This window comes from Pistacia vera, unplaced genomic scaffold, assembly GCF_008641045.1.
Source record: "Pistacia vera cultivar Batoury unplaced genomic scaffold, PisVer_v2 Contig1145, whole genome shotgun sequence".
Taxonomy (NCBI): domain Eukaryota; kingdom Viridiplantae; phylum Streptophyta; class Magnoliopsida; order Sapindales; family Anacardiaceae; genus Pistacia; species Pistacia vera.
In genome coordinates, this window is record NW_022195188.1 from 151635 (window position 1) to 223723 (window position 72089).

General features: G+C 36.7%; 3 protein-coding genes and 2 pseudogenes across 3 annotated transcripts; 3 read left to right on the plus strand and 2 right to left on the minus strand.

Moving 5' to 3' along the window:
• Positions 1 to 12693: 12693 nt before the first annotated feature.
• On the plus strand, positions 12694 to 20841 carry LOC116145742 (flowering time control protein FPA). Its single transcript, XM_031431191.1, has 4 exons — positions 12694 to 12833; positions 12932 to 13249; positions 17346 to 18595; positions 19301 to 20841. Exons 1-4 carry the CDS (start codon positions 12831 to 12833, stop codon positions 20535 to 20537), a joined length of 2808 nt encoding a protein of 935 aa, XP_031287051.1. The 5' UTR covers positions 12694 to 12830; the 3' UTR covers positions 20538 to 20841.
• A 188-nt stretch (positions 20842 to 21029) lies between these two features.
• On the minus strand, positions 21030 to 29732 carry LOC116145751. The gene is given in 24 exon segments (XM_031431199.1): positions 21030 to 21372; positions 21458 to 21529; positions 21618 to 21812; positions 22315 to 22521; positions 22642 to 22800; positions 22938 to 23075; positions 23344 to 23449; positions 23614 to 23781; positions 23917 to 24107; positions 24483 to 24707; positions 24954 to 25071; positions 25181 to 25344; positions 25822 to 25932; positions 26034 to 26139; positions 26489 to 26594; positions 26962 to 27122; positions 27423 to 27545; positions 27672 to 27738; positions 27741 to 27791; positions 27794 to 27804; positions 28128 to 28217; positions 28315 to 28547; positions 28996 to 29532; positions 29622 to 29732. Coding segments are annotated over 24 exon segments (3546 nt in total). The 5' UTR covers positions 29670 to 29732; the 3' UTR covers positions 21030 to 21213.
• Positions 29733 to 41610: 11878 nt separating this feature from the next.
• LOC116145864 (transmembrane 9 superfamily member 12-like) lies at positions 41611 to 44105 on the minus strand. Its single transcript, XM_031431305.1, has 2 exons — positions 43952 to 44105; positions 41611 to 43677 (listed from the first exon to the last, which is right to left on the minus strand). The coding sequence occupies exon 2, from the start codon at positions 43567 to 43569 to the stop codon at positions 41611 to 41613; it is 1959 nt and encodes a 652-aa protein (XP_031287165.1). The 5' UTR covers positions 43570 to 43677; positions 43952 to 44105.
• A 2206-nt stretch (positions 44106 to 46311) lies between these two features.
• LOC116145839 lies at positions 46312 to 47162 on the plus strand (annotated as a pseudogene).
• Positions 47163 to 49398: 2236 nt separating this feature from the next.
• On the plus strand, positions 49399 to 52053 carry LOC116145848 (annotated as a pseudogene).
• Positions 52054 to 72089: the final 20036 nt, after the last annotated feature.

A 72089-nucleotide genomic window follows, 5' to 3' on the forward strand; every position in this document is an offset into this window, starting at 1 on the left:
AGAAACCAGAGGCATCGGGTAAATTGCTTAAGTGGGCCATGAAACTAAGTTAGTTCGATCTGCAGTATAGATCAAAAGTAACCATCAAATAGCAGGCTGTTGCCAATTTCATCTCAGAATTCTCATATTATCCGATAAAGAAATCCGAGCAACATGCCAGTGAAGTCACCCAGGAAACTGTTCAGAACTTGTCGACCTGGAGCCTGTATGTTGATGGATTATCGAACAGGAAACGAGCCGACGCAGGTCTTCTCCTCCTGAGTCCCGGAGGGACTCGCATTCATGGTATTCTCCGTTTCAGGTTCAAAGCGACCAACATTGAGGCCGAGTATGAAGCTCTACTCGCTGGATTGCAGTTGGTAAGGGAAATGGGATCAACCAAGATCAGCATCTACAACGACTCCATGCTGGTTGTTAGACAGATTTTGGGGGAATATCAAGCCAAGGAAGAAAACATGATCGGATATTTGAAGAAAGCTAGGGCCGCACTCGAGCCGTTTAAGCACTTCACGATCACACAAATTCCTAGGGACAACAATTCTATCACGGATGCCTTGGCAAAGATAGCCTCATTACTAGATTTGGACGCGTCAGAGAGCATTCCTGTTTGATTCATAGAGGCCCCTAGTATCAGTTTGCCCGAACAGGCTGTGAATGCAACTGAATCAGTCTCCTGGATAACCCCATCATTCAGTATCACCGAGATGGGATATTTTCCAACGACGAGATCGAGGCAAGAACCCTGCGAACAAGAGTTGCTCGTTACACACTCATAGGAGATCAACTGTACAAGCGAGGGTTTAGCGTCCCTCTTCTTCGATGTGTAGCCGATGAAGAAGCAGATTATATCATGAGGGAGATACATGAAAGAATCTGCGGTAATCACACGGCCTCACGATCCCTCGCTAACAAGGTTGTTCGTCAAGGGTATTACTAGCCCTTGATTCAAGAAGACACCTATAACTTTGTTAAAACGTGTGACAAATGTCAGCAGTTCGCAAACGTACCACGAGCTCCTTCCCACCAGCTGGTAACCATGTCCAGCGCTTGGCCATTCTCCATATGGGGAATCGATCTCATCGGACCCATGCCAGTTGGTAATAGGGAAGTCAAGTATGCGGTGGTCGCGATAGACTACTTCACCAAGTGGGTCGAAACAGAACCATTGGTCGCAATCACCACTAAAAAGCTCAAGGACTTCATCTTCAAAAATATTGTGTGCCGTTATGTGATTCCTCATACCGTTATCTCTGATAACAGGAAGCAGTTCGATAACGAGGAGTTCAAGCATTTTTGTGACGAGCTGAGTATCCATAAGAAATTTGCCTCATTTGCAAGACCGCAAGCAAATGGTCAAGTTGAAGCTATCAACAAAACCATCAAGCACACTCTGAAGGCCAAACTTGGCGTAGCCAAGGGAAATTGGGTCGACGACCTTCCTGAAGTTCTGTGGGCATACAGGACAACTCTGAGAACCTCTACCTCAGAAACCCATTTTTCTCTAGCATATGGTTGTGAAGCAATGATCCCTGTGGAGGTAGGAACCGGTTCACTTCAGAGGGACCTATTCAATGAAACAGACAATGAGGAGCTTATGTGCGCAAGTTTGGATCTAGTTGAAGAACATCGCAGTAAGACTCGGCTAAGAATAGCAACCTATCAGTAACGCACGAAAAGGTTCTTCGACTCTAAGGTCAAAAGAAGAGACTTTTAGGTCGGCGACCTCGTTTTAAAGGAAGTCCTTCTCGGTACCAGAGAACCAAGTACGGGAGTTTTGGGATCGAACTAGGAGGGCCCATACTGCATCGCCAAAGCGATAAGACCGGGGACTTATCATCTCAAAAGGCTGAATGGTTCTGAAGTACCGTGAGCTTGGAATGTTGAACATCTCCGACCATATTATCAGTAATTCCAAACTCAATTTTTCCTTGTAAAGATTTTACTTAATCCTTGTAAATAACAAGTGTATAATTCTGTTCTTCTGTAATCATTTTCCCATGTATATAATTTTGTTATAGACTTGTTCCAATGTTTTTGTAAACAGTTAGAATGCGATCTCATGTATAACATATAAGGAACGGAAATTGTAAGTACTCGCGAAATATTAAAAAAGACATGTATTTATTTATTAAATAAGAGGAAAAGAAAATAAGCAAGTAGGAAAAAGACTACAAAGGTAGATCATTGATCCTCGTCCCTAGGTCCCAGAGGAGCGACCTCAACATCCCCAGGCTGGTCGCGAATCACCTGATCGGGTGCGAGCTCCTCTAGGACATACTTTGGACGCTCCTCTTCCAGGTCAGGTCCACGAGCCGCTTCCTCATCCTTAGCCTACGCCATGGAAGCAAGTTCATCCCGGTACTCGTCAGGGAGGTCGAACAGATCCATAACTGGGTTTTTCGGCCGAAGGGCAACGATGGACTGAATCGTCCATTCTGCAGCCCTCTTCTTGATCTCCGCCTCCTGCCGCTGCATCTCCGCGGTTAGCGAAGTGACGCGACTTTGAGTGAATTGGAGCTCAGCCTCAAGCGTCGTCCGCTGCTTCTCAGTGGTCTCCCACAGCTCGCCCATTTCCCACTCTGCACGTAAGGCTCGTTAGGAGGTCGTTTTCAACTCATGGTCTTTCTCGTTAGCCTCCTTGGTAAGTCTGGCCACTGTCCTCTGGAGCTCCTTTATCTCCTATCCGTGCTTCTCCAGCTTGACCTTCTGAAAATCCACTGTGTGAAGAACATCATTCCTTTCATTCAGGATTTGGTTCGTCGAAACGATGGATAAGTCTTTCTCTGCTTCAGCGGCTTCTAAGTCCCATTTGAGCAGCGCGTTCTCTTCTCTCAGTGCGACCATCCCCTCGGCAGCTCCCAGTTGGACCTTTTGCAGGGACAATTGCATGGAGAGCAGAGCTTGTGAACGAAAAGAGCAACAAGTTAGTTTCCTTGCTACTAAAAAGAATAAATGTAAAGTCCTCGCTGAGGACAGCTCATTCTACCTTGCTCAGGTGCTGAATGGACGTGGACATCAAGTTCATGGGGTTGGAGGCCACGAACTGCTTTGCCTTCGCGAGCCCGCACTCCAGCAAGGTGAAAACCACTGGCTACAGGTGATCCGGAAGCTACCCCATCGAGTCTAGCACGGGTGTATCTGTGCCCCAACAGGTAGAGTTCCCTCCGTTGACTCTTTGCCCGACCTCCTCCCGGGGACTACGACCTCCCTTTGCCTTGTCTGCGAACCCTCGGGGGCAATGGAGATACCGATCGCACCCCTAGGTGGCCCTCCCAATTGGAACGCTTGGTAAGGTTGCGACCCCTTGGGCTGAACGCCCAAAGCCTCCGTTTCGGACTTCGACTCCTCGGTCCAAAATTGCCTCCTCTTCTTGGGCCTCTAGGTTGTCGTTTTCTATTTCAGGCTAGCATCTAAAGGCTGGGGAGTGCCCGCAGGTCAGACCGGAGCCCCCGTTGATGTCCCTTCGATGGGGGGACCACTGGGAGCCACTCCAGTTGGTCTAGTGGCACCAAATCGGGGGAAGCCAAATTGCCTTGGTCGCGACGATCTGGACACCCTTGGAGGCATGGTCGCTGTATGCGAACATCGTTAGTAAAACAATTCGCTGTATGAAAAATCTAAAAATAATCTAAGGTTACGAAGCTTACTCGGTGTGGTCTCTAGGGTCGCTTCCGAGTTGAAGAAACCATATCTCCGCAAATTTGCGGTTGTCACGAGCAATCTTGTATCGCGACTCTCTTCGTTTAGAAAGTCGAAGGTAGTGATCTTGTCTGGATCCTCGAAGAGCGTTAACCTGGTTGTTTTGTTAACTATGAAGAAACAAAGAGCTCGTTAGCGAAAAACAAAAGTAAGTTCGCAAGCTCAAAAGAAAGGAGAACCTACTCGGTTCCTGAAAATGGCAAATGCCATTATGACGAAAGAAAAAGAACTCTGTCTCGTATGCTCCTACGTTGCTCAGGTAACTATGTATTCCCGCTTTAATGGTAGGTCACTTGGAAAGATAGTAGGAATCCTTGTCCTTACACTTTTTCAGAATGTACGAGCAACCAAGCTCTAGTGCGGTTAGCTCGCTCAATCTGTTTTCGCCGCATGCGATGTATATAGCCACAGCTATCATGTATGCGTTCGACGTGAGCTATAATGGTGCGATCCTGAAATGATTGAGGACCGACCTAACAAAAGGCCGGAAAGGGATCAACCCTCCACTCTGGAAAATATTCTCGAAGATCACAGCCATCCCTCGTGGCGGATTTTGAGCTATGTGTACCCTATCTCGGAAGACCTCCATACTGAGAGCGTATTGGTCTACCACCTTTTTGAATATCCTTGAAAGTAATCATCGACAAGATCTCTTGAGGGGGACCCGCAGAAGCATCCTGCATAGGCGAACTGGTCCCCTCCTCAGCTCTGGTCGTTGGGGGGTCCATTCTACTGTAGTCTGCAAAAGCGACATGTAGGGAATCATTCAGTCCTCGTACATTGTTTCGTACGATGACGTGAAGAAGAAAGTAAAAAAGCTTCCTCCCTTAAACCCTAGAAAAACCCTAACAGGATACTTTTAGAGCCACCATTAATGGCTCAAACCTAAGGAGAAGATTTAATCTCCGATCAACTAATAGCAGGCAATCATCGCATGGCAGCTATCGAAACCAAGAAATAATAATAAAACTGGTAAAGAAACCATCCTTACCTCTTGGAATGAGAAGATGAATCCTCATGCTTCGAATATCGAGCGCGTACCAGTCTGACAAACAAAGAACCAAGGGTCACGAAAATTTCTTGCTCTCTCTGAGAAGATGAATATTGTGACATTGCCTGAAGTGAGCTTAGGGTTTTATAGTGAAGGTAGTGATGCTTTGGTTTCCAGAAGTCAAACGACGTTTGGGCGAAAAATGCATCTAACCATTGATCGCGACCACGTGTCGCGAATCAATGGAGAAGAGTGACCGTCACGTTTCGAGAAACCAAATCGTCGTTCTCTTTCGTTAAAACACTCAAGCGACGGCACATTTTCTGGTGTGTTGTCGTAGGCAACCAAGATTAAAACCTAAAAACACATGTAGTAGTGTGAATAAGGATCATTCCCATAGAGAATGTCTAGCTGAGTTTAATGTTACGTGAACAAGGCTGGGCGGGGTGGGGGTGGTGTTTGAGTAAAAACAGAAACAATTTCAGGAAAAGCAATTCAACCTAAATTATCGAAATCAATCAAAATAACGAAACTTGGTCTAAGTCAACATCCACCATCAGAATGTTACAATTGATCATTGATGCAAAAATAAATCAATTTTTACTTTGAGTATTCACCGTTGGAACTATTTTCCTATCTCTCCTTAGTTGTAATTAATTAGGAATCAAACGATCTAATTAATCTTACTACTAAACAACCCTAGACAAGTGCTAAAGATTTAATCTAGTGGCAACCTTAAGACCTAGAGAGATCGATGAAGTTGAACAACACAAACACAAGCGGTTGTATTTAATTCAGTCAAATATTCTTCTTAAAACTTAGTAATTCCTGACGCAGCAAATTCTTAAACCCTAATTACTTACAAGTTAGAGGGATCAAACAATTACAGATTTGATATCTAACTTAGCAGTAGATTGCAACAATTAATAAACTAGTAGGCCTCCTAGTAATTAAACGCAACAATCATGAAAATAGGCATAGAAGAACATCCAATACTCAAAACATATACTGAACACTAAAGAAAAACAGATTAGATCTCACAGTTTATTGATTCTGAGGCCTCCGTTTCCTTCGACCAAGTTATAAAAGTTTTAGCCTCTCATGGCCATAATCCAAACTCGAAAAGAGAAAATAAATTCCAGAAAAGAGAAAGAGAGGCGTGTGTCATCCCCCAATCTGATCTCTCTCTCCTCTTAAAGATATCCAATTCAAGTATTTGAATTCTACTAAATCTCCTAAAAATATTATAATATCCTAAAATAACATTTATCCTAATCTAATTCTGATTATTTGAAAATAAAATAAAGTTCTAAAATAAAATAGGAAAGTGGTGTGTCCAGCTGTAACTTGCGTGCAACAGGTCTTCAAATCTTCCAATAATAAACTGCCTATTTGAATTGCATGACAAGGCGGAATGTTTCAGAACGTCAGCAGTGCAGGTGCATCAACTTCAAGCCCGATTACAACCTTGATGCAGCGAGTATCTCTCCAAACTCAAAACATGAAAGTTGTAGATCTCTTTGTTAGGGTTCCACAGAATTTTGAATCTCTCAATCGAAGCTCGGATGAGAGAGTTATTCCCAGATTACGAAGCAATGTCAAAACTGTCCGAATTCACCTAATTAGTTCCGTTTTGCATTTAACGCCTCCATTTGCATCCTAAATCAAAATAAAATAATAATGAGTACATTTAGGCAGCAAATAAGTATAAAAGACTAGACATTAAGGGGGGGTAAATATGACATTTTGCATTCTCATCATTTCCCCTCCTCTACATTGAATGTGCCCACATTCGCATTTAATGCTCTGATAGAGACTGTCGTTTTAGCATGACTCACATTTAATGAGCATGGCTGGCACTTATTGCACACAGGACACGTCTGTCAGAGAAAAAGATATTTCATTAAATATGTCAACTACAAAAGTGCAACGGATAACATCTGAAGAGGTCGTTATATATAACAATCTTCGTCTTATGTCGGTCACGAAGCGACGTGACTTTTCGATTTTGTCTTACGTCAGTTGCGAAGTGACGTGAACCCTTTGGCAAAGATTCGGCCAAGTGCAATAAGGTCGCAGACCTTGGTCGAAAACCAGTCATCGTTGTGCACTGAACATGGTCTGAGAATAGGTCGCTGATTCTAAGGAGTAAGCCATCTCAGGTCGCCTACATGGAAACGTTTCTTCGACCTCTTTGCATCTAAGTCGGATTGACCAGTATCTATTCAAACGCATCAAATCAAGGCATAATATGTAGTTTCCAAGGTTCAATTCTCAAACCTTAAAAACTAGGAGACTTCTGTTATGCCTGGAAAAGTAGGGTTGACGCAGAGCCCCGTCAGCGTAAGCGGTCAGAGCTTAGGTAAGTCCCGCAGCCATTCAAGCGTAGCCAGGTCGCACGTTGACGTAAGCGGCATGCTCCTACCAGTGCAGTAGGTGTGCGCCAGGTTGGTGAAAGGCTGGAGAAGATCCACGTGTCCAATCCTTGCAAGAGTCGAGTAAATCACTCAAGTAGGTGAGCAACGGGATGCTAGGAAGGATTTACACGGCAATCTGAACCACTCCCTGATTTAGTAATCATTATCTCAATTCATCCCACTATAAATAAAGGCTCCCGTTTGTGAGATTAGCTAATTTCTCTCTAGAATAGCATATATACTCTCTCTCTCTCTCTCTCTCTCTTATAACCTCTTGTAAGTCAGCTTGCTGAACGCGACCTGATCTCAAATACATTAATACGATACCAGTGATCATATGATTCGCTTACTTAAGCTTCCGAACCACTTTAAACATTGTTCTTCTTCTTCTATTCCTTTCAATACCCTTGTACACGTGTGTCTTCTGAGTCAACTCAGCATTTCTCACGTGCGTTTAGTTGCTGTCAAAATCAAGCATCAACAAACTGCATGACGGTACTATAGAAGTACACTTCTTATTATAGGAACCTATAAATACGAAGTCGTTCTTATGCCTCCCCGCGTACTTATATTGTATTAACAATATGGCACAAAACTCGGTTGCTCAAGTGGCTAGGGATGAGAGTGTCAATAGTTTCTTTGGTGGGACTGTTTCATTTTTCGGAATTTTGATGGCATGCAGTTTCAATCATATCAATGATAATTCTTGCTTGTGTTGATGGTACACGTACAAGAAGAGAAGAAAGAAGAAGACAAAAAGGAGGAAGAAAAACGTGGAGAGATTTAGGTCGGTTGCTTTACCCTCCATGGTGGTGGTGAGGGCGGTGGCAGTTTTGGCGGTTGTGGGGGTGGTGGGTGTGGAGGTTAAGAGAGGGCCATCAGTTCCAGGTCCTTCACTGTTCGTCAGCATCATTGTGTGTTTCCTTAGATTATACTGCATGCTCAATAAGCTTGTACTTCGTTGAGCATTTTGATCAGTATATATGTAAACCTCTTAAATCAGTGTAGTTATTATATAAATTAATTCTATCAAAATGAACAAGAAAAGTATAAGATTAAAATTAATATACAATCAAATATATGATAAACGAAAACATGAATGCCATAAATTAATATTTAATAATCAGATCGAACATATAGTTGATCTTATCCAGATTTCGGATGGTGCAAAATTTTAGTAATTAACTAAGCGCTTTAAATGCTTACTTGATGCCTTATTTACTTGAACCCGATCAGGACTTCTGACTCTACGATGTTTTGTTAATCAATAACTAAATTAAACAAAATTAATGTCTTTATCATGCCTTGGATTCATCGTATAAAATTCCATAAAACGTACAATAAACTTTTGACTTTAATAATGCTACGTACTCCTTAGGTAACAATTTTTTCTGTTTAATTTAAGGAGGCGAAGATACGTACAAGAAATTTATACGGTCATTTTCCAGGACAGGATGAAGATACTAGGAAGTTTACTTCTTGGTGACTATATATAAAATTATAAATAGAAGTTGTTTCTATGCCTCTTCTAATTTAACGTATTTACAACCATGGCACGAAACTTGATAGCTCCAGAGGATGAGATTGTTGGTGTTAGCAGCTTATTTGGGGTCACTTTGTTACTTTTCCAAATTCTGATGGCATGTTCAATCGTATCAATGATAGTTTTTGCTTGTACGCATTGTACTGAAGGGAAAGAAGATTCTTGGGGAGAAGAAGAAGATGATGATGATAATGACGACAAAGAAAAAGTACGGCGAGAAGAGGTTGACATGGACGAGGCTGTTCAGTAGGTTGTTGTTTTGGACGTGCTGCTGCTGGTGGCCGAAGGTGGCTGTGGAGGTGGTGGCTGCGGAGATGGGGGTGGTGGCTGAGGAGTTTGCGCCTTTGCGGAGATCAACCAGCACCACGATCATTAATCACCTTCGCCGCAGCTTTTCCCTTTGTGACTTCAAGAATGCATATTATTTCTGTTTATCAATGTCTAAGGCGCGAATTTTAAATTGAGTTTGTCTTCTTATTGGGTGCGTTTGGCTTATTGTTTTTATCCATATTCTGGATCCTATTCTTCAAATATTATTTGGCACGTTATTCTCAAAATATTAGTCTATTTTTTTAATTACTTTTAGACCCTATAAGTTTATTAATTTTATTAAATACCCCCCAGAAAAAAAGTTTAAAAATTAACAAAAACACCCCCATCCGCCAATACTTGCCAGATTCCGGCAACCACCACCGGTGGTAGCTGGAATCTATCAAAACAGTCACAACACCACCGGAAATTGCCAGTAATGGCCAGATCTGGTAGTCACTGACGGCCAAAGAAATGGTCGTCGTTGACTGTCAACGACGGTCAAATCTTGGCCATCGTTGACAGACAACGACGGTCATATCGTTGACGGCCAAAGATGGCCTTTTTCGACCGTCAAAGGCTACATCCGGCCTTAGATCTGGCCTTTTCCGGCCAGATCTGTGGTGGATAAGGTCGGAAAAGGCCATATCAATCGAATACAGTCCAAATCCAACAGGTATGTGTGTCCATTTCCATTTTCCGGTCAGATTCCGATGGTGGTGGCCGGAATCTGGCACTGTGGGTGATAAGGGTGTTTTTGTCATTTTACAATATTTTAATATATTAGGGTATTTATTAAATTAGCAAACCTTGGGGGCTTTTTCATAAATTTTTAAATTTTATCTCGTAATACTCCCCTATCTAATTATCCAATACTATCCCCAAAATCCTACTCAAAATAATAAACCAAACGCACCCAATTATTATTATTTTTCTAAATCCATATTTTCTTGTAGACATTTAAGATTAAAAATAAATTACAATATAAGTAATAATGAACAAAATTATGAAGAAAACAATAATGATATCAATTTCAATAACATATAAAAGAGAAAATCGATAAAATTATAGAATAATGTATATTGAAATATGGATGTAGCTCTTGTGCTCACAGTGATCTATAATTAAATTTGTGTATTTTAAAGCTAAAATAATAAGAATTGAAAGAAATTTATATGAACTTTTAAATGAAAACATTAATTTGGGGATGAAATAGGATATATTCAGTTTTCATTTCTTCTAAAGAAAACAAAAACAAAATTTGACTTTTAAACAACACATCAGTAATTTTATGTATATGTAAGTGGTATTCTAATAGAATTCACGGTGCTGATAAAAGATTTGTTTGGAAAGAAATCATTTATGTATTAAGAGAATTTAGAATAATAAGAGATCAAATTAATAACTTGTTGATAGACATTTAAAACTTTAATTGGATTCAATTTGAAATATAATACGTTATTTGAACAAAAGATAATTTAAGACAAAATTGATTTTAAAATAATATCATAGAAGATTTAATTAAATAACATTTTGATTAATAGAATTTTTTAATTTTTTTTATGAGAAATATTTAACATTGTGTTTTTAGGGCCTTATTCTAAGATGGGGCCTAAGGCCCTAAGCAATGAACTCCAGTGGGCACTGCATAAAATCTAGAGCAAACGACTGGTTCCCACCCAAGATAAAGCGAAATGGCAAGTTTTCACCCCTGGTTTTATAAATCTCAAATTCCCACCCTCAAACTAACTGAAAATTGTGTAACATAACAATTAAAGAGTAAATCAGTCATTCCAAAATCTCAGATCCAAACTGAACTGTCACCAGAACCACCCGTATAGCCATCACCACCTCCACAAACCACCACACATTACAAACACTTCCAACCCAAATCAATCAATCATCATAGAAAAACAAAGGAGAGAAAAGAAAAAATGGGAAGGAAAGAAAAGCACTAAGCATCAATCACAATGGCCTGTAAAATAAAAAACAGCATGTCTTTTCTTTTCTCTTTTCCTTCAACCTCATATAAATGCAAGAGTGAGACTCCTTGCATCACTACCACGGCTGATTCCAGCAGCCAAAACCCCATTCGTCACCACCCCTAGCCTCACTGTCACCCCCTTAACAAAAACCCAAGCATCCTAGCGTCTAGTCGTTCGCCGAACACCGTCCACCACCCTTTTGGTTGTTACGCAAGACAATCACAATTGAGAGCCGATTGGGGTTTTATTTGGAGTTGTTTTCTTAGGATTTTGATTGTCTTTGGAGTCATTTGTTGTTGCGGATTGATTGTGCCAATTTCCCGACCAATTTCCCTGCCGCTAGCCACCAACCCACCTGCCTTTGTAACATGCCCACCAACTTTTCGTTTCTTTATCCCAACCAACAAATCTCAGTCTAGACCATGATTTTGAACCTCCACCTCTTGGACAGACGATACCGGTCGAGATCGACTCTTGACTTAGCGATCTAGGTTGGGATCTCTTGGCCAGCGGTGGTAGAGGTGGAGGCAGAGGGGCGGTGGAGAGAAATGTGAGATGTGGGGTTATTTCCAAATTGTTTTAATTTGGGGGTTAAAATAATTTATTAATTTATTTGTTAAGAGCGTTATAGTAATAACATCTTCTATCTGACTTAAAAATTGCTTAGGTGTTACTTTTAAGTGTGAGAATTTGAAATTTATGAAATTAGTATGAAACCAGGGTGGAACAAACTTGTTATTTCGCTTTACCTTGGGTGATAATATGTCGTTTGCTCTATAATCTAATATAATAATATATTTTGAAAAAAAAATTACATTAATAAATTATTCTTCTTCTCTAGATGTTATGAATTAGACCTCAAGTAAGATTAAAAATCTCACACAGCATACCATATACTGTATAAGTACACCTTTTTTAAATTAAAGGACACTCAAATGGAGGAAAAAAAATAAAATAAAGAAGTTTATTTATTTAAATGTTTTTTAGAAATTAAATTAAAACAAATCAACTTCTAAATAGATGTGTAAGGAAGGCTTCTCATACAAATTTTGAACGCTTCTTTTCATGTCTTTCACACTGCATGGTATATTATTTCCTAACATATCAATAATACATGATGTATTATGTGTTAATATAGAATAAAAAATTTTACTACTCTAACATAAATATTTAATTGATTATTTCTTAAATTACAACAGTCTTAAACACACTCTTAATAATATGAATGAATTTTTCATGAAAAAAAAAAATTTAATTTAAGATTGAAATGTGAAATATCACGAGTTTTTTATATAATGTTAAAGGTATATGAAATTTCAAACATGTGTATAATGTATAGTGTATTAAAAAAGCCAAAAAAAAAAAAAAAAAAGAAGTTGTATTAATTCAAATTGGGATGAAATGATATTAATCCTGTTAGACTGTATTTTTTTAGATATTTTATGTGAGTTATATTATATTTTATATGTAAAAAATATCAACGTAATCCATACAAAAATAAAAGAGTCCGGCATGGTGTAATTCGCTCGAGTTTACTAAGCGCTGTCAAGGGTTTATATAGAATCAACGTAAATTTTCAGGAAAAAATTTCATAATTTATCTTTTTAAAAAAGAATTGCAAATTAATTGCATTTTGCATTAAAAAAAAATAGCCAGTGACAAGCTGCCAGCCTGCCACGTCTGTAAACTTGATCCGTTAGAATACATAATATTAAATATTTTCTTAATTACCAACTCGCCATTCAATTAGTCAATAACAACCTAATAGGGAAAATAATTGAAAAAAAAGAAGAAAAAGAAAAATCACGAACTCAATCGCAGACCCAAACCCTAAACAAACTCGATTTACCGCAAACCTTTCACTTCTCTAATCACAATTCACTAACATGGTTGGTTTCTTCTCTACTCCAATACCTCACATATTTTCAGCAATTTTTAATGCTACATGACATATTGATTTTTTTTTTTTTTTTGAATTATTGCACAGTCGAGCCGCGGCGGAGGTAGAGACCGATTTCGCCCCAGATTCGAAGACAAAACACATGGCTCCGGCGGTGGTGGCGGCCGAGCTAATGCGCCGCCGTCGAGACATCTATGGGTTGGGAACTTGTCGCATAACATAGAAGAGTCGGATTTGACGGATCAGTTTTTAAGATTCGGAGAACTAGAAAGCGTGGCGTTTCAGCCAGGGAGAAGCTATGCTTTTGTGAATTTTAAAAGAGACGAAGACGCGATTGCTTCGATGAAGGCGCTCCAAGATTTTCCTCTTGCTGGCAATCCACTTAGGATTGAGTTTGCCAAGGCGGTTAGTCTTAATTACTTATTATTAATGTTTGATTTATTTTTTTATTTGTTGAAAAGTATTTGTGTATGTGTATTATATTGTGAATTGAGTTTGATTCGCCATAATATAATGATCATAAACAGCAAAGATTATGATATCTTGTTGAATTTGCAGTTTAATAGCCTTTCAATTGCAAGTTATCAATGCAAGATAATTAAGATACTACTAACAATATTAGGTTTTAACTTTTGATTGATTAATTTAAAGGGAAAGAACTGTATGTCCATGTTGGACTAATAATATCAAATATAAGCTGATGTCAAAGATTAGAACTGATAGAGAACGAAGCATTTAAGAATCTTCTCTGATTCCACATTTGCAGCAAATTATTAAAACTTTAGTTTCGTAGCTGTGTCATACAAAAAACTTCAATCAAAGAGCAAGTAGAAAACAAAGGAATTAAGAATCAGCTTCAATTCCGCAATTTGCAGTAAGCAATGTAACTATAGCAAATTATTAGAACTTACCTTCAAATATAGCTGCTGTCAAATGAAGAACTTCAGAAAGAGAAAAGATAGAAATAGAACATTTAAGAATCAGCTTAAATTCCACAATTGGCAAAAGTGATATAACTGCCACAATTCTTTAGAACTTAGTACGGAACTTAAATAAGGGAAGAGATAGAAAACAAAACAGTTAAGAATCAGCTTTCATTCGGCAATTGGAAAAGGTTATATAACTGCAGCTATTCATTAGAAATTGGTGTCTTCCAGTATCAGCTAACGTTTCTGTGTCTGGTACAAGCAATTATGATAATTCATACTTTCATCCACAGCACCTCAATCCCGCCGAAGGTTACGGAAGAGTATAGCATTTTCTTTCTTCCCAGTGATGGTAGCAAATTTACAGGTCTTATATATTTCCATTCAGGGATGAGCATTGAGTTTTTCCTTTATATTGCAAGCAGCAGGGGCATGCATTTTTTCTGCTTTGCACTTTATTCTCAGAGTGATCTTACCAGAACTTGAAAATCAGTTTGGTCTAAAAAGCAACAATAATCTCAGTGTCCTAAAAATATGTAAATCTATGCTAATTAATCTTGTTGTTCCAGTGCATAATGATTACCTGCAATGAGCTAATGCTATGAGTGATTATCTAAATTGCATTATCGGTGAAGGAAAACATTTTTGAGTTCAAGCAATGATTTATTATAAGCATAAAATCAATTAAAGTTTGCAGAGATTTGATGAAATTTCTTAAGTTTGGGGAATGACAGAAAAATTTTCTTAATAACTTTTTCATATGACAAAAGTTCAAGGGTCCTTGACAGTATTAGCAATTTAAACTATATTACCAGCATTGCCACTTTCCATCTCTACTCATTAAGTGATTGCAGAAATAGTAAACCCTGAGGCCACATGTAACAGCAATCAACTCGGTAATTTTCAGCAGTTCTATCAGAAAAAATGGTCGTAATATTACAAAATATCTAAAAGCACCTCCGACATCCTCGTAAAATAAATCATATAACAAAAACTATAAAGTTAACAAAGGTATACTAGTACCGCTTGAAGCAATGACTAGTGGATGCTAGATAAATGTGTTGTGTTGCCTATTACGAAGGTTCCAGATATATTTTCAAAGTCTATCCCTTTCTTTCTTTTAAGATTTTCTCATCATAACCAGGGTGAAATCACTACCGTTGTTCTCTTACTCACCAAAGCATAGAAAATAAGATCAAAATAGAGAAATTGTTCTCAGACTATCTAGGATCAGGAAAATTCCACATAACTTGTTTAAATGTGTAAAAAGTGATGGTTGAAAGTCTTGGGGAAATTTCTGGTTTACACTTTACTTCAAATTCATTTTGAATCATGTGTTAATTATGTGCCAGCAGAGGCTGCTATACTCTTGGAACTTTTAAGAGGCCTTTCTTTCTGCTTTGGTCATGATCAGTCTGCTTTGTTGGCCGATTGGTAATTCTTGTGTTATATACTTGTGTGCGTCATTATGTTTATAGAGTTGTTTTCTCTTCTCTTTCTGATGAAGAGGTAAAAATAGAAAGTTGGACGTTATATAGAATTGCCAAACTGGGATACTTCTAAATTTGGTGTGTGTTATTTCCGTATCTTCATCTTCTTCCTATGAAAAGAGAAAAGTAGAAAGTGGAATGGAAAGTCAGATGTAATATAAAATTGCCAATGGGAAACCTTCATTGCTTTTGTCTTTATTCACACTCCCTTTAAGTCATAAAATAGCAATTCCGATGATAGCACCAGAGCATTTATTTCTGTAACCTGAGAACCTAATAGATTTTGTGGTTTGATTATATGATTGAATGCTTATCAAAGGGATACAGAAATTAATTAGATTGAATTAAAAGGTGTACAAATTCAGCAAAACATCATGGCCAGCGAACCCATGTGTCGGAGGGGTTCCCAACATTTATCATGCTTTCATTGATCAACTCCAAAGTCCAATGTGAAGGAAACTCCCTGGTCTTAGTATGTTGTTTGCAGCTCATCGTGATCCATGTTCCACCTATTAAAGTGTGTTAAATTGCTGGTAGTTTCACAGAGTACTTTGTCATAGTTACTCCTTTGCACCAGTTTAGAATGGTTGTATATATTTCTTTACAAGTTGTGGAGCACAACTAAAAGGAAGTTCGTGCAGCAAAGGTTATGCTTTTTTTTTCACTGTCTACACTAACTAATTGTATCCTTATTTATTTTTTTTTTTTGTTACTTTCTAAGTTTGGTGGAAAAGGGATGTCAATTTTTATATGTGTAATGATCTAGTGCATTCGAAATGGTCACTCTAGAATGAAACCTTTTTTGCACAGGAGAATACCTATTTAAATGCTTGACAATTGTATTCTTCTTTCTTCATTCGTTAATCCTAGTCTGTTCTATTGATTTTACTACATAATCATTACTCCATATGATGGTGAAAATGGTTGGAATAGTTAAAATGTCTTTGTTGGATTCTAGATCTCTATTAATCTGCCAGGTGTGTTTAATGTGACTCACATTCTTTTACTGAATGCAATTGCTGTTCTAGCATTTGATGTAACTTGTCATAAGTAGCAGGTAGTCTTTATATCCCTAGGGATTAAACTTGTGACAACTTTATAGTCAAAAGTCTTTGTCCCTCTGGGTGCAGGATGCTGATTGGAGGTTTCTATTATGCCTATTGGGTACTCATTGAAGAATTAAATTGGCTGCATTCTGATTAATGTCCATGTGTAGAAAGTTGAACATCTCTTGTTTTCATTTAGTTTGACAGCGGCTATTTTCAATGTTGGTGTTAAGGATAGGTCATTTTCAGTGAACCAGTAATTTGCCAGTTGTAGGCTTTGAGAAGATAAGGGTAGAAGTCACATCGAAAGTAATTATATTTTATGGATTGGGGTAGTATTGAAAATTTGTGGCTAATTAATTTGCTGATGAACTGTTATATATTTGTAGACCCAGTTAAAAAGACATCTTGTTTGCCAATCAAGTTTAAATGTCGGCAACTAAATCAGCAGATAGTTCAATCTGCCAAGCACCATGTTTGCAAATTTAGGTCGAGTGATGATAATCTGGAACCAGTTGGTTTAATGGTTAGCTTAAATAGTTGCTGATGTCTAAAGGTGGTGTTTTTCTGTACAGTTGAGGGATGTAGTGATTAGGGTGGAAATTTAGGTGATGTCAACTGAGTTGCATTGGTTTTTGAGCTCTAGGTTTTTATTTGGCTTGATTATTATTATTTTTGTTTTAATCTATGTTTGTATAACTTTTATAGGTTGATTCAGAGTACTTTTTATTAAGTAGCACAAAGCTTTTCTTTTTAAGGAAACAGAAATGGTGTTGCCTCATAAACATCCATTGTGCTTTAGATTGCTGTGCAAGTAGAAATGGCTATTCACATATACAAATTGCATGTCTAATTTTTTGTATGTATTCGTCATGCAAGTACTTTAAAGTACCATCCTTTCATAGATCAAAATCATCACTCCAACTACAACGAAACCTAGATAATATGATTTGATTCATTAATTTCACTTTAATTGCAATTGACTATTAAATCAATATCATATCCACTTGCTTATACAGTAAGGAATTCTTAATCACAGGATAAGTCATCAGTACTGTCACGTGATGCAGACCACTTGCAACACCGAGATGAGCAACGCTCTGCATTAAGAGGATCCCCTTTCTCACAAAGGGACTCTAGAGCACGCCATGCTAGTCCTCCTGACTCTACTTACCCTGACAAATCCAAGATGAGTGATAAAAGTGCTGAACCTAGTGAGGTTTTATGGATAGGATTCCCAGCCTTACTGAAGGTGGATGAAGTGATCTTAAGGAAGGCATTTTCACCATTTGGTGAAATAGAGAAAATCACTGTTTTTCCAGGTCGTAGTTATGCCTTTGTTCAGTTCAAGAGCCTAATGTCAGCTTGCAGGGCGAAAGAAACTCTTCAAGGCAAATTGTTTGGAAATCCCCGTGTGCACATTTGTTTTGCAAAAAGTGAAGCTGGCTCCTCAAATAGTGGAAGGGGCTTAATGAATGTCCCTCTTTCCCCACATTTCAAGTTGAATGGCCATTCTAGCCCTGCTGAGAACTTTCGGCCAGATAGGAATTTTGGGAGCTTTTCAGGAGATCCCAGCATTAGATCTCCCCACCTTAACCCAAATTTAGATTCTGGTGATCCTGATGTCTATAATTTTAATAGGAAGGATACTTTATGGATTGGTGGAAACAACATATATGAACCATGGAGGTTAGGAGATGTGGGATCTGAACCAGGACTATCTCAAGATATTTATGAACAGAATATTAGTCCTACCAGAGAAAGGACTGCTCACTTCCATGAGTTTCCTCAGAAATTTCCTGAAAAATCTCCACTTTTTGAAGATCAGTGGGATTCGCCAGAAGATGCGTATTATCATCCAGGAGCCAAGAAATTAAAGACTGGCTCCCTCCATCCTGACAAAGAGTTGCCAGAATATCCTTTCTCTGATCTAGAACATGGGAAACGGGCATTTTCAAGGACATTCTCTGATTTTGCTCAACCTGAGACCTTCGAAAAGAACTTCGATGCTGGACCATATGGGTATAAGCAGATCCCTGATCGCCAAGTGAATTTAGCTTTACCTCACAGAGAAAAAAATGATCTGTGGAAAGCACCTTATGATGGTTATCAGGTGGGTCCTGGTTCTTTGCCACTAAATTCTGTTGAGAGGAAAAGGTACACTCCTGAATTAGATCAGCCAAAGCCATCTATAAAGGACTGGAAGTGGGAGGGAACTATAGCAAAGGGAGGAAGTCCTGTTTGTCATGCTCGCTGCTTTCCTGTTGGAAAAGTCATGGACATGATGTTGTAAGTAATAAGCATTCCTTCACATAAAACATTCATTACAGAATTTAGGATATCATCTTTTTTATTACTTCCCTCTTTCTCACTTCTTCATCCACAAGCCTGACTTTTCGTAAAGCACTTTCTGATATCCAACTGATCAGAGTTCACTAAACTCCACCACAGATAGATAAACAGAGAGTCATTAAAGATTTCTTGAAATAATTCATTTGAGAGTTCAATTACATGAGTTGGATTGCAGCAAAATAACTGTGGCAGGATTCTATTCTAGCTATGAATCCCTAGGCTAGTTAGTTGTTATTGGACTGATATCCATTGAATTTTGAATTATTTCCATCACTTATCCACTAATGAACTCATTTAAGCAAACTTTTACTGGCTTAGACCTAATTTGCCTAATGTAACTGAATCGTATCTGATGCAAAATTCTGTTCCAACTTCATTTCTGGATAGAGTCCAAAATTAAGGTTTTCAGGATGTATGCAAACATTTTTAGTGTACAAATCCAATGTTATTTTGGTATGTCTTAGATACTTTGTCAAATACTTGGCTATAAAAATATGTTTACTGCAGTATATTAGATATAATTGTATGGGGGCATCAAAACGCATGTTTAAGTTAACAAAAATAATACCACTTATTTAGTTAAGATTTGATCTCTGGAGTTTTACTTCTGAAATCACTTCCTGACCTAACAACTTGCTGCAGGCCTGAGTTCTTAGATTGCACTGCAAGGACTGGTCTAGACATGCTTGCAAAGCATTATTATCAAGCATCTAGTAGCTGGGTTGTCTTTTTTGTCCCTGGAAGTGATGCTGACATTGCATTTTACAATGAATTCATGCATTATTTGGAGGAGAAGCAGCGAGCAGCAGTTGCTAAACTGGATGACAAGACCACCTTGTTTCTTGTACCCCCATCTGACTTTTCAGAGAAAGTACTGAAAGTACCAGGCAAACTGAGCATTTCTGGGGTTGTTTTGAGGTTGGAGCCTTCTGCTTCTAATCATGGTTCTTTACATTACCCAAATGAGATCAAGGATACAAATATGTTATCCTTTAATTCAGATGCATCTTATCTGAAGCCATCAACACCTTCTGGATGCTTTCCTTCTCTGACCTCTTATCCAGATATGGGTAAATCGGGTCTTTCTTTTTCAGGGGACATGCTTACATCAGCTCTGCCCTCATCACATTCAAGTTCAGTCCATGCTGTGGGTAGTATATCTGAGTCATACAGTGAAAACAGGCATGAATATCCACATCATCAGCGGAACCCCACATGGGCACCAGATCAATCTCCTCACCATCAGCAGAACCCAGTCTCTGGTTCCAGAAATATACCATCACTTGCATCCAATAGTTCTATTGATCCCATCATTCAGGGGCACCCCTCAGTCATGCCAAAGGCTGTGCAGGAAATAAGCTCTAGTCAATATCCTGGTGGAATTACCGGAATCCCATTATCAGAAAACAGCAAGGTGTTGCATCAGGAATTTAAACCTTCCACTTTGCCTATGCCAATTACATCCCTGCAACCGGACCAACTTGCACAATTAGCATCAACTCTTCTTGGGCCACAGAGGCAGTTAGGGAACACTCCTAATGCATCAACGGGCGAGAATCTTCGGCAGATGACTGCAGGGCATCAATTTGACAACCAAGTTGGTCAACCACAGAGCTATGCTTTGCAAAATAATCAGCTGACTGAGTTTTCGATATCTCAATTTGGTCAAGTGCAACAGTTGCAGCAGCAACTGTCCAATGTGCCTGCTGCAGTGCCTCCAACAATTCAAAGAGAGTTTCAGTCAGGAGGACAAGGGAATCAACAAGTGCAAAATGCTGGTAGCCAGGAAGCAGATGCAGATCCACAGAAACGCTTGCAAGCAACACTGCATCTGGCAGCTGCTCTTCTTCAACAAATTCAACGAGGGAAAGGGACTTGAACTGCACCTTTGTTGTTTTCATCTTGTTGGTCTCATCCATTACCTTGTGTGATAATGGGTAGCTAGATCGTAGTTTAGGGTTCATTGTCTATGAATTAGTTAGAGTCCTCAAAATACAATCACAGATAATATATTGACTGTCTGTGTTTTGCTTTCTTTTGTTTAATGATCATTCTAATTATTGTCTACTTTATTTTTTTGGCTCAGTTGACCAGTTTAGGTAAACCATCCATTCTTTTATTATTAAGTTACGAGAACATAAAGTTTCCTTGAACTCAGGCTGTGAATTATCTCATATTTCGTAGTTTCTCCTTCTTAAGCTTGGTCTGGATCAATCATTCAATTTATTTGAATGGGTACGTATTTTGTTTTTTAAAGAAAGCCAGAACAAAATTATTTTTTTGTTAGTGTGTCATTGCTTGGTGGCTTTAATTTGTGGATGTCAACAGACCATTGAACAATTAGTTAATTTCTGCTACAGGAAGAAACGGAAATTTCCCCGGGCCTTTATTGCTATCGATCAAAAAATTGTTACAAAAGAATGAGTTTCTCAAGCATTATGGTTCAACATGTACAAAAAGAATATAAATAATCATATGCAGTGAAGATTTTGATCACTGTACACCTATGCAGAAATCGTAAGGCAACATCAAATCGACGATGGAAGATTTTCAGTCTAGACATAGTAGTATGAAGATGTATCTGTTGTATTTGCGGCATCTCTGCAGAGAATAGATCGAGCTTCAACTACAGAGCGTGGAGGCTCTAGATCTTTCTCTTGCAGTGAATTTCCTTGCAATCGCTGCATGTGGGAAGCAAATGTGTCGTCCAAAATCTAACAAAACAAAAGCAAGAAGCACTTCAGCTGAAGTTTTGTTGCAAGAAAAAACACAAACACTAATAAGAGAGAAGCTACTTACACCAAGAGCATAATAAGATCCATTATAGGACACTTGATTTTCCTTTCTACCTTCAAGAAACTTCAGAACAATCTGGCATGATAGTAAATTGAATTGGATTAGAACAAAGAATTAAGTAAACTTGCAATTTTTTCATGCTTGACCGGGTAGTCTTCTTCACCTGTCCCATCCTGTCCCAGAATCCACGACAGGTTGCAATGAATATCCGACTTATGAAGACTCCATGCAAGTTGGATATAGAGTCAATGAGTTGTGAACACAACATCTGCATTTTTTCACGGACCTCGGCTTCTCCATCTTCTTCGTTTATTTCCTCCAGAATCCTTTTAAGCCGTGTGTTCCGATTAGTTTGCATCTGAAATGATCATTATTTTATAAGTATTTTGTATGGGTGAACTTTATCACTTGTTTGAAATCTAAAGATCAACAAGAACTTTTTGAAGAATTCGATAATAGTTTATCATCTCTTTACAAGAACTTTAAGTTATTGTATTTCATTATAAAATTCTAAGTGTATTTTTCTCATGGCATTGTTAATGAGCTAATAATATTTTCTAAATACTACTATTCCTAAGGTGCACCTCACAAAAGTCATTTCTAGGTCCCGGCACTGATTAAAAGTATCCATTGGGCAAGTTTTGAGTCAATCTTGCAAAACTTATCCTTATAGCTAGTTCTTTATTTTTACTTTGTGTTTCTTTTTTTAACCACTTGGCATTAAATCTTGATCTATTCTCAAGCTACTTGATTGATTCTTAAGCAGCAGCATAATGAATCAACTGAGGACTGTGACATACGCCACGTGACATTTGTTGAAAGGATGACTACAAGTGGAAATAGGGTATAGTAGAGCTTACGTTACTGACTAGCTTCTCCACTGTTGCCTGCAAGTACGTTTTATATTTTGTTCTCAGCAGCACTGTCACTTCATTCATCTGCTCGCCAAAGAGTGACTTCTTATCTCCAACAACAGGCAGGTAGGACGCCCAAGATTTTAAGATGTCCTTCACTTTACAATGTAAGATGTCCAGTATTCTTTTAATGGTGTTCAAGAATGTTCCCAACTGACAAAAGAAAAATATTTAAGATACATGCATATCTGATGTTCAAACCATTTGCAGTATGAAAAAAAGAAATCTAGGTTCGAAATCCATGCTATAAAACATATGAATGCGGTCTCTCACCTGACTAGGAACAGAATAAAGTGTAGTTGACTGTCTTCTTGTAAGCTTTTGAACATGAAGATTTAGCCTTTTTGGAATGCTATCTTTCAAAGGAGTCAAAATTTCATTGTATTGTTTCTCTAGTGCTCTTATGATTGCCCTTTCTACATTGGCAACAGCCTTCAAGAAGATAATCAATTATGAATTGTTAGCAAACATAAATACAGCAGATCTATCTGAGTTGTAAAAAACTTCATTTATGTTTACAAAAACTGTCAGACAATCACACACAGGTGTGTGCAGAGAGAGAAATTTACATTTTCCAGTATCAGTGAATACTGAGGCCAGTGATTGATCACTACTTCATATTCAATAAGAGAGTTTTTAATTTTCTCGTACATTTCCTCAGCAAATGGTGAAGTGGACTGATTTGTTGTAACTCCAGACCATGGGACCTGCAAAAAGTAACTCAAGCTCATATTTGGAAGTAGGTTATAGAGTGAAGTTTATTGTTGGTGTGAACATGTTATTTGTCCACTTTCTCCATGGCCTACACACCTTTGGGCACGCTTGAGATTTTTGGAGGTGGGGTAGAGAGAAAAGGGTATCGATAATAAAATGCTCAAGCTCATATTTGTAAATCAAATCTGTTTAATTTATGCAAAAAAAAAAAAAAAAATATATATATATATATATATATAAATCCATGGGAATTAGGAGTACCTTTTCCATTTTGCAGAGGTCAAGTAACTTAAGTTGCATATCCTCCACCCAAAGCATTATGTAATCATGGAAAAGACCCCTTGCATCAACCCCACCCTGCACAGGACTGAAGAAAAAAGAACATAGTATGTCAGACAGAAAAAGTTATAGAAGGCTGGACTTGATTGGATGTCAAGATTAACTGTCTGTTGATAACAGTTAAACCTTCATTACAGATTTTTTTATCAGAGTAAATAATAAGGGACTTTTCAAGTAAATTTCTTAAATAACCTGATATTCCATGACTCAAGATGCCGTTCAAAATCAGCAACAGCAACTAGAAGTTCATTAACATGTGGCAGTGGGCTGGATGCAGGCCAGGCAGCAAGGAAACCTCTAAGCCTGTTACACAACTCAGTGCTGTAAACAGCAGCTGCAATGTTTGACAGGTCAATTGAACTGAAAAAAAAAATATGAGTCAGAATATATAAATATGATTGAGAATGGAGTTTGTGAAATACAACATGAGATCTTATTAGTGGTAACATTTATTTACGCCTGCAAATTCCAATTTATAAATAAAAGTTGCTGTACCTCGGAAGTATGTGGTGGTTGTGTATCTTGATGTCTGATTGAATTTCTTTGCCAATGTTTATACACAAGTTCTTCATCTTTAAATAAGCTGTTGAGATGGTAATGGAGTCCATGAGGAAACTGTCAGAGTTGCTTGAAACAAACTCATCAGTCTCAAGCAAGTGCTTCCGGCATCTTTTCTTCGCTGCTGTCTGTACAATTTTTTTTTTTTAGTTCTGTTTTTTTTGATTATGCTTAATGTATCAAAACAAAGAAAAAACAGAGAGACAAACAAGCTTCTTATTATTTATAGATAGAAAAAATATGAACAAACTGCAAGGCCCATCCTCCATTTCCTATAAACTCGTTATTCCACCACTAAATCATCTAGAGACATCATGGACAGAGTTAAAATTTAACTGATATTTCTCTAAACTCTGAGACAGCAGATCCAGAGGCCTAATGACCCAGCAAGCTAAGGTTATTTGAGGATACTGACCCTCTAGTGTATCTTATACATGCATAAAGATTGGAAAGTGTTTAAATGTATTAAAATAAGTAGTTTCCAGTAATAAAATTTAACTTACCTGTAGGTAGTTTCTCAGCATAGTCTGGGCATCTTGAGATAGTACATCATGGAGGAGGCAGTACACTTGGACAGCAGAAGCTAGGGCTGGTGCCACAGATTCTTGTGTTGGACCAAGCAAGTCTGCCAGCCCTGTAGGAGAGTTTTCATCCAAGGACTTGTAGTTCTCAAAAACATTTTGCAAGAGACTCTCAATTTGAGTTTCACAATCTAACAGCATGCTTTTCTGCAAGAGAGCAAGTTAAAAAAGTTATATTTGCCAACCATGTTAACACTTAAAATCCCTTTGAAATACCAATTCTCCATAGGTGCTTCTTCTTCAATTGGTACTATTGAAAAGGTACTACGAAGAATTCATTTAATATTTACTATTCACAGATACTAATGTTCTAAAGTTAGCTAGAAGCAAAGAAGTTCTGTCATGAGATTAGAAACGAAATTGATTCAATGTGAGTGATTTGGGAAGGCCTACCTCCTGCCTAGTCAAACTTTTCTCACTCCTTGCCTTTAGAATAGGTACAAGTAACTCGTTCACAAGTTCTAAGCAGTCTTTTGTTGGAGTTGCCACATTCATTACATGTAAAAGATGTCTACAAAGAAATAAAAAAAGTGATCACAATATCTCAAAGAAATCATGAAGAGTAGAGCAAAATATGAACTTCATTAGGCTAACTTGAAAAAATTGACATTCATAAACACCTGAGTTTAGTATATGAATCAGAAACTCCATAGTAATCTGCAAATTCAGTCAACAACCACTTCCAAGGTCCTTGTGGCCTCAGGTTTCTGGAATGAAAAGGTTGTGCCCGCATTGCAGCCTCCAATAGTAAATCATATGCTAAGGTCTCCACCACAGATCCACTCTGTAATATGTAAAGACAAAAATATGAGACCTCTGATTGTACACTCATGAATCTTCTCAAGTATCCATACAAACCAGTTTGCATGTCCATACTGCCTCTGGAAAGCTAATTTTTGAAAGACCGGACAGTGTTCATAAAGAAAGGCAACCATCCACGCTAATCCAACCAGTTATCAGGAACTATAATTTGCATTATGGTTCATATCCCACATAGAAGAAAGAATTAATGATATTACTAGCCATCATTCAGTCAGTTAAACAATTCCTCCTATATATCTTAGTTCACAATTCATTCTACTAATAGGTCTGTTATAATACAAATTTCAGATCCAAAAACGCAACTAGCCATCACTCGATTAGTTTCCGGTCAATTATGCAGTGTCCAACAGCCCTCAAAAAGGAAGTAGATAAAAAATTTGACCATGTGTGTTTGAACATAAAATACTAATCAACAGAGTCGGGTTGACAGGAATGAAACCTTTATATGATTACTCTCGCCAGATGTGATTGTACTACCAATGGATAGCTGGATCTTCCCAACACATTCCTGATCATCATGGTATATGGGCCACCATCGAATTCTGTCATTCTGCACAATTTGGATAACCACATTGAAATACATGCAGACGGTTGAAAGTATAATTTAGTCCTGCAAAGGACAAGATACTGAAGGTAGAGAAAGATAGGTACAGGGTTATCAGTCAAGGATGAAACTGGAATGGTAGCTCGACCCTGGATTGAATTCTTCTTATCTTGGACTTCTACCAAAAGAGCATCCCCCTCATTCTCTGGAAAACTGAAATTACATGCACTTGTAAGAACCATTTTAGGAGTAAGATCCCCTTTAAGTAATGAACTATGGTTTGATTGTGAACTATCAAGTTTGAACGATGATTTATCTTTAAAAACACACGAAGCAAATCCCTTAGGTCACATAACAATATAAATAAATGACCTTGTGATTCAATAGTTATTAAATTCATCATAATGTTAAGATTTATAACCTTGGTCCTGCCCAGTTGTACATCCACAATTCATACCAGCTTTCATTCTTCCACATTCTTAGAAGTAATGATGTGATAAATGATTCAAAGCTATCCAAACAAAAAGACTGGCATAAGTTGAAAAGTATTATATCAACTTACAAGACATGACAATCACCATTTCCAGGAAGCAAGCATACAGCAGAACCTTTCTCAGCTTCAGCGTCTTCTGTAGCACTCTTCAATTGGAATAAGCATGAAAGAGTCTCTGCAATTTTTTAATGATCAAGAAATAATAAGACATTATTAAAGCAGGAGATGCAATATCATAGCAGAGATAGTTGTGCCACAAACATGATGGTTCCTTTCACCATTTTGTCCTTCAACCAATCTGAAGATATACTTTGACAAATTTACAAAAAGACCTACTCATTAAGTTGTTACAACCTAGACCTACTCATTAAGTTGTTACAACCTCTTATTGAATGTAATTTGAACTTCATTAGACAAAGCACCAGCATCAAAATCTTTTAAATTGGAATATCCATGTGCACATCATGTTATCAAGTGGATTTTATTGAACTTATGAATGAGAAAATAAAGAGATTGCAGATTATTTGTTCCCAAAAACAAACCTTCTGATTGTACTGAAAATGAGGCTAGTTTGAGGGTTTTGATGCCAGTTTTCACTAGAGTTGAAACATGTCGAACATACTCTGCTCCTGCTTGCATGTACATAGCATTTCGGAGTGAATATGTGCTCCTAAGTTTCCGCCTCGGTATTATTCGCAATTTCCTCACTGCCATTTTCCAACAACCATGCCTTAGTTCAAATAAAAAAATTCAATTATGGGATAAATAAAATTCAATTCTTTGCTCTATTTGAGTCTCCACAAATAGATACATAGATAGGATTTAAATTCTATTCAGTTAATTACTCTTGCCACTATAACCCGTTTTATAAACAGAATTACTCCACATGTAGTATAAAAGAGCTTATAAACAAATTGAAAGTTAACATGAGCTTTGTATCTGCCAAAAAAAAAGTAACTTCAATCCGCTGATTCTGAATGTAGCATCATTGTAATACAAAGACCTTACCTTCAACTTTATCTTCCCCATGACTTTCTTTGCCTTCACAGGGTATACGTTCTGCTCCCTTAGTAGTGTCAATTCTATTGGTTGTACACCTCGAGGTTGCAACAAGAATTTGTGAAGCCTACACAATCATATAAACATTGAGGTTTGCCCACTCAAACTTGAAAAACAACTAAATTGAAAAGAATAAAAAAGTATTTAATGGTTAATTAAAATCCTTGAAGAACAAAATCATATGGTAGCGTACCCAAATGCACTACGAAGCACCACACACTCATCACGCAGAAACTCAGGGGCCTCTGTGCAGCCTCTTGCCAAGCATAGAGGCATAAGCGGATGCAAGCATCATAAGCTATTAGAGTTTGCAGGCAAATTGATCTCTGCAACAATCGAAAAGAATCATCAAGATGAATGCAATCACGTAAATTTCTAACATGTAAACCCCCACCTGAGCCTCATAAATTGGTTAGAAGTAATGTACAAAAGTGAAAAAAAAAAAAAAAAAAAAAACCCTAAACCTTGACCAGTCAATCTGAGGTTTATAAAACTGTATATTATATTTACAGACGTATAAAGCTGAGCCATAAGAATTCAGGGAAACCATGTAAATACCAAAAGAGAAATAGAACTCCATAATTGAAAACAGAACACCTATACCTGGCCAGTGTAAAACAGAATTCGAGAATCAAAAAACTTAGATTACCTAGTGTTATAATAATGTGAGTTGTCCGATGAGTTGGTTTGCCAGTAAGGTAATTTTTCTTCCTTTTCCCTAGGTATTGTACTGTTTAATCTGCAGAATACAATATCAAGAAAATAAACAACTTGTATAGGGAAAAACGATACTAATTTACTGAAGATTTTTCAAACAGACCTAACAATTATAGTACCTTTCATCAATCTCACTGCCTCTTTGAGACTGTGATTTCCAGTCTGTCATACCTTCCTTACTGCCATCAAGACTCACCGATTCTCTGGACCCATGAATCCCACCAGTTTGCTCCATTTGTGCCTCAACCTCAGGGCTCTTACCTTCTGTTCCAACTTCCATGATAGGAGGTGCACTAGGAGTTCCCATATCATCTACCTCCTTGAGCAGGGTGTTTCCACAACTTGCAGTACGCTACAAGCAACATTTAACATCTTCATTAAAATTATAAATTTGTTCTTGCAACACAATTAACCATTTTAAACCCCAAAACCACAAAATATATGACCAAAACAAAAAATAAAAAAAAATTTTAAAAAAAACAACTCTTTTAACATAATCCCACTTATTTTTATGATCCAAAAATCACCATCCCGCTTACAATAACCTGTACTACTCCACAAACATCATTAGCATTTTAATTAACATTATAAATTTGTTCTTAAACAAAATCCCAACATTCTAAACCCCAAAATTAGCATCATTCACCATAAAGAGTAAAAACAACTCCTTTAACACAACCCAAAATTTTAATAACCAAGAAATCACATTTGATAAAAAAAAATAAATAATACTCTTAGAAACAAAATCCTAAGAAAATAAAAACAACATTACAATGATCTGTCTTAAATCAGTTTCTTACCTGTGCATTGCGTAGTTGAACTCGTTCGCGAAGTAGCGAACTAATGTTGCTGCCAGAACTTGGAGTCAAAAGTTTCTGGGAAGATTTTTTAATTCCCGAATCACCATCAGTAAATCTCCGATTAATCTCAGGTACTTCAATCTTTAAATTGTTCAACAAGCCTCTATTCAACTTTGTGTTGCAAGATTTATGACCAAACATCTCCTCCTCGTCAGCTTCATTACAATACCTTAAGTGTTCTTCTTCTTCTTCATCAGTGTAATTCAAATCCATATTATCAGAAACTGAGGCTACACTCTCATCGACATAATCATTATCATCATCGTCTTCACTGTCGCCAAGACGAGGAGCCAGAACACTGTGAGGTTTTAATAAGCCAGAGTGGAACTTTAAGGGAGGTAAACCATGGGGAGACATAAGGCTAGTGTTGGAATTGTACAGTAAGGGAGATTTCGGAAACGACGGGTCATATGAGTCACGTGAGTGTCTCTCTGCTAACGGAGAACGAACTCTGGGTTCTTGATTTACATCTGATTTCTGCGAGGAAAAGAATTGAGAAGAAGAAAGTCAGAAAGATTTGAAGGAAAGTATTAAAATTGAAATAAGTTGAAAACCAAAGAGAGTACCTGTTTGACCCAGTTGATAGCGGTTTCGTCTAGACCTTCAGTGAACATTGTTGCAGAGTGAGAGCGAATGAAGGAATGAGAAACAGTGAAGCGAGGTCAGTGAGGGAGAAAGAAGAATGGAGCGTATTAGCTGTGATCAGGCTGTGTTGAAATGTAACGGCTACTTTCAACGTTTTAAATTTTTCTTAGCAGAGAAGGGGCACTTTTCAGGTCATTGTATTAAATATACATTATTATTATATTCTAAGACTTTAATCATTATAATATGAGATGATTTTAAGGAACTATTTTTTTTATTTTTTTTAATTTAAAGCATAATTTAGAAATTAAACAATTTAATTCAGCTTTTTGATTCAGCTAAATATGAACAAACAAATCTATTGATGATCCCTCCATGGTTTTGAACATTGTTACACCATTAACCCCTACATATATATATATATATATTTTTTTTTTTTTTTTTTTTCTTTTCTAGAAAAAAAGCTTTTATTATAGATAAGTTTTAACTCTCTGGACAGTGAAGCCAATAGTTATTAGACATAATAATGATGAATTAAACTTGATATAATTAAAAAATAAATGTTGCATATGAACTCTGAAACCTGCTCTAATTACACATTAAAGCTATTAACACAAGATGACAAGCATATTAAACTGTGCGCAACACCTGAAATGGCAAAAAAATGAAATTAATTGTCTGGTATTGAATGTCAATAAATGTTAAACTATAAACAAACTTAATTACAAGCACACCTTGTATAGTTAGTACTAGCTGTACACAGTTTGACCAACAACAAAATTTGAACCTGGAATAATAGATTGTATCGCCTGGAACAAAATAATGCACGGTGGCTGAACCCAACCCCAGATGATATTTCAAAAGGGTTTTAATTTTAAAGCAGGGGGGTACCGGTACATTGCCAGTAATAGAACTCATCAAAAACCACCTGTACCGAGTAGAGACAAAAGCCAGTGAAAAGAAGGCTTCCACGTTTCCCTACATGCAACAGTTTGTAACTGAGGGAAGGGCAGTGATGATGGTGACTCATCTCTTCACAAATATAGCCCATTTACACAATGCCACATCTGCACTCCGTACATTGTACTTAACCAACCCACGTTGCAATTTTGCATGCCATCGAAGTAATTTTGATTTATAGGCAGTTTAATTTTGCAATTCATCGGTTTCATCTCCTCTTTGTTACTGTCTAGTCTCATCTTCCACTCAGTGTAAAGACTCTGAGTAAGAATATGGATAAATACAAAGGAGTCGTTGTGTCTGGATTTGACTGGCTCTGCCATCTATTAACTCATTGTTTATCATCAGTTAGAGGCAGTGGACCCCACGAATTTTCATGTGGGGTCTGGTTTTTTCATGGGGGAATGCAATTCATCACCTTTCTTTCTCTATATCTGAGTCTTGGTGAGTGCTGTTCCAGAGTAGAGCAGAAGAGAATTGTGAGTGAAAAGAGAGAAATTGAGTAGAATGATTTCATTGATTTCAAAGAAGATGAATCTGTATAACAATGGAGATAGAAAAGGGAAAGGTGTACTGGTTGATGATGGTTCTAGTCCTTATGAGGGGTTGGAGGACTTGCATGTTTTTGATAATCAGTCAACACTATCTGGTGCTGTTGATAATGTAATGCTTGCTTCACAAGAAATCCAAGGACCTCTAACTCCACCTCAAAGTCATGGTTCTTCTCATGTTGTTGAGAAGGAGAAGCAGAATCCTCCTAAAGACAAAACTTCTATTCTTCTTTATACGACTCATATTAAGCCTCGCCTTAGATGGACTCCAAAGCTTCATGCCCGTTTTACTGATGCCATTGTTGAGCTTGGTGGAGCTGCTAGTCAGTAACCCCCTCTTGCATAGCATGCATCACATAATTTTATCATCAACATCATTTTGGTTCTTCCCATCATTATTTTCTTTGCAATTTGTTGCTTGCACTGTTTGATTACTTTTATGACTTTTCAATTAGAAGTGCTTTCTTAAAAATAGGCATATTCTTTTTAATGGCTTTCATAATAATGAATAGCAAGTTTTGTGGGTGAAATGCAGCTTTTTGCATTTAGGCTTAGCTTAATTCGGTGTTTGTTTATTCAATTAAATCTTAATCTTCATGCTTCACTTTTCTACCACTATGGAGGTCTTGTTCTAGTCAGATCCATGTCTATACCACTGCATCCATCTAGTTTTGAGGGTCCTCAAGTGGGTTTTTCTACCAGGAACTTGAATTCTCCTTTGCATGCATTTTGTTTAAGCCAAAGTTGAAAGCTTTTTGCGTTATAACTTTTTCGTTCGTTTTGGAAGTTATGCAATAATGGTTGCATATGGCTATGAGTTATGAGCATATGATATCATCTGCCTAGAAAAATCAGGTAAAAAGGCATAACCTCTACAATCAAAATCTCACTGTGCATAAAATCAAATAACTCAAAAGGAAATTCCCATATCTCCTCATCTATAAATACTTGTTTATCCTTCTTGAGAAATATGGAGAACACATAGCCTCTAAAATCAAAATCTTCATTTTGTCCAAGTAAACTAGCAAAAGGAAAATCATCTTGCTTGCCTATCATTTTATATATTTCCACCTTTTTGCATATCATCATCTATGTATATGCTTTTATGGTTTACCCTCAAAATTTTAATTATTTTTTCCTTATCTTCCTTGATTTGTTTGCGGGTGTTCTTTGTTGAATTTGACAATTTGTTTTAGATTTAATGTTGATTGTAAATTATAAATCACACTAAATTAATTATCATTGATACTACTACCTCTTCTGTAGATAATCTTACCTAAAAGTCCTTAGTTTTTACTTATCTCAACACATTCCCCTAATGTCCAAGTTGTTTAAAGTTATTCATTTTGCATGCTGAAATTCTTATAGTCTTGTTGACATAAGCAGAATAATGGCATTCTTTTTCTACCAAAAGCATATGAACACATATATTTCACTATGATTGTCTCATTTCTTGTGACACATATGTTAGTTCAGTTTTTCCAGCTTATCTTGCTTTTCAATGTGTGATACTTCAATATGATTGCCTTAACAGTAAGCTGGGAAGTTTGTGCTTCTTGATGATTGCAAACGAAATCTTTCTCGGATTGGTTTGTAACAATACTAAATCTCTTGATTGTTGATGATGAAAACATTTTTTTCGTATTAGAAAAAGCATTCAGTTTTCGGTTTCTGTTATAATGTGTCCAGGAATACCGTTAACTCTGCCTGATGCTTGTGGCAAGTTGTCATCCTTATTATAATAAACTATTTTGAAGATATTTGTAGTGTTCTTGTGGTTTTAATTGGAATCAGATTGTCAACGTTTTCTTTATAATGTTTGTCGTGTTCTAATAGTTTTGAGGATTCGGAATGTTGTTGATATTTCCCTTCTCTTTGACACGCGTCTGTCGCCTAGTATAGCATTCCATACTTGGTTTAATGACATCTAACATGTCCTTGCGATTCAAATTTGGTATATCAATGAAAAATCTGGCATTTTGATGGTTATATGTAGATAAAACCAATGTTACATTAAAGATTTTCATTCATTCTTTCCCTTTCTGATCCAGCATCTTTGTATTTCATTCCAGTATAGGGCTTGTGTGTCTTCACATTCATGTTTAAGCATTTACCTTACAAATTATTTTTGTTTAGTCCCAATAAATTATTTAATGTAACCTCTATTCCTTTTTCTATAAACTACTAAATGTTGCTCTCTAGAATTTGTGTGATTAACCATGTTTCCTTTTACAAAGTTACTGATTTTGGGAGATTACATAATTAAGATATGAAAATGCATATGCTCCTCAAGTGTAGTATTATTACTGTCAAGACAGGAGAACAGAGATGAATTTACACATAAGAACTAGAATTTGAACCAGCTGGAACAAAGTGATAAAAGTTCCAATAATATTGAGAGGCTAAACATTATTATCCCGTTGTGGAGTTAAATGTTTGAGGTTGAAAATTTTGCAAGATCACAGCAATGCAAGGATGTAAGTTGAGGTAGATAGAAAGAACCGTTTCCCTGTAGGGTGACAAAACAAGTTTCCGAAAAGTTACTAGAGTGATGATGCAACCTTAAATTTCTTTAATGACATTCGTGCAGTTGACTCTATGATTTATATAAAGTCTAGTTGGTTATCTTCACTGTTTTTAGAGAAATCTAACAAATTTTTTTTTTTTTTTTGAACTTCATTTCCTGTTGGCATCTTCTTCTCATTCATTATTAGGGGAGATGGTTTTATGCTTTATAATGATTTGAGTCATTACTAAAAAATTATAGTATTTCCTAATTTGTAAATCAATGAATCCCCGGCTCATGCTAGTTTTTCATGCTTTTAGGAGCAACACCGAAAGCTGTACAAACTGCTATGGATCTCGATGGACTGACTCTTTTTCATGTAAAGAGTCACCTCCAGGTATGTTTTGACTACTAAATTTTCTGTCATTTTAGCAGCTAAATCCGAAATATTGGTAGTAAACCAGGAAATAACTGTTATTTGCTACAAAGTACTAATATTAGATCTATTACAGAAGTTCAGAATGGGGAAAGTTACAGTGAAGGAATTAAAGGAGATTCCAAAGATCCGTAAGTTACGGTTTAGCTAAAGTTACATGCTTGTTTCAAATTTCATTGTTATTGAATCTTTCCATGTTTTGTTTTCCACACATTCTTTTTGTGAAAATTTAGGTTCATCAATTTTTCCTAGCAGAAATAAATAGAAGAAAATTGAAAGCTTCCCTTTACTTTCAAACAAGATTTTGCAGCTATATGAGATTTGAAAAAAGTTGACATAAACAGATAGACATCAATGATACACAATAGGTATTATAAACATGTCATTCAAATGAAAATATGAAAAAAATATAGTTAAAACTGTGCTCTTATATCATTTCTATAATATAACAAGGTAAGGTAGCCTTAAAAACATTACTGGTTGCATTTAAACATTAATCCAAGTATTTCTCTCTTTTCTAAATGAGAATTTTAAAGACAGCTGTATTTGATTATAACGTTTAAGTGGAGAGGACAAACTTAATGGATTCATATTGGCTATGCCCTAATGTTTCGAAAGGCATGCAAAAGAAAAATCATACTGTTACAAGAATAATAGAATTTATGGCTACTCACTTGAACAAGAGACTTGAATCCTTTTGGTTTAGTTGATGTATAAGCAGTTCAGGCAGAAATAGGTATTTATGCAACATCAGAACTTCAGAAGTAAAATTGCAAATAGAAAACAGGATGTATAGGTTTATATTAATTAACTTACATTCATCACTTCATCACACTTCATAAGGTTCGATGAAAACATTTAGTTCCAATCCTGTCACATTTGCAGTAGAAATCTCTGCTTGTGCTTAATTTGCTGCATTCATAAAGAATGGAGAAATCCCAATGAAATAGTTGTACTTAGACTAAAAGATAAGACAGGAAAGAAAAAAAAAATTAAGAATTCGACAACAAAAATTTAGTACTTTGATCATGTTTTATGCTTCAATGAATAATGACCATTTCAAAACAAAATAAATTGTGAAGACGAAGGGAACAAAGTAAAAGAGGCATCTATATAAAGGTTTATATTTTTTTACTTTTGTTTTTTTAAATGATATACATAATCTCTGGTTAGATTAAGCTGACATTTCTACTTTCTATGCCATTGAATGAACAATGCCTCAGCTTCTCGACGATTTGGAGGCCATAAAATCAGAACTTCCAGAAGCAACCGACCAGTCCGTGCAAAAGGGTATGATAACTATGTCATTATTATCTCCTCTATTGGCCATTAATCTGCTTATGTTAAAGGTATAATTTCCTGTGGTATAAAGGTAGGCTAACAACTATTAGTTTGTTTTATGAGATAGGGATGCCAAATCCAAAGGCTCCAAAGCCCAGAAAACTACAGAAGCAAAACAGAGGGAGCGCGGACAGCTTTATCAGAAACTCCAAGTAAGTTCTTTACTTCTTGTAATGACTGCAAATAAATTTTCTGTAAAGGAATATATATTTTTTTCATTACTGGGCTTTAGATTTTAGCAAAAGGGGCTAATTTTGATTTATTAGCTTTTAAAGTTGTCACTTTGTTGATAGTTGATACTTGAATCTTTTTTAAGCAAATGTTTTAGTCTGTATACCTTTTAAATATTTGTAGTACATTACCTATCAAAAGAAGTAGTTTCTCAAAGCATTCTCAAGATAGTTGAATTCCAGCAACTCAATCAGATCTATTACGAATTTATGATTTGTTTTATGTTTCATAATAAAACTGTCACCATGCTGGCTAAGAAATGTTTTGTGAATGTCTCAGGAAGCACGTAATAAATACATAGACGGTGAACTAGAAAATGCCTATAAGGAGTTTGTCAATCAATATATTTCAGGAGCAGATGGAGGCGTACCAAGTATTTTCAGGAACGATCTTGCTGGGGTAGGAACAAAAGCGACAACACCCTCTTTGAATTCCAACCAGAAGAATACCTATCCACAAAATAATACACTTGAGAGAATCGAAGAGTGTCTCAGCCTTCAGAAGCAAGCTAGCAGTTCCAGAGGTTACCAGCTCCAGAACCAGAAAGTTGCTTATTCTGAAACAAGAAGCAACATGACTTCAGATGGGTATTCATTTCCTGCATATAATTCAACAAATGCTAACAATGTGCAGGTCAACCTCAAACAGCAAACCCCGAGTTTTCTGCCCCAGGATGTTGCTTCTGCAACCGCAAGCTTAATGGCCTCGATTGGGTTTTCTTTCCCAGCATATAATCCAATCAATGCTATTGATGTGAATGTTGGCCTCAAAGACCAAACTCAGAGTTTTCTGCCCCAAAATGCAGGTTATCATAATCAGCCTCAGAGTGCAGCACGTGGTTATCAATCCCAAAATGCAGCTTATGGTTATCAGCCTCAGAATGCAGCTGATTTTTCAACCAATGACTTCCCAAATTCAAACAGGAATTATCTGGGAATTGCAGCTAATTCGGCAGCCAACATCTTCCCAACTAATGGGAACTATTCTGGAAGTGCAACTTATTTTGCAGGCAACAACTTCCCACCCTCTAATGGAAACTATTCTGGATGTGCTGTTTATTCTGCAACCAACAACTTCCCAACCTTGAACGGGAATTATTCTGGAACTTCTGCTCATCCTGTGATCAGTGACTTGACAAATCCTAGTGGGAACTATTTTGGAAGAGCGATATTTTCTGCAGCCAACAACTTCCCAACCTCTAGCGGGAACGATTCTGGAAGTGCAAATTATTCTGCAGAAAACAACTTCTTAACTTCGAATGGCAACTATTCAGGAAGTACAAGTTACTCTGCTGCCCACAACTTCCCAACTTGCATTGAACAATACTCTGGAGCAGCAACGTACTCTGCAGCCAACAACTTTCCAACTTCTAACAGGAATTATTCTGGTAGAACAGCTCAACCTGTGATCAATGACTTGGAAACATCTGAAGGTAATTATTCTGGAACTGCATATCATTCTGTGATCAATGACCTGACAACTTCTAAAGGGAATTGTTCTGGAAGTGCGGCTTATCCTGTGATCAATAGCTTGACATCATCTGAAGGGAATTATTCTGGAAGTGTAGCTTATCCTGTGGCCAATGACTTCACTACTAATGGAAATTATTCTGGAACTCCAACTTATCCTGCACTCGACAACTTTACAACTTCTAAAGGGAATCATTGCGGAAGTGCAGCTTCAGCTTATTCTGCAGTCAATGACTTGACAACTTCTAATGAAAATTATTCTGGAAATACAGCTTACTCTGGAACCAACAATATGTCAACTTCAAATGGGAAGAAATATTCAGGAACTGAGTATCTGGAAGACTTGAGTGCAGCACTTGCTGCTTCTGGGAACAACAGCGAAAGCCTCCTGGGGACACTGGAGGAGGATCCTGTAGACGCCTATATGAATTGGAACAATGCTGAGCCAAATACCAAAGACGATGGCCCTGGCTTCACCAACCCCTATGCCCAAAATAACTGACAGCTGCTTGGACTTGGATGTGGAACTTCAAGTTCAAGTTCGTCTATCTTCGGTTCACAAGTAGTATTTACATCTGATACAGTCTATTAGAAAATATAAATAAAGCAAGCATAGACTTGTAACTCTATATACATAGACTTGACCTGAGTTTCGGTTTAACTTCCGGTTTGTATAAGCTCTTTATGAAACATCCTGTTTTCTAAGTTCAACTATTTTGCCTCCTATGCTATTTCTAAATTTGATAATGATATGTGTGCAGCTCTTTATATATCCTTTTTAATGTTTAACTTAGGCAGACGAAAGTGTTCATCTGATCAAATGCGTATGAAGAGTCTATTTTCGGTTGTTTTTATGGGTGTAAATCCGGTTTGGCAATGGATTGTTACAGTAGATCTGTATTCCGTTTAATATGCTTATGGTGTTTAACCATATATATTGTTAAAATTTGTTGGGACTGGTTGCCAAAATTTTAACCTACTTGACTATATTCGTTCTATTTTCATAAAAAGTTTTAAAAAAACTAAAAATTAATGAAATGAAAAATATTGAGCTTAGCAGGGCAGGGCCACAATTAACTACCAAACGCAAAAGGAATAATTGGTCATTCGATTGATACCTGTCCAAACTGGTTTTTTTTATAGGCGGTTGAAAAGGAGTAAAGTTGTCTGTTTCTCTTAAACCTTTCTTTAGGTTTTCAAGTTATCGCTTAACAAGGATTACAGCTGGTGTATGCAATGATTTCATGCTACTCCCAATGCGTATAACATATATGGAGAAACCGATTGATGATTTTCTAGATGTAGATTTCAAGACTATCTCCCTTCTCGACATGGTATTAATTACCAAATTTAACATGGTGTTTACCAGACGGCACCATTACCAAACCCTTATATTCAGGGCCATCTCAAGAACATTTGTGACCCAAGATAAAAATTACTTTGGGAGCCTTCTAATAATATAAACATATATTAAAAAAAATATATCAAATTTATTTTCTTGTCTTTTGAGATGCAAAATCACTAGAGATGTGAATAACGATCGGCAGGCTAACTGGGTCAGGTTGGTAGGGGGTTGTAGAGAGCAGATATTGGAAAAGTGATGGGTGGTGAAATAGGTAATTTCCAATGCTTGGATTGGCCAGAAAAGGCTTGAGAAGTCACAAGCTAAAAGGAATTGGTGGCCGCCGATTTGACGGAGTAAGCGAATGAGTTATGATAGGGATTTTGGTGAGAGGGTTGAGGGGAGGAAGATGGTGGTGTCAGGGAAGGCCAACAACGCCAGGTACATGCTGAAAAGATCAAAAATGGCTGTCGTGCACGGTGGAGTTGGGTTATGAGATTCGTAAAAAATCGATCAAATCGAGGACTATCAAGGTTGGAAAAACACTTGGGAAAATGATAAAGTGATGATTCCAGTCAATTTTGGTGAGAAAATTGATGAGAATCAGCTTCAAACGACTGGCAGTGAAAGAGGGATGGAGATAATTTATGTGAATGTCCAAATTTGTGATAGAATTGGGGTTGAGTAATTTGAGACATGTAAATGACTATTTAACTTTTTATTGTTAAAAGAAATTTAATGTGTTAATTTAGGAGTGTAAATTGGAATATATGAAACTAGATGTACAAACTATTATTTTATCAAACTTTGGGTGGGAATATATGTAAAAAATTTATAATAAATTCAGGTCTTTTTGGCTTTTTTTTTTTTTTTCCTCCTGGCTTGGATAAAAAATCATACACCATTTTTTTTTTTTGTAATATATTAAAAAAATTATAAAAAATTTGGTCCCTTATTTTCTGGGGCCCTAGGCAGGTGCCTCACCTGCCTACCCCTTGAGCCGGGCCTGCTTATATTTAACCCTATCTAGTATCTATCAAATGTGTGCAGTCACTGTGTAATACTTATCACTTCATCAATGTAATAAAATGCCGGCATAAGTTAGACTTAATGACTTTTTCCCACCCGAATAATGATATAATGTCACTTTTCTACCGATTTTTAAAATACTATTTTACTATCAAAGCTCAATTATATTTGTAAATTTCATTATAGAGAATTACAGAATAGTCAAAAGTGTCTTATAAGTAAGGGCAGGACGGTCAATGTAAATTAATTGATCATCTTCTTTTTCATCTCCCTTCCTCTAATCACGACTACCCTTTTTTCATCGCTGGCCAATTCCGGCATTTTTGTGACTCCCTGCCACCACCATCTTGTTCCTCATGCCTCCTTCATCAAAACCCATCTTCCACGGTCCTTATCGAAACCACCATTGGAGTCCTCATGCGCGCATACCCTTCTCCAGACTATTTTGGCTAGAATCCGATGTTGTTGACTTTCCTCCACCCCTCCACCAGCTTCCCCATCCTCCATAAACCAAAACCCCCAACGTTTCCAATCCTCTCCTCCCACCGTTCACCAACCATCGCCTTGTTAGGGTTTCGTGTTCTAAAACAAATTATGGTGGCTAATGGCGGCCAAAATCGAATCCAACACCATCATTCGAACTACCGAACTCCACACTACAAAACCCCCCAAACCCCACCTGTTAGCCCATCTATCGTCGACCGAACTTGCCTCCATCGTCGTGATTGGGTTTTTATATTCCTGTGAAATTGGCTTCGATTTGATGTTTCTTTGCGTTTGTTTGGGCTTATTGAATGTTTGAGGGATGATTGTGTTGGTTTTCTAGGTTGTTTCCATTGCCGACAGTAGCCATTTTGCACTCTTTCATCGGTGCACACCAATTGCTCGACAAATTGGCCCACTCCAAGTGGCATCGATGATTGAGGAGTGATTGTGTGTTGGGGGTGAGAGGGGGTTTTGGTGGGGGGACATCAGTGAGTTGAATGGTGGGGACGAGGTCAATTTTTGGTGCTAGAATCGGTCAGAATTTAGGCTGAGGCACGCGAAACTTTAAATTGCAGTGGCTAGGGATTGGGGATTGCTCTTTGGTGGGGGTATTTCGATCTTTACAGTGAATATCACTATTTTTAAGGAAAACTGTTAACAAAATCTAATGTTTAGGTAATAAATTGGTATTTTAAAAGTCTGAGAAAGTGCCGTTACACCATTATTTGGGTGAAAAAAAGTCGTTAACTCCATAAGTTAACCCATATATTTCGAATGGTAACAAAAAGGATTCAACTTAATTTACATAATCTCCAATCGATATCCCCCACCCCAACTATCATATCCAATCTAATAAAATACATATTTGTTACATTGATGGCTTTTTCTAGCCAGATGTGGTTGTCAACAGCCAAATCTCCATGATAGATCTAGCCAAATCGACGCACGACCGATCAAATCCAATTAATTGTGTCATTCCAATGACTTCTGGCCACTGTCCGATGATGGTTGTCGATTGTTGCAATAATTAGGTGGGTGGGAGAGTTTTTTTTTTTTTAATTTATAAACTTCTATTTGTGGGGTGGGGAGGGTTAAAAAATAATCTAAATTTTTTCAAAAACTATTTAAAAAAATACACTAAACATATTTTTAGAATCCTATCCTATTTGATTAAATCCTATTCAGAATAGAATACTATTCTAAAAACTTAAATAATCGAAGCCGTAGCAAGTAGCAACATCCATTTAGAAAAAATTCACTGCACCAACACACTTTCCAAGAGGGAATTAAACTGTGGTGATAGATAAAATGACCATTTAACCGTGTCTCTTGAATGATAAAATGAAAACAAAATACAATGATAGAAAAACCAACCATTACAATTTTGTAGAACAACTAATGTAAACTGAGACGCGTAATTCAAATGTAGCTCAAAACTAGTTAAAATGAGAATAACGAAATGCCAATATAGAGGGTAATAAGATAGAAAATCACCACCTCTAAATCTATCATATCTTCTAATGATGAACCAAGAAAACTCCTTCTCTACGTACTGGAGCCTTCTCCACCCAGTCTATGAAGATTCACAGTTCGATGAGGAATCACAACAACGGTAACTTTTAATCAATCTTCTCAGATGAGAATAGGTAATGGACAAAGTTGAAAGACATTAGGAAGCCGATGGTGCCAGTGGACAACATGATAGCAACTGCCATAATCAGCGAATAACCAAGATAAAGTACAACAGACACCGGCCCACTCAAACTCTGCAGGTCAAAGACCAAGTAATTGATCGAGTACAGGAACACATAGAGTGCAACTGAACCTGAAGCAAAGAATGCCTTCCACCACCACCGCCAATCCTCAACACAAAGATGCATGTATGTAAGAACCACGGATACTTTCGCACAAACAACAACCAGCAATAACAAAACTATCAGCAGAAACCCAAACACATAATAGAACCTTCCTAGCCAGATGCTGGAGAGAATGAAGAAAAGTTCAATGAATAGGGTTCCAAATGGAAGAGTTCCTGCACCAAGAACAAGAAGCCATGATGGATACTTGCGAGCAGGTATTTCTCTAGGAATCTGGTTGGTTCGTACAGGATACTGAATTGCCTCAGCTTGGGTCCCAAAGAATCCACCCAATAGAGTGAGCGGCACAGAAATGCAGAACCAAAGTGACAAGAGCACAAAATAGAGAGAAATGGGAATGGCACCAGTACTCTTGCTGCCCCAAAGAATGAAGTTCAATACTGTTAGAATAACAAAGACAATTCCAGGAAAGAAGCACGCAACAGACCAAGAGACTGATCTCCATCCTTCAGAGGTTCCCTTGATGGTTCTCCACATACGTACAGCAACATAACCAGCAGCAATACCCAAGAAAAGATATAGAAATATCATCCTTGTCAATAGCATTCCTCGTGAAGCTGGTGACATGAAACCAAAGGCTGCAAAAACAATTGTGACAACCGCCATCCTAGTAATTTGAACTCCATCTCCAACCATCACACAAAGAAGCTTTGAATGATCTGGTTCTCTGAATACATCACCCACAACAAGCTTCCAGCCAGAAAGTTCTTCATTCATTTGTGCTTGAGCTTCCTTGTCCAATTCCTCGTACCTTGTCAAATCCCTTCTCACAGTCCTCAAGAATATGACAAACACTATACCAACCAGGAAAACTATCACCATCAATGAATTAAGGATTGAGAACCAGTGGACACGAGCACCTTCCATCTTCAAGTAAGCATCCCACCGAGATGGCCATCTTGTACTGCTCTTGACAAATTCGACCTCGTATGTGAATGATATTCTCTCTTGCTCCCTTATTATTTGAGACTTGTCAAGCTTTGAGGGGCACTTCACTGTTGTTATGTTATCATACATGTGAAGTTTTGTCATAACTTCTGGATCATGCTTAACACTGCAAGGTACAACCTCAAAACCAACAATCTCATATCCAGCGGCCTTCTTATTATCAGATTCTAAAATCACACCCATACCTTCTTCACCAGTACCGATAATCTCAACCCCACTCCCCACATACTCATGAACCAAAACAGTAAACTTGAGATGATTAATAATGTAATCATCATTACTATTAGCCGGAGTATACCCCACTGGGAACCCAGTCCACTGAATAGTAACCCCATTTTGCTTTGCATATCTCATCACAGGCAAATTGTCCAAAATCATATTCACTTGGTACAAATCCCGTGTTCTCTGTTTCAAAAGCTTAACCTCATGCTCACTCAATGGATTCATAATGCAAAGAAAAATTGTCTCATTCAGATTCATACGAAACCGATATGGGGAGTTATCAATCTGATCTCCCATAAGGAGTTCTCCAAGATTCTTCGCACTTTTCTTGACCCCACCAAGTGGTGTACAATAAGGCAAACTATAGTAACTATACGGAAGCTCAGTCTCAATGGAAGTCAATGAATTAACTTTGGCAAATATGGGCTCCCTATTTGAGTACGTGTGCATATAACTTCCGGGCAAATAAAACCCATTGCAAACTTGCAGGAACAACAACACAAGGAGAAAAGCCCAATTAATTGTGGGCATTTTCTTCTTCGGTTTCAGTGACAAAAATGCCCGCTCAAATCAACCAAATAATGCAAACACTCCATATTTTCTCTCAAACGACGTTAACATGCGCATTCAACACGAAATCTACATCCAACAAACTTAATTTTGTCAACCTCTCAACATCATCTCTTGTATAAAAACAAGTAAACTAATAACAAATTTCTACTCTTAAGTCTTAACAAACATGCATAGATCCACAAACCGACATGTTGTATTTTAATCAGATCAAATTAAGTCACATGCAAACAACACATACAAAATCTACAAATTAACAACAAATAGATCAAGCTTCATAAATATAAATGACGAATCCTTGAAAGCTCACACAAGCAATAAGAGTGAAGTGATAGAAGCGTACCTGAAGCAAATCTGGAGAGATAAATTGGAGATGGGCAGAAATCTGGGAAGGATCCGAATGTGTGAAAATGAAGCAGAGGGTGTGGTGCGTTAGTTTAATTGGTTGGAGAGGAGATGGTTTCTGAAAGAGAAGGAGAGCATGGGTGTTGTTTTATATTAGGTTAAATTAAAGTGAAAAGTGAGTAATAAAACGATAGAAATGCTAAATGTTGTGATTAGTTTTTTCGGGTAGTTTTTAACTCGAGTTAGATCTCGTGGTTAGATTTGACACTCGATTTCGCGAATGTTATATTTATGGAATGGGCCAGCCTATTCGCAGTTTCTTGGGCCAGCCTTCGGGAATGGTTACAATGTAGTATCCATTTACAATAACAATAATACTACATCAATAACCCTTTCTCACAATCCTGATGTGATAGTTTATAATTGGTTAGTTCACAACGGATCCCATATGAGTCTCACTAATTAATTACAAACTGACCAATTACGAACTACCACGTCAGGGTTGTGAAAGAAAGTTTATAAAAAATGATTGTTTATATAGTATTACTCTTAGGAGGCGTTTGGTTAGAGATTATGTGAGATTACTGGAGTTAAGTCATCTTATATTACTTGATTATCATGTTTAGTTGTCAAGTAATATAAGATACCGGTAATCTTCAAATACCAATAGTAACCACTATTGGTAATATTAGAGGTAATCTGATTACCTCCGTTTTCTTAGGTATTCTAAGATTACCAGGGTTATCTTTTTTTGTTACAATCCTATCCCTATAAAAATTTTGGACAATAATGCCCCTATTTTAAAATAAATTTACATTAATATCCTATTTCAATTTTACCTTTGTTTAATTAAATTTTTGGACAATAATGCCCTTATATTTAAAACAATTTACAGACCACCACTGCCACCCAGCCGCCACCACCACCACCGACAGTAGGCCAACCACTAGGGACTGCTGCCGAAAAGTCGTTGGAGTCCTTAAAAAAGAACGAGATTCGGTGGGAGGCTCAGGAGGCTTTGATATGGTCGTTTCAGTCCATATTAACGGCCGAAAACAGCCATATCAGGCTAGATCTGGCAGTTAACGGCCAGATCCCTAGCCATTAATAGCCAGAATCTATTTTGGTCTGAATAGATCTGGTCCATGGCCGTTAATGGCTAGGGATCCGGCTGTTAACGGCCAGATCTGGCCGTCAGTGGCCAGGGATCCGACCGTTAACGGCCAGATCTAGCCTGATATGGCCATTTTAGGCCAACATCGAAGCCTTCTAGAGCCTCCCAGCGAATCTCAGTCTTTTTTAAGGACTCCGGCGATGATTTGCGGTGGCGGCAGGAGGTGGTGGGGGTGATTTCATCATAAATTAAAGTTTTATATAAGCGGGGGTGTTTTATCTAAATCTGAAATATTGAGGGTTAAAAGAAATTATTCAAAAATTAATAATAAAAATAATATTATATTAATATTAATATTTTAAAATAGAATAATTTGGTAATTTAAATAACATACCCACCAATTTATTCCCCCTAACCAAACATATTAATATAACATACCCACCAATTAACCAAACACATTTTCCTAAAGATTCCCAGTAATCTTTAAGGTAATATAAGATTCCAGTAATCTAACATTCTCTGAACTAAACGCTTCCTTACAATAAATGATTCTTTTCATGCAGCTGCAAAAAAAATATTAAGCGTACAATACACTATTCAACCGTAGGGCTTTCTAACTGTAATTTTTTCCATTTTGTATTCGATCCAAGGCCCATGGCTCTTATGATGCTCCCATACTCCTGGTAAAAAAAACTCATAAAATTAAAAACAATGAAACACTTTAAAAATGGGGATTTAAATTTCAAATATTAATCATCTAGAATTCCAGGAAGCGTGTCTAGTGTCTACGACTGAATACTGATAAGCTGCTTGATGCAATTAAAGTTGTGACAATTTATGACAGGTGGCTGTATAGTGACGATCTTGCAAACGTTATCAGTCATGTTCTAAATAGTTTCCAGTAACATATTGAAAATGGCTTTGGAAAGTGATTTCTTGAGTTCACACTTCTACAGATCCTTTGAGCCAATTTGCAAGTAATGGCAACTGACAGGCGAAAACAATTTCTGGGCCACCCCACCAACAGACTCCCATTCAGGCATTCACTTTTGATATCCATCAACTATTCCCACATATTTCCTACTATTTTTTATTCACCCAAAAATGAAATCTAGAAACATGACTGATGAGATGTCTGTCCAAGCCTTTTGACCGATCAACGGCCGTTGGACACCTTATAAATACCACCACCCGACTTTCTCTCAATGCATAACCTCCAGTTTCCATATAAACACTAGCCAAACATGTCGCTTCAGCTTTTAACTTCATTTCTCCTTTTCGGTCTCACATTACTTGTCTTCTTTCTCATCACCAAAGCCAGAACCACCAAATCTAAAGGATCATCATATCCTTCCACTGATATTTTCCCCAAATCCTACCCATTAGTGGGCTCCTTCTTCTCCATTTTAGCAAACCGAAACCAATTAATCCAGTGGTCTACTTCCATTCTCCAAAACACCGCCACTGCAACATTTGCTTTGCCTAAGGTACTGGGCACCGTCACTTACTTGACTGCTAACCCAGCCAATGTCCAGCATATTCTCAAAACTAACTTCTACAACTACCCAAAAGCAGAGAATTCCGAACAACTCTCTTCGACTTTCTTGGCAATGGCGAACAATGGAAGTTCCAAAGACAAATTTCGAGCCAAGAATTCAACACCAAATCTCTCCGTAAATTTGTTGAAACCGTTGTTGAAACCGAGCTCTCTGATCGCCTTATTCCCATATTAGAGTGGGCTGCAGCCAACAATGACGTCCTCGATTTTCAAGATGTTCTTCAAAGGTTTGCGTTTGATAATACATGCAAGATTGCTTTCGGGTACGATCCTGAGTACCTGTTGCCGTCTTTTCCAGAAGCTAAGTTCGCACGAGCTTTTGACGAAGGTGTTAGGATTAGCAGCGAAAGATTTCACGCACCTTTACTAATACTCTGGAAGATAAAACGAGTTCTCAATATTGGTTCTGAAAAGCGTCTAAAAATTGCGACTTTTGAGGTTCAAGAATTTTCTAGAAACATCATAAAAGAAAAGAAACAAAAACTTAAAGAAAACTCCTCGCCTGAATCCATGGATCTTTTGTCACGCCTTACGTGAAAGAGAAGGAGAGCATGGGTGTTGTTTTATATTAGGTTAAATTAAAGTGAAAAGTGAGTAATAAAACGATAGAAATGCTAAATGTTGTGATTAGTTTTTTCGGGTAGTTTTTAACTCGAGTTAGATCTCGTGGTTAGATTTGACACTCGATTTCGCGAATGTTATATTTATGGAATGGGCCAGCCTATTCGCAGTTTCTTGGGCCAGCCTTCGGGAATGGTTACAATGTAGTATCCATTTACAATAACAATAATACTACATCAATAACCCTTTCTCACAATCCTGATGTGATAGTTTATAATTGGTTAGTTCACAACGGATCCCATATGAGTCTCACTAATTAATTACAAACTGACCAATTACGAACTACCACGTCAGGGTTGTGAAAGAAAGTTTATAAAAAATGATTGTTTATATAGTATTACTCTTAGGAGGCGTTTGGTTAGAGATTATGTGAGATTACTGGAGTTAAGTCATCTTATATTACTTGATTATCATGTTTAGTTGTCAAGTAATATAAGATACCGGTAATCTTCAAATACCAATAGTAACCACTATTGGTAATATTAGAGGTAATCTGATTACCTCCGTTTTCTTAGGTATTCTAAGATTACCAGGGTTATCTTTTTTTGTTACAATCCTATCCCTATAAAAATTTTGGACAATAATGCCCCTATTTTAAAATAAATTTACATTAATATCCTATTTCAATTTTACCTTTGTTTAATTAAATTTTTGGACAATAATGCCCTTATATTTAAAACAATTTACAGACCACCACTGCCACCCAGCCGCCACCACCACCACCGACAGTAGGCCAACCACTAGGGACTGCTGCCGAAAAGTCGTTGGAGTCCTTAAAAAAGAACGAGATTCGGTGGGAGGCTCAGGAGGCTTTGATATGGTCGTTTCAGTCCATATTAACGGCCGAAAACAGCCATATCAGGCTAGATCTGGCAGTTAACGGCCAGATCCCTAGCCATTAATAGCCAGAATCTATTTTGGTCTGAATAGATCTGGTCCATGGCCGTTAATGGCTAGGGATCCGGCTGTTAACGGCCAGATCTGGCCGTCAGTGGCCAGGGATCCGACCGTTAACGGCCAGATCTAGCCTGATATGGCCATTTTAGGCCAACATCGAAGCCTTCTAGAGCCTCCCAGCGAATCTCAGTCTTTTTTAAGGACTCCGGCGATGATTTGCGGTGGCGGCAGGAGGTGGTGGGGGTGATTTCATCATAAATTAAAGTTTTATATAAGCGGGGGTGTTTTATCTAAATCTGAAATATTGAGGGTTAAAAGAAATTATTCAAAAATTAATAATAAAAATAATATTATATTAATATTAATATTTTAAAATAGAATAATTTGGTAATTTAAATAACATACCCACCAATTTATTCCCCCTAACCAAACATATTAATATAACATACCCACCAATTAACCAAACACATTTTCCTAAAGATTCCCAGTAATCTTTAAGGTAATATAAGATTCCAGTAATCTAACATTCTCTGAACTAAACGCTTCCTTACAATAAATGATTCTTTTCATGCAGCTGCAAAAAAAATATTAAGCGTACAATACACTATTCAACCGTAGGGCTTTCTAACTGTAATTTTTTCCATTTTGTATTCGATCCAAGGCCCATGGCTCTTATGATGCTCCCATACTCCTGGTAAAAAAAACTCATAAAATTAAAAACAATGAAACACTTTAAAAATGGGGATTTAAATTTCAAATATTAATCATCTAGAATTCCAGGAAGCGTGTCTAGTGTCTACGACTGAATACTGATAAGCTGCTTGATGCAATTAAAGTTGTGACAATTTATGACAGGTGGCTGTATAGTGACGATCTTGCAAACGTTATCAGTCATGTTCTAAATAGTTTCCAGTAACATATTGAAAATGGCTTTGGAAAGTGATTTCTTGAGTTCACACTTCTACAGATCCTTTGAGCCAATTTGCAAGTAATGGCAACTGACAGGCGAAAACAATTTCTGGGCCACCCCACCAACAGACTCCCATTCAGGCATTCACTTTTGATATCCATCAACTATTCCCACATATTTCCTACTATTTTTTATTCACCCAAAAATGAAATCTAGAAACATGACTGATGAGATGTCTGTCCAAGCCTTTTGACCGATCAACGGCCGTTGGACACCTTATAAATACCACCACCCGACTTTCTCTCAATGCATAACCTCCAGTTTCCATATAAACACTAGCCAAACATGTCGCTTCAGCTTTTAACTTCATTTCTCCTTTTCGGTCTCACATTACTTGTCTTCTTTCTCATCACCAAAGCCAGAACCACCAAATCTAAAGGATCATCATATCCTTCCACTGATATTTTCCCCAAATCCTACCCATTAGTGGGCTCCTTCTTCTCCATTTTAGCAAACCGAAACCAATTAATCCAGTGGTCTACTTCCATTCTCCAAAACACCGCCACTGCAACATTTGCTTTGCCTAAGGTACTGGGCACCGTCACTTACTTGACTGCTAACCCAGCCAATGTCCAGCATATTCTCAAAACTAACTTCTACAACTACCCAAAAGCAGAGAATTCCGAACAACTCTCTTCGACTTTCTTGGCAATGGCGAACAATGGAAGTTCCAAAGACAAATTTCGAGCCAAGAATTCAACACCAAATCTCTCCGTAAATTTGTTGAAACCGTTGTTGAAACTGAGCTCTCTGATCGCCTTATTCCCATATTAGAGTGGGCTGCAGCCAACAATGACGTCCTCGATTTTCAAGATGTTCTTCAAAGGTTTGCGTTTGATAATACATGCAAGATTGCTTTCGGGTACGATCCTGAGTACCTGTTGCCGTCTTTTCCAGAAGCTAAGTTCGCACGAGCTTTTGACGAAGGTGTTAGGATTAGCAGCGAAAGATTTCACGTACCTTTACCAATACTCTAGAAGATAAAACGGGTTCTCAATATTGGTTCTGAAAAGCGTCTAAAAATTGCGACTTTTGAGGTTCAAGAATTTTCTAGAAACATCATAAAAGAAAAGAAACAAAAACTTAAAGAAAACTCCTCGCCTGAATCCATGGATCTTTTGTCACGATTCTTGAGCTCCGGTCAATACGACGAAAAATTTGTCAGCGACATAATCATCAGCTTTACACTGGCCGGTCGAGACACCACATCGAAAGCTTTGACATGGTATTTTTGGCTGATCTCTGAACACCCACAAGCTGAAAAACAAATTCTCGACGAAATCAAAGAAAAATCAGACACACCAGTTTATGAAGATATAAAAGACATGATGTACACTCATGCGTCACTCTGCGAGAGCATGAGATTCTATCCACCGGTACCAGCAGACACCAAGTTAGCAGAAAACGACGACGTACTACCCGACGAGATCGTAGTGAAGAAGGGAATGCGAGTGTCGTACCTTCCATATGCGATGGGAAGCAGATTGGCCAGAGTTCAAGCCAGAAAGGTGGTTGAAGAGAGAGGAAGATGGGAAATGGAGTTTTGAGGGGAGAGATCCGTACACGTATCCGGTGTTTCAGGCAGGGCCTAGGATTTGTTTAGGGAAAGAGATGGCATTTTTGCAAATGAAGAGGGTTGTGTCTGGGGTTTTCAAGAGGTTTAAGGTGGTGCCAACGATGGAAAAGGGTGTTGAGCCGGAGTTTGTTGCACATTTGACTGCCAAGATGAAAGGTGGCTTCCCGGTACGGATTGTGGAGAGGACTGAGTGAGCACAATATATATGGTATTAGGTAACTAGGTACTCTGAAATTTTATAACTTGTAATAAAGATTTGATGTAATTTTAATTTTGAATTGCAGTTGGTCGAAGTATTATTTGTATGAGTCTGATTATGAGTCTATGATATGATGAATTTTGTTCCTTTCCTTCCTTTTCAAGTAGTTGCCAACTAAATGTCAAATATGAAATCAAAATATAACAATGGGTTGGGTTCAATATCAACAATCAGCTGGCTCGTTCTCCGCACATTTAATGCTTCAGTACAAGAAAAGTAATTAAATATCTCAAAATCATGATGTTAGTTCTCCCTCATTTACATTTCTTTTTATAATCAAATGTTGTTACTTCTGGAGATATTAATCCATAATTATAAAATCGAAATTTTAAGTGGAATGGGAGATTATATAGGGGAATTATTGATCATGACATGATAAAATGTTGTTGCTTTGAAGTGTTTCTTCTCGTAAAGCATTTCTTGTTTTGCCTGGCTGGGTTTTGGTGCAGGTGTGTTTTTTATCTCTGCGGTTGTGTTGCTGTGCAGGATGGTATTCTCAGGTTCGGTTGGGAGGATGATTTGTGGGAGAGTTCCCAGGTTCAGATAGATCTTTGGGGAAGCAGCATATGCCCTATGTTTGGGGTGTTTATTTGTTTTATTTTCCTCTTTTGGTTAAAGTCACAGACTGATTTTTTAGCTATCAGCAATAAGGGGTGGAATTGGTTATGGCCCGTTTTCTGGTGGAAGCTGCTGACTGTTCTTACTGGCTGTTTTTGATGTTATGTGATGGTTTGGCAGCGTTTTGTAAGTGGTTGTTTGATGGTGGTACCGGGTGTGGCTTGTTTTGTTGGCACCTGATTTGTTCTCTGGAGATTGCTGCGGGGTGGTTGAGGCCGGATTTTGGCTACTCTCAGTTGGCTGTTTTCTTGTGGCAGCTTGCTGGAGGTTTCCCGTTTGTGACCTTCGGTATGTGTTTGCTGGCAGATGGCCCTTTATGGGGTTTGCTCTGGCTTGGGGAGGTTTGGGTCCTCGGTTGGCTGGTTGGGAGATGATGGTCTGCTGGTGTGGTTTTTTCCACTCTCATGTTTCTAATTATGGCGGGTTGTGGTTGTGGTCTGCTGGTGTTGACCTGTTGACTGTTGTTGAAGTTTTGGTAGTTCGCTGAGTGCCTTCTATTTGTTTTTGGCCCCTTCGTCCTGCTGGGGAGTGCAGCAGCTTTGTTCATCTTGCTGGGTTGTTTTGTGGTTTCTGTGTATAGGCATCCAAGGACCTTTTTTTTTTTAACTGGGGTGGGCTGATTTGTAAAGGATTGTGCCTTTCTTGTTCTTTTTGCTGTTTCTTGGTCCTTGGTGTGTCTCAAGGTGATGGGGAGATCCTCTCCTTTAGGTTAGGTGTATTGCTTTATTCTTTGTAAAATTAACATTTACCAAAAATGAAAAAAAGCAGTTCTTGTTCAAGTAATTTTGTATTATATCATATAACACACCCTAAAAACAACAGTTGTGTTTTAAACATAGCTCTCTGTTTCTCTGATAGAGAATTAATGATTTAATAAGCCAATTTCAAAATTTGTAGAATTAAGGTGTGATAGTGATACAATTAAATTCAGCTCGAGTAAGCTGCGTGGCCAACTGATATACACCAATCTCAAGAGCAATATCTTGTTAAATTAACGAGTGGAAAATTACACTCGGAGAAAAACAGAGAATCGTTCATTCACCAATGATTTCTGTTAATGTTACTTGATCGAGAGACTGACGACGATTTGTGCATTTATGACCTTTATATATAGCAGAGTACAGGCTGAATCAAAGTAAAATGGATTATAGTACTGAAATTGACCATAATCTATTTTATATGAATTTCAATCTCTCCCATTCTCAATCTTTTCCGAGTTTCACTTCCAATTGATTTGGCACCAGATTAAGAGATGGATTAATATGAAAAGGTTTGTGAATCTACAAGTTTCCACCCNTTAGAGTTTCAATCAATCAACTTAATTCAAGTGATTGATTGAACAATTATAGGGATCTTTATATTCATTACTTTCCTTTTTTTTTTTTTTTTTTACATTTACAAAGATGTATAAATTGGACAATTGTATAGGCTTACAATACATTGAATATACAAATTTATTCTCTCTTTTTCTTTTATTGGGCATGCTCCCGTAGTGTCATTGTCTTGAACTGCTTCTCTTTGTCCTGCTCTTGGTCTCTATCTTGATTCCTTACATGGTATCAGAGCACAACTAACAGCTTATTCTTGCCTTTCAACTCAGCTTCTTTCTCTTTTTCCCTGCAAACAATAAAAAAACACCATTAACCTTCAACATGGAACTTAACCCAAATACAACTACAACAAGCCTAGACGGGCCAACTAACAGCCCAATCACCACAGACAACCAACACAGCTCCGGCCCAAACAATCAATCTCTACCTACTACAACCCAAGCCCAAACAATTCAAAACAGGCTTGACCCAACCGGTTATCCATATGGAATGTCGGGTTACAACCCGAAATCTTTTACCCATTCAAGGCCTGACCTAGCCTCTCTTGGAATATCGGGTTACAACCCGGATTCTATTCCGACATCGGGTTCAGATCCAAATCCCTACCTGCACCCTTTTCAAATCATTTTCACCAGGAACAATCGCCCTGAACCAGGCAATGTTCTCTTCTCACCGGTCTCCAATGGACCTGAATTAGTCCTCATCAAACAAACCCTCACTGAATCTAACAACTATGCCTCTTGGTCTAGCGATTTTCGACGAGCCCTCATCACCAAAGACAAAGATTCATTTCTTGATTGGGCTTTTCAACCACCGCCGCAACCTCATCTTCAACGCCATTGGAATCGTTGCAATATGCTGGTCCGCTCATGGATCAGCAATTGCCTTTTGTTAGAGGTTGCGGTTGGGCTCCCACCAACAGAAATGGTTGTCGAAATCTAGGCTAACATCAAGGAGATGTATGGGAAGCTCGATCTTGCCAAAATTTTCACTCTCCGGCAACATCTCATCGAACTCAAGCAAGGGAACAACTCGGTCACAACTTATTTCAATCGGCTCTCTGCCATTTGGAACGAGTTAGATGTTGCCGAAGAAACACTTGAAGGGCCACCGGAAACACTCAATCAATACCACAGCATGCGAGATCGCAACCGATTGTCACATTTTTTGCTTGGATTAAATGACGGTTTTCTCTCTTCAGGACACAGGTACTAGCCATGTCTCCACCACCCTCTCTCCGCTGGAGTTTTCAACTGGCGGTGCAAGATGAAAGCCAATGCCAGTTGAACTCTGACAGAACATCATCGGATTTAATAGCGTTGGCAGGGTTGAGAGAAAATGGGGATTCACAGCAGCTAGGGCACAATGAAGGTGAAAAACCTTCTCTTATACATGATAGGATGAAAGGCTCAGATTTTATCTTAAGATCTGACAGCCAGAAAGTCATCACGTTTTTAAATGCATCTCACGATTCTAATCATGCCACGTCATGCTATGGGTCAAACAGGTCAACATCTTGGTCAACTAGATTTGGAAATGGGTCAAATGGGTCTGGATCTGGGTCAAATGGGTCGGGAAATTCAAGATTTAATAAAAATCAATTATATTGTGATTATTGCAAAAGAAGAAATCATGATCAAGACCATTGTTAGAGATTACATGGCCGTCCGGATTCCAACAACAAGGAGAGAAATGATCATTCTTCTTCTTTCCAAGTTTTTCTTGGAAATCAATCAGCACCTACTCTCAACCCGAAACAATATAATCAATTGCTCCAATTACTGAACAATGCCCTGACTGCTCCCACCGCATCTTATGCTAGTACCTCTTACTGTTTTAATGTACTCATAACTAATATGTGGATTATTGATTCAGGGGCTAGTGATCGCATCATTTGTCACCCAAAATTTTTACCACAATTTCCACTACCTCATCCACTTCCGTTGGTATGCCGAACGGAAATATCACCCCAGCTACTCATATACGAACCGTCCACTGATCTGCCAATTTATCACTTAAAAATGTGTTATGTGTTCCTTCATTTCATTTCAATCTTATCTTAGTATCCAAAATATGTGAAGACAATAGTTGCACTGTAGAGTTTTGTCCTAACACATGTAAATTTCAGGACCCTTTGACTGGGAAACTGATGGGCTTGGGTAAAGTCAATAGAGGTCTTTACTACTAGGCACCTGCTAAGTCTCCTAAAAATTTCCCTACTTGTACTCAAAATAAAATTTCCCATTGTAATACGATGATTAATAAAAATTCTTTTATTCTTCATCAACGATTAGGTCATAGTGCAACTATCCCTCACCCTCAGTGTCCTATATTTCCATTGGCTAAACAAGCTCGCGTTACCTTTCCACATAGCACTTCCACTACAACCCAACCTTTTGCTTTAATCCATCTTGTTATTTAGGGCCCTAACACACCCCAAATCATGATGAATCTAGATTTTTTCTCACCATTGTTGATGACTTTTCCCGGGGTACATGGACATTCCTCATGCAATCCAAATCTCAAACACTTACTCACATTAAGAATTTCATGTCCATGGTCACCACCCAGTTTTGTACTTCTGTACAAAGAGTTAGAAAGGACAATGCTAGGGAGTTCTTTAATTATAATTGTTCATCTCTATTTTTATCTCTTGGCATTTTGCATGAAAGCTCTTACATATATACATCACAACAAAATGGGGTTGTCGAAAGAAAACACCGTCATCTACTTGAAGTAGCTTGTGCCCTCAAACACCAAGCCCATATACCTGTTTCTTTTTGGGGCGATTGTGTGATCATAGCCACATACCTAGTCAATTGCATGCCAACCAGAGTTCTTCATGGTAAGACTCCTTATGAGATACTGTTCAAGAAGCCACCAGCTCTTTACCACATCCGAGTTTTTGGTTGCCTTTGTTATGCTGCCACCCTTAGCTCCCATGACAAGTTTGGTACCCAGGCCACCCGTTGTATAGTTATAGGATATCCTATGCTTCAAAAAGGTTACAAGCTATATGATCTAGTTGAAAACAAGTTCCTAATCTCCAGAGATGTTGTGTTTCATGAAGACACTTTTTCGTTTGCTAGAGATACCATTATTACATCTACATCACCCAGACTGATTCTTGAAAATATTATCCAACAGGATACTCTATTCTATATGATACTGGGGCTGCAAACGAACCGAACAGTTCGCGAACGTTTGTTGTTCGTTCGATTACTATTTGATAATGTTCGCGAACAGTACGATATTCGTTCGATAATATGTTCGATCGAGTTCGAACAGGGGTTGTTCATTCGATTATGTTCGCGATCACTATAAGTTCGACTAATCCATCCGTTCGCGAACAATCCTTCGATTGTTCGTTCGTTTATGTTCGAAAAACATGTTATGCATTATTATAATTTAATTTTTTTTTTCATTTTTATATTATGTTTGATTTAGTTTGGATAAATTTTTTTTTAATGGTAATCAATAATAAAATATTATGATACTTTTATTTTTCTTATATATATAATATGTTTTGATTTTTTTTTTTTTTCCAAATGTCATCAATAATTAAATATATAAGTATATAACATTTTCATTAAAAAGTAATAAATTATTATGATAACTAGCATGGCAAATTTAATAACATAATAGATTGTATAATCAAGTGATATATAATATAGTAAATTCAATAACATAATAGCTTCATATTTTTCTAAATGTAATCAATAATTAAATATTATAAGATAGCATTTCAATTAATAAATAATAAATATAGTATGGTAAATTGATAAACATAACATATTGTATAATCAAGCGATGTATAGTATAACAAATTTAATAATATAATAGTTTAATTAAACCTAAATTAATCACACATTTGTATAGATCATATATTACAATAAACCCTCATACCACTATGAATTTATAGGTGTTGATACAAAATATATATGTAGACAATAATGATAACATATGTATTGATCATATATTACAATAGACTTTCATTCCACTATAAATTTATGAGTGTTGATACAAAATATATATGTAAACATTTAAAATATTTATGATAATTTATGTAATGATAATAAATATATGATAACCTATAATTTTGGTAATTTCATAACATATTTAACCTATGATTAATATATGTATGATAATAATTTTGTATATACACAATTATACATTATATATAACAAATTAATCACACATATATGTTGATCATATATTATAATAGACCCTCATTTCACTATGAATTTATGGGTGTTGATACAAAATGTATATGTAGACAGTAATAATAATATATATTTATATATAACAAATTAATCACACATATGTATTGATCATATATTACAATAGATTTTCATTTCACTATAAATTTATGCGCGTTGATACAAAATATATATGTAAACATTTAAAATATTTATGATAATTTATGTAATGATAATAAATATATATGTAAACAAATTCTTTTTGTTTGTGTCATGTTTGATATGGAACTAAATTTGTTTTGAACGATTTATTGTTCTGTTTAATTTATTTTGAAGTTTTATTATTTATGATGGTTAGTTATTTTAATTTACTGAGTTTTTATTGATTTGTTTAAAATATAAATATAGATAGAGAGTTGGTTTATTTTCAAATGTTGAATTAAATGGGTATGAATTATAAATTGTTGCATATTTGTTTTTTAGAGCATCAATTGGAAAGTTGGTGTATATTTTTTATTCGAACAGGTATTCAAACGAGTTATTCGAACATGTATTTACAAGTTATCGAACAAGTTATTCGAACAGGTATTTAAAAATTATCGAACGAATTAGTCGAACGAGTTAGTCGAACAAGTTAGTCGAACGAACACGAACGAGCTTTTTGTTAATCGAACGAACACGAACGAGCTTTTTGTTAATCGAACGAACACGAACACACATCCTATGTTCGTTCGAACGCGAACACGAACACGAACACGAATAATCGAACATGCTTATCGAACGATTTTCGAACGGGCCTGTTCGTTCATGTTCGGTTCGATTGCAGGCCTATATGATACCAGATCCTCCGGTTCCTCAGCCTGACTACACTACCAATGATTCTGATACAGCAACCACTAATGATCCTCAAGAAGAAACACATATTCAGATTCCTACTACTGGTTCCTCACCCAGAACCCCTATTCTAGCTGTTTCCACACCAGGATCCACTGTTCTAGTTCCAGTTATTCCCACACGCCGCAGTACTCGGTAGACCCGACCTTCAATCTGGATAGCAAATTATGAATGTCCTACTATTTCCAATTCCTCAAGTACATTATATCCTACCTCCAGTTATATGAGTTATGAAAGTCTCTCTCCTGTACACAAAACCTATATCAGTCACATCTCTGCCGATCGAGAACCCATTAGTTACTCAGATATTGTTCAATACTCTCACTGGCGTTAAGCAATGGCTGATGAACTTACTGCTCTGACTCAGAATCATACTTGGGATCTAGTGTCTTGTCCCTCTAACAGAAAACCCATTGGTTGTAAATGGGTCTACAAAATCAAGCACCGTGCTGATGGATCCATCGAACATTACAAAGCTTGATTGGTAGCTAAAGGCTTCACTTAGCGTGAGGGCTTTGATTATCAAGAGACATTCTCACCAATAGCCAAACATGTCACTGTTCGTACTTTCCTTACAGTGGCTTCCGTTCATGACTGGTCTCTCCATCAAATGGATGTTAACAATGCTTTCCTTCATGGTGATCTTCGTGAAGAAATTTATATGGATCTTCCTCCCAGCATTCGTAGGCAAGGAGAGAATACAGTATGTCGTCTACGAAAATCCCTCTATGGCCTCAAACAGGCATCCCAACAATGGAATGAGAAATTCAGCAAAGCTCTCATTGGCATAGGATTTGTTCAGTCCAAAAATGACTATGCATTATTCACCTGGCACAAAGGTAAAACCTTTATTGCTCTAATCATCTATGTAGATGATATTCTTATTATAGGAAATGATGAAGTAGACATCAAATCCTTGAAAGAGCATCTCAATAGACAATTCCAAATAAAAGATCTGGGAGAGCCAAAATATTTCCTAGGAATCGAAATTGCATGATCCCCAGTAGGAATATCTCTCAGCCAACGGCAGTACGTATTGGAATTGATTTATTATTATGAGCTATCAGGATGCAAGCCAAGTATTATTCCAGTAGAACAAAACACCAAATTGACTACTCAGGAATACGACAATGAGACATCATCTACTGAAGTTGATCCATCTTTGGAAGACCCCACAAATTATCAAAGACTTGTTGGGCGATTAATCTACCTCACCATGACTCACCCAGACATTAGTTATGCGGTCCACGTCCTTGGTCAATTCATGCATAAGCCTAAACAATCTCACATGGATGCTGCGATAAAGGTTCTGAAATACTTAAAAGGATGTCTTGGCTTAGGTCTTCTCCTTCCTCGAGAAAAAGGATTGGATATCACAACTCATTGTGACTCAGACTGGGCCACATGTCCAATGACAAGAAAATCACTTATAGGTTTCTACATCAAGCTAGGGGGAGCTCTTATTTATTTGAAAACAAAGAAAAAATCAACTGTATCCCTTTCTTCAGCAGAGGCGGAATACAGAGCCATGGTAAAAACAACATGTGAGATCGTCTGGATTCTAGGATTATTAAAGGACTTAGAAGTACAGGTAAGTAAACCGATTCTTTTATACTGTGACAACAAGGCTGCAAACGACATAGCAGCAAATCAAGTATTCCATGAAAGAACAAAACATATAAAAATTGATTGCCATTTTGTCATAAACAAAATACAAGAAGGGGTAATCAAAACTTTACACATTCGTACTTCAAAACAACCAATAGACATCTTCACAAAGCCATTATGTAGCAGACAACATTCATATTTACTTAACAAGCTTGAAGTTTTTGACATCGACAAACCATAAGCTTGAGGGGGAGTGATAAAATATGGACTGCCTTTGATTGATTTCCCTAAATCTCTGTTGGCTAAAATTAAGTTGTAATTAGAGTTTCAATCAATCAACTTAATTCAAGTGATTGATTGAACAATTACAAGGATCTTTTATATTCATTACTTTCCTTTTTTTTTTTTACATTTACAAAGATGTATAAATTGGACAATGGTACAGGCTTACAATATATTCAATATACAAATTTATTCTCTCTTTCTCTTTTCTTGGGCATACTGTAGCAGTGTCATTGTCTTGAACTGCTTCTCTTTGTCCTGCTCTTGGTCTCTGTCTTGATTCCTTACAATTTGTGTGCCAAATGGAGATTGTTTCCGCTTCAAATTTTTCACACAACAAAATTCGCTCATTTTACCCTTGTAATTTCCTTAAGAATATTTTATGCATTTTTTCTAAGAAAAAAAAAATGCAAAGTTACAAATAATTTTTGTTAGTGTGATGCGAAGGATGAATGATCTTTATCAATCTCTCTCTAACATGGGTTCGTTGGCACAATAAAGTTCAAATTCTGAATGATGAATTCCACTAGCTAACGAAAATTACGTATAACAACAATTAATTATTATATAGAGAGAAAACAGTTTACTTCAAAAAATCGAAAACTACGTATAACAATATGAAGTGGAAAGGCTATTTCTAATGTTTCAAAAAAAATAAGGTTACTTATATTTCAATCATTTATCAAAAAATTAAGGAAAATCCTAATCAAATTTATGAAAAAACTCTTTAATAAAAAAACTAATTTTACGAATAATATATATTAATTAATACGTATACAATTAGATAAAAAATCCAAAAATAAAAATAAAAATAATGAAAGAAATTAAGAAAAGCTTTTAAAAAAACTATTTATCTATTCAAATATATTTAACTATTAAAAATAATTAAAAAAATTTGGAAAAATAATAATGGACTTTTATTAAACAAGTAAATAATTTTACAAAGAACTTGTATTAACATTTTTTTTTTTTTAAAATTAGATGAAAAGTGTAGAAATAGATTAAAATAAGGAAGAAATTTAAAAACCTTTCAAAAAACTATTTATCAAAACATTTAAAAATTTACTCGAATTATATAAAAAAAAAATAAAAAAAAGGAGATTGATCTGCTAAATGAATTTTAATAGCAAAATCAAATGACAGGAGGTGTTTTTAGTAGTTTATGTAGTTATGAGATGCAAAGTGTCGAGTTATTATTAGAGTATCTCTAATTATTCTCTTTATTTTAAAGAATATCTTTCATATAAATAAATAGTAATTTTATTAATTTTTAAATATAAAAAATAAATTTTTTATTCAAATCTAATATACTTTTTAAATTTAAATTTAATTAAAATATTTTTTATTTTCAAGAAAGAGACTTAATAGAAGAGAAAATTAATAAATAAGAAGAAAATTTTCTCTTCTATTTATTAATAGAATAGAAAATTAATAAATAAAATACATAAAAATTTGTAATTAATTAATTAAAATTAGGACAGTGAGTGAAATTTGATTATTTAGATATAAAAAACTAAATTCATTCTTTAATTTATATTTATTTTATTTTTATGGATTGATTTTTTATACTAAAAGGTTTTAATGATATTAAAAACCTTCAAAGATCTCTTAACTCATAAATAAATAAATAAGGGCAGCTTGAACACCGTTACTCTTTTGACCGTTATTTTATAAATTAATTTTTTTAAGGGAGAACTTTTTAGAGATTACTCCGTAATCATTATTTGTGGATAAATAACCACTTTCAGTTTTAACCTAATTCCGTTAACTTGTAAATTAAAATTGAATATATAGAATTGATGTGAACATTGATTCAGTCGAAATCATAGACTTGGAGGAAGAGACGGAAAGAAAAAGATAAAGAAGGCATTTAAGTTTAGCTGACAGATTTCCAGCTGGAGTGAGACTTATGACAAGACGTTGTTCAGATACATTAAAATGGGAAGGAGAAGAAGACTCTTCCAACGAGACAAAAACTTAAAATAACAGTAAATGAAATAAAACAATAAATCCCTGAGCCCGCCCTTTTAGTTGGCATATCGAAATCCTTTCAATTTAATATTGGTGGAAATCCACCATGTGATGGATTCATAAACCAGATGGGAGCCTGTTTTTTCTTTACAATTGTGTACAATGGATTCATTCCCATTGGTTTGCGACGATTATTCTATGATGATCAACAAACAATCAGAGCGAGATTCACATTATAGACTATAGCTGAAACTCACTCTAATTAATAAATATGATCACAACAAAAAAAAAGTACGAAAATTTGATGGGTATAATATAATAAATAGTAAAAAATGTAATTATAAAAATTTGATTTAAATTTAGATACAAGAAAAATATGAGAATAATTCATAAATAAAACGTCGTAAGTATATAGTTCACGAATAATATGATTATGCTAATAAAATATAAAAATTCATGTTTAATATGTGAATTTACTAGTTAGGGTTATAAGATACTAAGTGTCAAGTTATTATTAGCCCATAAATAACTAAGGGCAGTTTCAATACCGCTACTGTTTTCAGTGGCAGATTTACTTAATGACGAGTGGGGATCATGGCCTCCACTCAAACTTTAAAAAACTTTGATTGTATAAATATTTATATTTAGTTGTATTTTACCCCCTATAAGACTTTGACATTTTGCCACCACAAATTTTTTTGTTTATTTTTTGCCCCTATCGAGTGAAATTTTTGGATCCGTAACTGACTGTTTTGGCCGTTAGTTGTATAAATTAATTTTTTTGAAGGGAGAATGTTTTAGAAATTACTCCTCAGTTTTTGTAATAATTATTTGTAGCACTTTTTATGGAAATAATAAATAACTATTTTTAACGTTACCTAATTCCCTTAACTTTTAAATTAAAATTGAATATATAGAATTGATTACGGTGGAGACCCACCACGTGAATATTGATTTAAGTGAGGAAGAGAAGGAAAGATGTCAAGAGAACAAGGTTTAGCTGGCTGATTTCCAGCTGAAGTGACATGTGTTGTGAGGCTGTACATCTTGAGCGAAGAAACTATTTTGACAAGATGTTGTTTACGAGGACAATAACACTTACAACGGAATCTGTATTGCACATTAACATGGAAAGGTAAAGAAGATTTAAAAAGTTACGGGACTCGTAGTAACCAAAATCTTTCTAAAAGCCATGATTCGCGGACGTGATAATAAAGAGTAAAAGACTCTTTCATTTCCTTCATGTACGTAACAAATTAATATTTGATATTTTTGATCTTACTGTTTTGACGTTTTGTAGATTAACAATATTTTATTTTGGTTTGGTTCAGAATAATTTTAAAAGATTAGAAGAAGATAAGATTAATTCTTGAAGATGATGCGCATATAACTTTATTTAATGAAATTTATGTAATATAGTGTTTCTTTTTTATGGCTCAAATTAAAGCCGAACGACTTGCACATATCCAAGGTTTGTCGTAATGACAAATTGATATCTAAAAGGTTTGAAAACGATAAACAGGTACCTTCCGTCATGTGCTGTTAGTGATTTTTATTTATTAATAGTAAAAAGACTAAAATGCCCTTGAAAGTTTGATATTTTAGTTTTTTATAAATTTAAAATTTTTTAAAAAACCCCCTAAGTTTACTAATTTAACTAAACACCCCCATACATAAAAAGTTTGTTAAATGATAAAAACACCCCCACCACCCGCAGTGCCAGATTCCGGCCACCATCGCCGGAATCTGACCGAAAAATTGTGTTACCACACAGACTCGTCGGATCTGTGTCGTAACGTGTCGATCTGGCCTTTTCTGGCCAGATCCGAGGTTGATCTGGTCGAAAAAGGTCAAATCTATGGCTAGATCTGGCCGTAGAAGCCGCAAAACTCCATCTACGGCGTCAACGGCCAGATCTGGCCTTTTTCGGCCAGATCAGCCACGGATCTGGCCGGAAAAGGCCAGATCGACGCGTTATGACATTGATCCGATGGGTCTATGTCGTAACGTAATTTCCAGCCAGTTTCCGGCAGTGGTGGCCGGAATCTGCCACTGCGGGTGGCAGGGGTGTTTTTGTTATTTTATAAAATTTTTATATATTGGGGTATTTAGTTAAATTAGTAAACCTAGGGGATTTTTTAGAAATTTTTAAATTTATAAAAAACTAAAATATCAAACTTTCAAGGACATTCTAGTCTTTTCACTATTATCAAATGAAAATCACTAACAGAACATGACGAAAGGTACCTATTTGTCGTTTTAAAACTTTTTGGATACCAACTTGTTGTTTCGGTAAACCTTGGGTATGTGTAAGTCGTTCTCCCCTCAAATTAAACAACAAACGCCCGCAATGAAAACCAGTCAGGCCCATCAGGTGGATAAGTCATACAACCAATAATGTAGTGCCTCACGAAGCTTGGTCCTTGATTAAAAGCCCTTAAGTCTCGTTTCAGGAAATCAAAAAATGGGCATCGACATTCCGCCAAGCTATGAAGCTGTGTTTAATTCAACAAATTTCTACTACAACACACCATAATACCAGCGATATGGCATTCCCTAATATTAATTCAGTGTCTTTTTTTCACGAGACGGTCAAAAGGAGGGCACTAATTCAATTCTTTAGATGTCAAAATGATGAGAATTATGTAGTTTTTGCCTGAGAGAATCTAAGGTCTAGTCCAACAAATTTATGCTACGTCTAACCATAATTTGCCTGCCTGTACTTGAGGGTTGAAAACGCAGGCTTCTTTGGAATAACATTTTTTATGTCTCAATACTCATTGTAATTACCATTGTTTTAAAAACCAGATCGTTCGTTGACCCGGTTAAAAGGCCGGTTCGCAGATTGACCAGTTCAACCGATTGGACCGATCGATCTGACCGGTATGTGTTAGAGCCAAAAATCGTCTTGGGCTTGACGAGGCCCAATAACGAAATAAACATGTCACGACCCAAAGCCTCAACCCAATCTCGATTGGGCTTACGCTTAAAATCACCTTGCGACCTACCCACTCGATGAGTTGGGATATCCTATAAGTTAAGCTAAATTGGGTTTCAGCCCATTAGCCTGCAACAGTCTATAAATAGGAAATCAGAATCCCATTCTATTTCCTCTTCTACTAAGATTTCAAATCTTACTCAAACTATTAAACTTAATATGATAAGTTCAAGAAATCTTATCTTTTTTATGATAGGGATTATCTCCCACAATAGGACTTAATGTCCTACTAAGATTTCAAATCTTATTTAAACTATTAAACTTAATCTAATAAGGTGAAGAAATCATATTTCTTTCTTGATAGGGATTATCTCCCAAAAAAAAGATCAGTGTCCTACTAGGACTCCAACCCCTTGGGTTTATATAAAAACAGAGGCTTACCCTCTCATTAAGGGGCAATCTCCCACAGTCAATCTACACTACTCAAAACCATCTATTTGCTCCTAAGTTCTTTGCTCCCAAGAACCCGACTCCTCCGCCGTAGTCCTAGCCTCCGACAAGACTCCTGGTAATTCCTTCTCCTTAATTCTTATTAAATCTCTTTCAACCTTGCTGACTTGAGCGTCGGAGTGCTACGGCAAACACCACCTCGGTGTTTTCCGGAAGCTTCACACTTGCCCTTTCATGTGTGCAGGTCTAACGGATTGTCAGTGACCTCAACCTCACGGGATAACACCTATTTTCATGACGGTAGATTTTTGCATCACACGTTTGGAGCCCACCGTGGGGACCTGACATTATTTGCCAACGACGACTTGCAACATGAGAGGAGGCACAAAACTCCTTGACTGACATTTTAATCAGAAAGTTAATCGATAAGAAAGTTTTATTTACTTTTCTCCATTTTAAATTCATTGGAAGTATCTAGGAATCATTCACATATCATATCATATTATATTTGTTCAGTAGGAAGCATAATGTTTTGAAGCATTAAGACGCATCTCCCATGTTCATTATTTGTTCATGCACCGCTTTAAACATTGATCACGTTTTGGGACTTTATGTGCATGAGTGCATGCTTAATTGCTTATTTGGAGGTATATCATGTTTTTAGTATCCTTGTATGTCTTGGCATGTTTAGAATGTTTAAAAACATCTTTCATAACTGACTTTCAAGCCAAAATCCCAAAACCCTTGTGTAGCTTCATTCGACTTTGCAATATATTCTAAACCCATGGAGCCGAATGAAGGTATCCATATCTTGAACTCCCTTACAGAAACAATTTTTGCTTCTTTCCAAACACCAGAAAGAAAAACAAAAAAGAAATTCAAAGCCTGTCCGTTTTTCTTCTCAGAAGCGCACAAACCAACCCATATTTCACACCAACACAACTTGTCATTTTTCGAAATTTCCTCCAAAATACAAATCCCAAGCACAACAGAAAACCAAACACTTCCAAGCACTAGAGATCCTTCAAAAATTTCTCATCCTGTCTTCTACCTAGACTCCGACAGCAGACCAAAAAAGGAAAACCAGTCAAGAGAATGTCAAATTGCCTTAGAAAATCCAAAACCCATGCTAGAGAAGCCCATACTTTCTCATTCGAAAATCACCAAAACTGCCTCAGTGTCTTCCAAAAACAGTCTAGAAAGTGTTCAGCGCACAAAAAGAACAGAGGAAGAAGAGGAATCAAGAGAATTACCGTGAAATTGCTGGAAAAATCACCTACTCCTCAGTTAAAAAAAAAAAAAAAAGCTTCTCTTTCAAAGAAAAAAGGATGAAGGGAAGATAATGTGTCAGAGTTTAATTGAGGATGCCAAAACTGTTTTATTGTCTTTTAGTGCACATATTTAAAAAAAAAAAAAAAAAAGGGATGTGTCGAACAATGGTGAGACTTTGAAAAAAAAGTTTTGCCGCCTCCTGCACAAGGAATCCATGTTTGTTGTGTTTGCTCACATGCTTTGATACTCCTTTGGTGAAAAAGAGCCGAATAGATCAAAGTTTTATTTGAAAATCTTTTCGCTTGCCGAAGGACATCACAAAAGACACCTTCAAAGGCTGCATCTTCCAGGATGAACGGAATAGATTGAGCAACAACAACATCAGCAGCAACAGATGTTGGCTTAGCAAAACCTCTCAAGTATGCATCATCAACAATTGGGCCCCACATAATATTCCACGATTACAGTCACAACAGGTACTTGGAAATCAGTTGGAAACTCAAGCATGCAAACTAATCAAGACTCTATCCATATGCTACAACAATCCAAGGTTCCATTCGAGAACAAAGCCAGTAAAGTGCAACTTCATTTCCAAGTAAAGGGAAATAGTCATAGTTGCAACAGCTATAGCATAATAAGGTTTCTGTTGGATCTCTACAACAAATTTCTGTGGGTACTTTCAACAAGCAACAGGAATACTTTGTCACCACAAAGTGGAGTTAATATGTTGCCGTCAAATATAATCCCCTCCAGTCAAATTCAAATACGATACAACACAGCCAATGAAACAAGAGCTCCAACAAATGCTGCAGTCCCACAACTCAAACAGCAAATGCAGCAACACCAGAGGCAGAGTCAAATAATGCAGAAGCCAATCAAGCACAGCGACAATTGCATCAGCGAGCAAAGCAGGACCTATCGGGGCACGCGCAAACGCATCTTTCCCTTAAATGATCCTCATTCGCACCCACCTTGGCACATTTGGCATGCGCCACCATTTTTTCCTGGTACGTTTTACGCAAACTTCATTTTGCTCCGCTTTTGCCAATCACATAGTAGAAGCATTCACCTCATTTGTCTTTTTCTCTCCATTTGGCTTAATTTTTATTTTGTTTATTGCACGTGCACGCCATGCTGCCATGCGTATTACTTCACCTCTTAACTTACACTCAGTTTGGTTTTTTTTTCTACATTCGACTTATTACTTGAACACATGCAGCCCATGCATTTTACATTTCCATTTAGCTCACTCTTCATTCGTCTATAACACAGAACACCAGCATATTAGCTCCCCATTTGGCTCTTTGCTTAAAACATGCATGCCATGCAAGTCACTGCTCCAGCTTCAATCAAAAGGTTTCAACTACAGTCGGTCACGCGGACTTGACCGTAAGCTCCATACAAGCTTTACTTGGCATACACCTTTAAATCGGCTGGCCCGATAAACGTAGGACACCTTCACAATCGGCCGGCCGATAAACGTACGGACACCTTCAAATCGGTTGGCCCGATAAACGTACGGACACCTTCAAATCGGCCTGCCCGATAAACGTACGGAACCTTCAAATCGGGCCCGTAAAGTATGGACAACTTCAAACGGTCAACCGATAAAGTCATGGAACCTCAAATCGGCCGAGATAAACGTATGGACACTTTCAAATTGACTGGCCCGAAAACGTACGGACACCTTCAAATGCCTGCCCGATAAACGTATGTACACCTTCTGATCGGCCTTGCTCGATCCATAGATTTACACCTTCGGATTGACCCTGCTCGATCCACGATTTACACCTTGGATCGACCCTGCTCGATCCACGATTTACACCTTCGGATCGACCCTGCTCGATCCATGGATTTGCACCTTCGATTGGCCTGCCCAGTCCATAAAGCTACACGTTCAGTCAGCCAGATTGGTTGAAGGTTTTGCACCTCAAATCGACAAGTCATCAACCCAATCCACACAACGATCCATCTGACCTAACGAGCTGCTATCACTAATCTACTCAGTCGCACTCATTCGATTTAATCTACTCTCTAAGCTAAATACTCTTTAACTTAGAGAGTGGGGGGCTAACTGTTAGGGCCAAAAATCGTCTTGGGTTGACGAGGCCCAATAACGAAATAAACATGTCACGACCCAAAGCCTCAACCCAATCCCGATTGGGCTTACGCTTAAAATCACCTTGCGACCTACCCACTCGATGAGTTAGGCTATCCTATAAGTTAAGCTAAATTGGGTTTCAGCCCATTAGCTTGCAACCGTCTATAAATAGGAAATCAGAATCCATTCATTTCCTCTTCTACTAAGATTTCAAATCTTACTCAAACTATTAAACTTAATATGATAAGTTCAAGAAATCTTATCTTTTTTATGATAGGGATATCTCCACAATAGGACTTAATGTCCTACTAGATTTCAAATCTTATTAAACTATTAAACTTAATCTAAATAGTGAAGAAATCATATTTCTTTCTTGATAGGGATTATCTCCCAAAAAAGAGGACTCAGTGTCCTACTAGGACTCCAACCCCTTGGGTTTACTATAAAAACAGAGGCTTACCCTTCATTAAGGGGCAATCTCCCACAGTCAATATCACTACTCAAAACCATCTATTTGCTCCTAAGTTCTTGCTCCCAAGAACCCGAATCCTCGCCGTGTCCTAGCCTCCGACAAGCTCCTGGTAATTCTTCTTCTCCTTAATTCTTATTAACTCTTTTAGCCTTGGACTTGAGGTTGGGAGTGCCTACGGCAAACACACCTCGGTGTTTTCTGGAAGCTTCACACTTGCCCTTCATGTGTGCAGGTCTAACGGATTGTCAGTGATCTCAATCTCACGGGATCACACCCTATTTTCATGACGGTTGATTTTTGCATCTACAGTATGTAACAATCTCATCTTTAACAATTCAATTAATTGTATAAATTTAAAAATCAGCAAATACATCCTTAAAAATTACATATAAACCGCCGTAAGTTTAAAATAAAGTAAATACACCGTCAAATTCTGAATAATAACTCCACCGGCTAAAAAAAAAAATTAAGTATAACAACAATTGATTATTATATAGTGAGAAAAACTAGTTTACTTTTATTCGATGCAACCAATTCGATTAGATTGTTGGCTACTATTTACAATTGTGACCAACATCTGTGATCTAAGTCGCAATTGGTGATCTAATAACTCAAATTTGATTAAGCAGGGAGTTACGTGATCTTCAACTTTGATTATGATATCCATATCACGAGATATTTGTATGTCAAATGGAAATTGTATTCGCTCAAGATTTTTCACAACAAATTCGATCATTTAACCCTTGTAATTTCATTAGAGTACTTTATGCATTTTTTTAAGAAAAAAAAAATTACATTTTTTATTTTTTTGTTAGGTGATGTGAAGGATGAACGACCTTTATCAATCTCTCTCTAACGTAAATTAAGTAGACAATTTTTTATTTTTGTTAGTGTGATGTGAAGGATGAACGACCTTTATCAATCTCTCTCTAACGTAAATTAAGTAGCATGGCTAGTTGGCACAATAAAGTTCAGATTCTGAATAATGATTAAGTATAACAACAATTGACTATTATATAGAGAGCAGGCCGGCTTAACCCCTAGGCAGGTGAGGCCCCTGCCTAGGGCCCCCAAAAAAGGGATAAAAAAGAGGGTCTTAAATTATTTTTTAAAATATTAAAATATATTATAATTTTTTAATTCTTATCAATCCCACCAGACTCGCCTATGTCTATCTTTACCCAAGATTTTTTTTTTAAGAGTATTTTAATATATTCATATTTATCAATTTCCATCAATCTCACCGTGTCCAATCAACCATGCTACTTAAAACACAATTGGCGGCTATTTTTCCGTTGAAAATTGATACAATTTCACGCAATCTCCAACTCTCAAATATCAAATCACATCTCTCTCTCCCCCAAATCTCTTATATAAACCTCATTTTACTTCAACGTTTCTCATTTTTTACTTTCATTATCTCTAATCTCTACTTAGTTTACTCTCGTCTCTCCTTTCGCATCTCTCTCTTGTCTCTCCTTTCTCATCTCTTGTCTCTCATTTCTTAACTTTATTACATAAAATTATAAAGTGAATGTGATTTACATATTATTATTTTTATGCAAGGTAATATTAAGAGCTTTAATATTTTACTTTATTTTACTCTAGTATTCTCACTGATTTTATTTTATATTTGATCAAGTGAATATGATTTACATTATTTTTAGGGTAATAATATAAGATTTTGAGTATCAACACAGCAAAAAGCAAATGGGAGCATAAATCAGGTGCTAAAGTCTTTCTTAATTTTTATAATTATTTTTATTTTAACAAATAATATTAAGAGTTTTAAATTATTTATTCTTTGAATATAGATGTCTACTAGGAAGTATGAATTTGGATTTGAAAAACCGTAAGAAAAAAAAAAGATAGAAGAACTAATTCAATCCCAAAAAGGTGCACGTGATAAATTTGTTATTAATACAAAACACCAATGCTAGAAAACCAAAATGAAGATTTAAATGAAAAAACATTGAAATTGTAAAGAAATTTTTAGATAAAAAATTCAATTCATCAAATACTAGTGAAGAGTCTCATGAAAATTTAGAAGAAACATTTCATTCGACAAAATGAAAATATTAATGATATAGATAAAACAACTATTAAAAATATTTATGACCCGATACACTGGAATAATTTAGACACAAACTATGTGATTATTAGTTGAGAAAATCCAATTAGACAAGTTTTAGATTTTCCAAGAGATGAAAATTCTAGACATTTTTCTACAATTCATTACATTCGAAAATTACCAAATGGAGAAAAACATGATAGAAAATGGCTAATATATTCAAAAGAATATAAAAGTTTTGTTTTGTTGTAAATATTTAGTTTAAAAGCAAATACAATTCAATTAGCAAATGAAGGGTGTGAGATGGAAAAATCTTAGTGTCAAGCTTAAAAGTCACGAAACAAGCAATGAACATGCTATAAATATGAACATTTGGGTTGATGTTGAGATGAGATTGCTTAAAAACAAAACAATTGATAAATATTACAAGAGAAAATAAATAAAGAGAAAGAGTATTGGAAGAATGTACTATAAGAATTATAGCGGTTGTAAAAAATCTTTCAAAAAAATAATTTGACATTTCGTGGTACAAATGAGAAGATTTATCAAGAAAATAATGGAAATTTTTTTAGTTTAATTGAAATGATTGCTGAGTTGATCCATAATGCAAGAACACCTTAGACGTATTAAAATGGAGAAATTCATACTCATTATCTGGTCATAATATACAAAATGGTTGATAAATATTTTAGCATTAGAAATAAGAAATACCATTATTAAAAAATCAAAGAATCAAAAATTTTTCAGTTATACTTGATTGTACCCCAGATACAAATCATCAGACAAATGTCACTTATATTAATTAGATGTGTGATATTTCAATAAGTCCAATAAAAATAGAAGAATACTTTATAGATTTTATAAAAGTGGATGATACATTCTGGTCAAGGCATTTTTAATGTTCTCACAACTATATTAAAAAATCTTGAACTTG

Coding starts and splice junctions, on each gene's coding strand:
- LOC116145742 (XM_031431191.1), top strand. Junction 13,250..17,345: donor GGATTGAGTTTGCCAAGGCG/GTTAGTCTTAAT, acceptor TCTTAATCACAG/GATAAGTCATCAGTACTGTC. Junction 18,596..19,300: donor AAAGTCATGGACATGATGTT/GTAAGTAATAAG, acceptor AACTTGCTGCAG/GCCTGAGTTCTTAGATTGCA.
- LOC116145864 (XM_031431305.1), bottom strand. CDS start 43,569: ATGCCCACAATTAATTGGGCTTTTCTCCTTGTGTTGTTGTTCCTGCAA.